The sequence below is a fragment of the Camellia sinensis genome, chromosome 13 (assembly GCF_055761805.1).
Source record: "Camellia sinensis isolate YWXY chromosome 13, ASM5576180v1, whole genome shotgun sequence".
NCBI lineage: Eukaryota > Viridiplantae > Streptophyta > Magnoliopsida > Ericales > Theaceae > Camellia > Camellia sinensis.
Window position 1 is genome coordinate 55798722 of NC_138973.1, and position 72089 is coordinate 55870810.

Here is a 72089-nt window from a genome sequence, read left to right on the forward strand (position 1 = left end):
CTTAATAACTCATATGTATTTGGTTAGTTAGGCGGATTTGAAATTTTAATTTTTTTTAAGACTAAATTTGAGATGGTTATATTAGTTTCGTTATCGAATTGAACTGAATTTGAAATGACTCATAGCTATATTTGGCATAGATTATTCGGACTAAAATAGTTACAAAAAGATAAAATAAACTAAAAAGTTAATAAAATAAAATGTCACATTCAAATAATAATTATTTTATTTTTTCTCCCATAAAAATAAAAAAAACCAAACAATCCATTTTAAATGAAATTTTTTAATTCTAAACTAAAATAATTAAAAAATTAAAAAATCAACTCCTATCCAAACGAAGGCATATCATTTACTATACAATATAAATTTGACTCAAATTTGTGTACCCTAATTGACCGCCAAACAACTTTGTATGATTAATGGTCCAGTTCCAACCTTTGTGGCCCAACTCACAGCGGAAGGCCGGCAAAGCCCAAAAATATTTCCCGGGTCAAATCTGATTGTTCACCTAACCGTTTAACCTCCCTCCACCACTTGTTTCCATGGCCTAGTTTTCACTCACTCTGTCTCTGTCTCTCTTTTTGTATAAATCTTTCAGTCCATAGATACAGAACAGAGCAGACCCATAAAGCAAAGTACTCATGGCAACAACCTCACTTCTACTTGTCAACTCTCCTCTCTCAGCCTCTTCATCACCCTCCCCTCTTGTTCTCCGAACAATACGTTCTTCACAGACCCAATACTCAACTCGGTTTCAACCCAGAACCAGAACCACACCCATCCACCTATCAATCGCCGGAGCTCAGGCCGATGACGATGTTCGGAGGAAGGAAGACATAGTCATTGTTGGCGCCGGTATTGCCGGCCTTGCCACAGCAGTTTCGCTTCACAGGTTTGGCTCACCAATGCCTCAAAATTAGTCGAAATTGTGTGTGTGTGTGTGTGTTTCACCAAGTTAATCAATTGTTGTGTTTTGATTGATGTGGAATTTGAAGGCTCGGAGTTGGGTCGATGGTGCTGGAACAGGCAGAGTCACTGCGGACTGGTGGAACCTCACTCACGCTCTTCAAGAATGGGTGGAGGGTTTTGGACGCAATTGGGGTTGGCAATGATCTCAGAACCCACTTTCTTGAAATTCAAGGGTATGTCTGCTTTGTATAGTTTCAATTTCAAACACAATTTCGTATACCTTCCCGGGGATGACGGAACTATTTGAATATGGGCGGTCATGACCATATTTTTGTGAAAATTTTGTTGGAACAATTTTCTGTGTATAATAAATAAATTGAAACAAAATCAAATAAATAAAATAAATAATTTACAGAATTTATTTTATCGAACCGAATAAAAAATAAAAAGGCCAAGTCGAGTGTGTGACACTCTATCCTTAAGACAGATTCACCCCGCTACGGTGTTTACGGTTATGTGGCGTCTATCTCCCAGGATACAATGATTTTCACAAATTTGTAGTAGCACTCTAAACAAATTTGTCCCGCGAACTAGAACCTTGTGTTCTATAACTCTCTGAAATTTTTTCTAAAATAATATGAGGAATAAATGATGCAAGAGAGCAAAATGAAGGTAAGGAAAATAAATTTTTGGAATCAATCAAAATTGGAATGTGGCTGCCTTTATATAGGCTTTGTTGGCACTTATTCAATTTGAATAGAAAAGGCATGAAGAAGGAACATAACTCTTCATTTAAAATAAAGAGACACCATGAAAGAGTTGTACCCTTTCACTAAAATGAAGGTTTGACTTCTTTTTTTTTAAAACAAAAAGATACCATGAAAGGTTACACCATTTCATTCAACATGGAGTCTATTTCAATTCATAACTACCTCTTTATAAATTTTCCAACAATTTCCCACATGAATGAAATTGACAGAGAGAAAATGCAACAACATGATGTAATACAGAGAGTCTGAAATTGGAAATATTCTGCAAGGGATAGGTAGTTTTGGTTTTGAACCTTCCCTTGTGAGACACTATCGGATTTACTAACTAACCAATGAACATGATGTCTTGAACTGTTCAGCCGTTTGTGTAAACAAAGACAATAGAACTGACACAGTATACACCAGACACAGTTTAGTTCTCATTATTGTGTTCATTTTGACCCTGAACAACCTGGTCTTTCATGAGTGCTCTAAAGACTTATAGCCCTTTACAAATCTCATAGAACCGGTCCAGCTCACACTCACATAGGTGATTTTTATGAAGAGTATCCTGCCATACTCCACTAGATTTACCTAGATATAAGAATCATTAAAATTTTACTTAACCTAAAACACTGCAGACATCACTTATTTCATCTTAGAAATGGATAGGAGTTGGACTCCCTAGTGATCCTTCTGAGTCATTCACAACTCGGTTGTCCCTTTGAACCTAGATCTTGGGATCTCCAGTCAACTAGGTTGGGTTGCCGTTGTGGTAACTCTTGTTTAATAGGTTTGAGTCCTATTCCCCTCGATGAATTCTCAACTAGCTCTCTTGCTAACCCTTTGGTTAGTGGATCCGCTATGTTGTCTTTAGACTTCATATATTCAATGGAAATACTGGAGAGTAGTTGTCGCACGGTATTATGTCAACGACGAATGTGTCGTGACTTACCGTTATACATATGACTCTATGCTCTACCAATTGCTGATTGACTATCACAATGTATGCATATAGCAGGCACCGATTTTGGCCACATTGGAATATCTTCAAGGAAGTGGCGAAGCCATTCTGCCTCTTCCCCAGTTTTGTCTAAAGCTATGAATTCTGATTCCATAGTAGACCTAGCAATGCAAGTCTGTTTGGAAGATTTCCAAGATACAATCGCCCCACCAAGAGTAAAGACATACCCACTGGTGGGTTTTGAGTCTCTAGTATCCAATATCCAGTTTGTATCACAGTAAACTTTAAGTACTGTTGGACATCTAGTATAATTCAGCTCAATGTTACGAGTAAATCAGAGATATCTTAGAACCCATATAATTGCTTTCCAGTGTTTTACTCCTGGATTACTCGTATATCTACTTAATTTACTTACTGCATAAGCTATATCTGGGCGAGTGCAGTTCATCACGTACATTAAGCTTCTAATAATTTGGGCATACTCTAATTGAGAAATACTTTCCTGTACATTCTTAGATAGAAACAAATTAACATCTACAGTTGTTCTTGAATTTTGTCAAGTATTTTCTCAATGTAATGAGATTGTGACAAAGTATAACCTTCTGATATTTTGGTAATTTTCATACCAAGAATTACATCAGCAATGCTCATGTCCTTCATGTCAAAATGTTTATTCAACATTTTCTTGTTAGTTTTAATTATATCATTATTACTACCTATGATGAGCATATCATCTACATAAAGACATACAATAACATAACATTTGTCTGTGTTTTTAATATAAACACATTTGTCACACTCATTAATTTTAAATCCATTTGGCATCATTGTCTTGTCAAATTTCTCATGCCATTGCTTTGGCGCTTGTTTTAAACCATATAATGATTTAATCAATTTACACACTTTCTTTTCTTTCTCTGGAGCAGAAAAACCTTCTGGTTGTTCTATGTAAATTTCTTCATCTAACTCACCATTTAAGAAAGCGGTTTTCACATCCATTTGATGAATTTCTAGATTGTATAAAGGCGCAATAGCAATTAGCATTCTAATGGATGTTATTCTAGTAGCCAGTGAGTAAGTGTCAAAGTAATCAAGACATTCTTTTTGTCTAAAACCTTTGACCACAAGTCTTGTATTGTATTTGTCAATTGATCCATCTGCTTTCATTTTTCTTTTGAAAATCTACTTGTATCCAAGAGGTTTACAACCTGGTGGTAAGTCCATTAATTCTCAAGTGTGATTTTGCATGATGAATTCAACTTCACTATTAACAACTTCTTTCCATAAAGGAGGTTCAAGACTGGACATAGCCTTTTTAAAAGTTAAAGGCTCATTTTCTAACAAATATGTTAGAAAATCTGAACCAAAAGTTTTTGAGGTTCTAGCACGTTTACTACGCCTAAGTTTCTCTTCCTCATTTTGATCTGTCTCTTGCTCTTGATTTTGTTCTTGATCATTACTAGTAATAGCATCAAAAGATCTTTTATTAGTACAAGTCTCTTGTTTAGTCTTATTTGGAAATACATGTTCAAAGAATGATGCATTCCAAGACTTAATAATAGTGTTTACATGCATTTCGGTATGTTCTGATTTATAAATCAAAAACTGATATGCACTACTATTTTTGGTATAACCAATGAAAACGCAATCAATGGTCTTAGGACCTATCTTAGTCTTTTTAGGATTAGGAATAGCTACTTTAGCCAAACATCCTCACACTTTTAAGTATTTGTAGGATGGTACTCTCCCATGCCGCATTTTATAAGGTGTCTGATTCACTTTCTTTCGGGGCACTTTATTTAAAATATAATTTGCAGAAAGTATTGCTTCCCCCCACAAGTTTTGAGGTAATCCAGAACTTATTAGCATGTCATTCATCATTTTTTTAAAGTCCTATTTTTCCTTTCAGCAATTCCATTTTGCTGAGGTGAGTAAGTGTCACGACTCGAACCCGCCCTTATGGGTTTAGCATCGTAACCGGCCAGTAATCCATGATTACCAAAGGCCTGCTGAACAGTAATAACAGTAATACAGAGTAAGGGGCTGGCGGAAGCCAAACAGTAAATAAAAGATGTCCAATGAGCTGTGAAGTTCTGAATGCAAAAAAACTTTCATGAACAAGTCACATTCGTAACCAAAACATATGTACAACATCATATATACAAACATCCAGGTTAGGGACCAAATCCCTAACTATAACTGTACAGTCAAGTCTTAAACATTAATTACAGAACAAAGACAAACGGGTGAAACTATGACACCCCAAAAATAGCCTTAGCTTGGACAGACTGGGAACCTCGAAGTGAGGCACAACGGTTGGCTTGACAAAACGGGAGTTTAACCTGACGCTCCTAGCCCCGGTCCGGTGCCTGAACACCTACATATAAATATAAACAGTGAGGTAAAGTCCAGTGAATAACAAATGCGTAAAGAGGTTAAGAATGAATGCATTTTCAGTAATTAAAACAGTCAATTGCATCTGTAGATCAATTATCCAATCAGTGGCTCATATTTTTCATGCCATAACAGTTATTTTGAAACAATAGTAGTCATATGTGGTACATCCAATAACAAAATAGTATAGCAGGTCTTAATAGACCGAACAGTCAGTCGATGGCCATCATAATAGTAAACAGTAGTAATTCCAAGCATTGGAACTGACAGAGATCTCTGTAACAGTAGCAGTAACAGTAACAGTAAGTCGTTATGGATGCCATGAGTACAGTTCGTAAAAATAGGACAAACATTCATTCAGTAAACATTGTCATTTTAGAAAACAGTACAGTCAATCATTCAGAAATAGTTATAATTGAATGTATCTTTACAACATTGTTACTCATAGAGTTCTGGGCTATAGACAAGCTAATGAGCATCCTCGAATGCCAACCCTACACAGTTGCAGAATGAACACACACTACGTTATACACTTGGGAATCAATAACTTAGTCCCCTAACTTGACTTGGTGTGGTTCTATAACATTATCCTCATTAAGATGCCTTAAACTTAGCCTAGGAATGCCTAGGATGGAATGAGGGTGCAAAAATGCACTTTAAAACACTTTTCAAAATTTGTTGAAACAGGGATCCACGCTCAAGTGTGGATTTCTACGCTCGAGCGGGCATGCAGACAAAGCAGCTTCACTCGAGCGTGACTTTCCCTGCTTGAGCAGACTGCAAACTCAAGAAAAGTACTGGATGCATAATTTTCATGCTCGATGGACGCTCGACCTCCGCTCGAGCGTGAGACTCAGGTCCTCGCTCAAGCATGAATTCTCCCACTCGAGCGGACTGCAAAACACATGAACTTCTGGGCATATGCATTTCACGCTCGAGTGTGACTTCCTAAGCTCGAGCAGAAGTGTATGTACTCAGAATGTACGCTCGAGCGTGAAGTTTTACGCTCGAGCGTGGATCCAAAATCTGGAATTTCTAGATTGATCCTCAAGCACAAAACTCAACTTTTAAAGCTTCAAACTCGATTCTTTTGGGCTAATTTTCTGGAAGACACTTGAAAACTCATACTACAACATGTTTCAAAGATCAATTTATGAAATCAAGCCCAAAAGTAAGCCGATTGAATACTAAATCAAATGTAACATGAAGAACAATGCAAAAATCATACATGCATGAGTTCCCAAGAGCTCTAATGTTCCAAAACATGACCAAATGTAAGATTGAGCTCAAAATCATGGTGAATTCATGGACTACAACCAAAATATGAACATGCATGTGGGAATTCTCATGAAAACAACCTCAAAATTCAAGAATATGTACATGCATTCATGAATTAATTCTCAATTCAACTCTATAAGCCATAACTTGACTCTAGTCTCCAAATTTCCATGAACCATGCAAGAACCAACTTAAATTAATAATTAAGAAGGTGCATTTCCTACCTTAGGTCTTGAATTCTAGGTATGGAAGCCCAATTTTGTAAGTCCTCTTCAATTCCTTCTAATTCTCCAAGTTAATCTCTTGTTGAAACCAATTCTCTCCCATCTCACTCTCTCTCACGGTTTAGTCTAGGAAGTGGTTGAGAAAATCGTGTAGAAACTAAGCTCCAAACAATGTTTTAACAAAGTGGCCCACTTCGATGGCAAAAATGTAATAATCTAGGCTCAAATAACTTAACATTGTTTAATCTAATTTAATCATTCCAAATCAAATTTTAATTAAACCTACCACAAAATCACATAAAATCCTAATTAGCATATAACACTAATCAATTTTTGATTCGGTCGCCGATAATGCCTTCAATTTGCAATTCGAAGTCAAAACATAAACAAATCATCTAATGACAAACAGATAGAAATGCAATTAAAGCAACATACACATGCATTTAGTTCAGAATTTTATCTTAATCAATTACTTATCGTGCTTAATCACAGTTTAACACTAATCAAAGGTGAGGGTTGTTACAGTCTTCGCTCCTTAAAAAGAGTTTGGTCCTCCAAACTCGAATTACCTTCATTTTGGAAGAACACTGGATTCATGGGGAATAATTCGGGATATCTCTTCATCATATCGTTTTCCCTTTCCCAAGTGGCATAAACGCCACCATGGTTTTGCCAATCCACTTTCACTAACGGGATTTCTTTATTTCTCAACTTCTTGATTCGTCGGTTTACAATCTGTATAGGCCGTTCTTCATAAGTGTAGTCATCACTTAGCACTACACGGGTAAGCTCAATAACATGGAAGGGATCTCGAAGATAATCCCTTAACATTGAAATATGGAAGACATTATGCATATGCTCCATCTCAGGAGGGAGCGCTACTTGATACGCCATCGGATTAATCTTCTCAATAATTTCATACGGCCCAACATATCTCGGCGCTAGCTTACCCTTGACTCCAAAACGAGTCTGTCCTTTCATTGGTGTCACTTTAACAAAAACATGATCACCCACTTCATATTCCCTGTCTCGCCTATGGACATCTGCATAACTTTTCTGTCGGCTTTGTGCGGTTTTCAATCTCTGTTGAATCAGTTTCACCTTTTCTGTAGTTTCCTGTACAATCTCGGGCCCAAGCAAAGTCCCATCTCCAACTTCTGCCCAGCAAATAGGAGATCGGCATTTCCTGCCATATAAAGCCTCGAAAGGCGTCATACCAATGCTCGAGTGAAAACTGTTGCTATAGGCAAATTCAGCCAAAGGTAGATGGCTTTCCCAATTTCCTTGGAAATCAAGAACACACATACACAGTAAATCTTCCAGAGTCTGAATTGTTCTTTCTGATTGGCCATATGTCTGAGGATGGTATGCACTACTCAGTCTCAATTCGGTACCCAATGCTGTTTGCAGACTTTGCCAAAATCTTAATGTAAACTTCGAGTCCCTATCAGAAACAATAGATACAGGCACTCCATGCAATCTAACAATCTTATCAATATAAATTATAGCCAATTTATCTGCATTATGGATTGTTTTGACATGTAAGAAGTGAGCAGATTTAGTCAATTGATCAATAATAACCCAAGTTGAGTCCATACCTTTATTGGAGCGAGGTAACCCAACAGTGAGATCCATAGTGATATGTTCCCATTTCTACTCCGATATAGGCAAGGGCTGAAGTAAGCCTGCGGGTCATTGATGTTCGGCTTTGATTTGTTGGCAGTGTAGGCATTTTGACACAAACTCGACAATCTCTTTCTTCATTCCCGACCACAAGAAATTAAGCTTCAAATCTTGGTACATTTTTGTATTTCCTAGATGGATGGAAAGTTTCGAATTGTGGCCTTTTTGCAAAACTCGCTTTTTCAGTTTAGAATCACTTGGTACACACAACCTTCCCTGAAATTTCAATACATTATTTTCAAATTTAAAGTCCGGCCTTGGTTTGGATTCCCTTTCATTGATGATCTTCTTCAAGAAGTCATCTTGTTGTTGTTTCTCTTTAATCTCCTCAATGAGCGCCGGTTGAGTAAAAATAACAGCTAACCTCCCACCTTGTTCACGCAAAACAATATCAACATCAAATTTCTCAATATTACATAAGAGTTCTTTCTGTTCGGTAAGTAAATAGGCCAAATTCCCATTTGATTTCCGGCTAAGTGCATCAGCAACGGTGTTAGCTTTTCTTGGATGGTACAAAATCTGCAGGTCATAGTCTTTTATCAGTTACAACCATCTCCGTTGCCTCATGTTCAACTCTTTCTGTGTAAAGAAATATTTCAAGCTCTTGTGATCTGTGTACACTTCACACGTTGCCCCATAAAGGTAGTGGCACCAAATTTTCAATGCAAAAATCACTGCGGCAAGTTCCAAGTCATGGGTCGGGTAGTTCTTTTCATGTGGTCTTAGTTGTTGGGAAGCATACGCGATCACTTTACCGTTCTGCATTAATACACACCCCAAACCCTTATAAGAAACATCACTTAAAATAGTAAATCCATCCGTACCTGAGGGTAGGGTAAGAATCGGTGCAGTCACAAGTTGGGTCTTTAGTTCTTGAAAAGCTGATTCTCTCTGGTCGGTCCAGTCAAATGATATCCCCTTTTGAGTCAATTGAGTCAATGGCAAAGCAATTTTGGAGAAGTCTTTTACAAATCTTCTGTAGTACCCGGCTAATCCCAAGAAACTTCAAACTTCAGTAACATTTGTCGGTCTAGGCCAATTTACCATTGCTTTAATCTTCTGTGGGTCAACTGAAATGACATCCTTACTAATCACATGTCCCAAAAACATAACATTATCAAGCCAAAATTCACATTTTGTCAGTTTTGCATACAGATTCTGTTCTCTTAAGGTCTGTAAGGCAATGTTCAAATGACGTTCCTGTTCTTCCTTACTCTTGGAATAAATCAAAATGTCATCTATAAATACAACCACAAATTCATCGAGGAATGGTTTGAAAACTCTGTTCATAAGGACCATAAATGCAGCAGGCGCATTAGTAACTCCGAAAGGCATAACAAGAAATTCATAATGTCCGTACCTCATTCGGAAGACAGTCTTTTCAATATCCTCTGCTTTTACCTTCAATTGGTGGTATCCGGATCTAAGGTCAATTTTGGAGAAAACTCGGGCACCTTGCAATTGGTCAAATAAATCATCAATACGAGGTAATGGATATTTGTTTTTCACTGTTACTTTGTTCAGTTTACGGTAGTCAATGCAGAGTCTCAATGAGCCGTCTTTTTTTTTTCACAAATAGAACTGGCGTGCCCCATGGTGAAGTACTGGGCCTGATAAACTTCCTATCTAGCAATTCTTGCAGTTGAACTTTCAGTTCTTTCAATTGAGTAGGTGCCATTCTGTAAGGAGTTTTGGAAACTGGCTGTGTACCCGGTAGCACTTCAATGGTGAACTAAATCTCCCTATCAATCAAATCCCTTGGCAAGTCATCTCGGAAAACATCTGGGAATTCTCTGACTATAGGAATACTGTCCACATTAGCTTGAGTATCAGTAGGTATAGTCAATATACAACATAAATATCCTTTACACCCATTTTTAATTAATTTGAATGCTTTCATGGATGAAATCATATATGGGGGGGGGGTACTACACCAACTCCGTTAAACACAAATTCAGGTAAACCAGGTGGACGGAAAACAACCTGTTTCGTTACACAGTCTATGGTAGCATGATATTTTGTTAACCAGTCCATTTCCAAAATTACATCGAAATGATCAATGTTCAAAGGCAGTAAATCAATATATAAATGTACATCCCCAACAACAATTTCACATGCAGGATACACATAAGCACAAGTCATGGATCTCCTAACGGGTGAGGATACAGCTAGTAAATAGTTCATGGGTTCCAGTGGTCTATTTAATTTTCGTAAAAAAATGTGCAAAACATATGAATACGTAGACCCCGAATCAATCAAAATATAAGCATTTTGGGCACAGATTGAGAGTGTACCTGACATAACCGTCTCGGTGTTCTACACATCTCCCGGTACAAGTGCAAACACCCGGCCTTGCCTTAAAGGCTCATTTCCAGTAGCTTTGGGGTTGGGTTTTGGTGTAACAGTTGATGCTGCGGCATTAGCTGCAGCTTTACCATTGCCTTGAGAAGTGGAAGGGCAATCTTTGACCATGTGGCCCACCTTGCCACACCTGTAACAAGCACCATAAATTTTGTATGCCTTTTTTCACATTTGGAGTAGGGTGGTATGGAACCACTTCCCTGACTAGAATTGTTCGTTGACCCTGTGTTATGCTTTTTGTTCAATGAACTGTTCCGGCCTTTCTTAAACTTAAAGCCCCATCTCTTACCGCGCCACTTAGTCGCTGGTGTTTCAGTCTGTTGTAATGCTTCGATATTCGACTCAGCTATTATTGCTCGGTCAAGAACATCCACATATTTAAGCAGTTTCAAAACATTAATTCGATCAAGTATCTCGACATTGAGTCCGCCTTCAAACTTTCTGGCCTTTTTATAATCGGTGTCCACCATGTGTGGTGCATATCGGGCAAGTTCAGTGAACTTTGATTCATATTCTGCTACTGACATGGTACCTTGTTTCAACTGTTCAAATTCAGTTACTTGGTAGTCTCGGACACACTGGGAAAATATTTCTCAAAGAAGGCTTCTTTAAATTGAGCCCAAGTCATAGCATTATTGGTGTCACGGACGAGCATCCACCACCGTCTGGCCTTTTCTTGTAAGGTGAAGGTAGCCAGTAACACCTTGTGTGCTTCAGAACACAAAAACAATTCAAATAATTTATCAGTTTTTGGAACCCATGCTTGGGCCTTTAGTGGTTCAAGGCCTTCTTGGAATGATGGTGGTTTCATCTTGCTGAACTTCTGTGTCAAAGCAATTATGTCATCATTAACGTTTGGTTCCGGCTGTACTGGAGGAGATAGGGGCTGTTGGTTCTGCTGTTGCCTTAGGGCCTCAGTCAATAATTCAACCGTTCTTTCTAACCTTTCCATTCTTGCCTCAGATGATTCAGATTCATCGACATTTCTTGCATTCTCCATTTCACTATAGGCAATATGGTAATAATAAACATAGGAAGTTGCTGACTTAAGCACATTAGCACACATATTCATATCATAGCCACATACACTTTCATGCTCATGTAATGTCCTAATTACTTTTCTAGGACATCCTATAGCTTATTTGGACACATGTGTGCGGTATAACTCGTGCTTTAGTATCACTCTGATACCACTCTGTCACGACCCGAACCCGTCCCTATGGGTTTAGCATCGTAACCAGCTAGTAATCCATGATTACCAAAGGCCTGCTTAACAGTAATGACAACAATACAGAGTAAGGGGCTGGCAGAAGCCAAACAGTAAATAAAAGATGTCTAATGAGCTGTGAAGTTCTGAATGCAAAAAGCTTTTTATGAACAAGCCACATTCGTAACCAAAACATATGTACAACATCATATATACAAACATCCAGGTTAGGGACCAAATCCCTAACTATAACTGTACAGTCAAGTCTTAAACATTAATTACAGAACAGAGACAAACGGGTGAAACTGAGACACCCTAAAAATAGCCTTAGCTTGGACAGACTGGAAACCTCGAAGTGAGGCACAACGGTTGGCTTGACAAAACGGGAGTTTAACCTGACGCTCCTAGCCACGGTTCGGTGCCTGAACACCTACATATAAATATAAACAGTGAGCTAAAGCCCAGTGAATAACAAATGCATAAAGGGGTTAAAAATAAATGTCTTTTTAGTAATTAAAACAGTCAATTGCATCTGTAGATCAATTATCCAATCAGTGGCTCATATTTTTCATGCCATAACAGTTATTTAAAAACAATAGTAATCATATGTGGTACATCCAATAGCAAAACAGTACAACAGGTCTTAATAGACTGAACAGTCAGTCGATGGCCATCATAACAGTAAACAGTAGTACTTCCAAGCATTGGAACTGACAGAGATCTCTGTAACAGTAGCAGTAACAGTAATAGTACAGTAATAGTAAGTCGCCATGGATGCCACGAGTGCAGTTCGTAAAAATAGGACAAACATTCATTCAGTAAACATTGTTATTTTAGAAAACAGTACAGTCAGTCGTTCAGAAATAGTTATAATTGAACGTATCTTTACAACATTGTTACTCACAAAGTTCTGGGTTATAGACAAGCTAATGAGCGTCCTCGAATGCCAACCCTACACAGTTGCAGAATAAACACACACTAAGTTACACACTTGGGAATCAATAACTTAGTCCCCTAACTTGACTTGGTGCGGTTATATAACATTACAGTTTAGAATTTCAACTTAATCAATTACTTATCGTGCTCAATCACAGTTTAACACTAATCAGATGTGAGGGTTGTCACAGTAAGGAGCGGTGGTTTGATGAATTATTCCATATTCTTTACAAAATTCACCAAAAGGTGATTCATATTTACCACCTCTATCACTTCTAAGTTTCTTAATTTTCTAGCCAAGTTGATTTTCAACTTCATTCTTGTATTGAATGAAAGTTTCCAAAGCTTCATCATTGGTTCGAATTAAATAAACATAACTATATCTATCACAGTCATCTATAAAAGCGATAAAATACTTTTTCGCACCTCTAGTTTGAATTGATTTAAAATCACAAATGTCATTATGAATTAATTCAAGTGGTTCTGTACTTCTTTCAATTGAATGGAAAGGAGTTTTGGATAATTTTGCCTCAACGCAAATTTCACATTTATGATTTGAATCAATGTCAAATTCACATTCCATATTAATTAATCTGCGTAAAGATTCATAATTAACATGTCCTAGTCTACCATACCATAAATTTGAAGACTCAAGCAAGTAAGAAGAAGATATATTTTTATTAATAACTGCGGGTATAACGGTCATTACATTCATCTTGAAAAGGCCATCAGACATGTAACCTTTTCCTACATACATCCTATTCTTAGTAAGTACAAATTTATCACTTTCAAACACTAGTCTAAACCCATTCTTACTCAACAAAGATCCAGAAATAAGATTCTTGCGAATGTCCGGTACATGCAGCACAATGCTGAGAATGAGTTCCTTCCCGGATGTCATCTTGAGAACAATCTTCTATTGTCCTTCAACTTTGGAAATTGAGGAATTGCCCATAAAAAGTTGTTCATCGTTGTCCACTGTAGAATAAGATGTGAACATCTTTTTGTCGGCACAAATATGGCGAGTAGCACCGGTGTCCACCCACCATTCTTTAAGATTTCCGACAAGATTTGTCTCGGAAACAACTGCAGAAAGATGATGTCATCTACAGCATTGGAAATATTGTGCACTTCGGTCATATGGGCTTGAGCAGGCTTCTTGTTAGTTCTTCTTTTGCTTTTGCTTTTGCTTTTGCTTTTGCTACAACAGTCTTTAGTCCGGTGTCCCTCTTTGTCACAGATGTAAAACTCACCATTAAACTTGTACTTTTTAATTTCCCCTCCTTTAGAGCCTTGTGATGAACTTTCTCCAAAAAACTTCCGTTTCTTTGCTTTTGGAGTATGTTCCCCCACATTTGCCTTAGACTCCATAGGATGCTTACCAGCCCACTTTTCAGAATTGCTGTTATCCTCCTCAATCCTCAAACCCACAATTAATTCTTCTAAAGACATTTCTTTGTGCTTGTGTTTGAGGTAGTTTTTGAATTCCTTCCAGCCTTGTGGTAATTTCTCAATTAAGGCTGCAACTTGGAAGGATTCACTGAGAGACATGCCTTCTGCGTAAATATCATGCAGAATGAGTTGGAGATCTTGAACTTGGCTGATCACAGTTTTAGAATTAACCATAACAAAGTCCAGGAATTTGCTAATCACAAATTTCTTTGAGCCGGCATCTTCCGTTTTGTGTTTTTTCTCCAAAGACTCCCAAAGTTTCTTTGCTGTCTTGATAGGACTGTAGACGTTGTATAATGTGTTGTCAAGTCTGTTTATGATGTAGTTTCGACAAAGGAAATTAGCATGTTTCCAGGTATCGACCGCAGTAAGCACTTGCCGATCGGTTTCATTCTCTTTCAAAATAGGAGCATCTTCACGGAGAAAACGAGCCAGATTTAGAGTTTTAAGATAGAACAACATTTTCTGTTGCCATCTTTTAAAATCAGTTTATGAGAACTTCTCTAGCTTCACACCGTGATTTACCGGTACTGTCACAACAGGAGAGGGTGTTGGCGCAATTGCAGCCACCACACTAGTACTTGTTTGAGCATTTGTTTCAGTAGCCATGAATTCTAAATTATAAAACAAAATTATAAATAGAATTTATACTACACAGAAAATTAATCCAAATTCACATAATTAAATTCTGTAAAAATAAAAGAAACAAGAATGTAACTTTTATTTTTCAATTAATTTGGAAATAAAATAAAATTTTATTTAACCAAATTAATTCCACACAGAAAATAAAATTTATGTAACACTTCAATAATTTAAAAAAAAAAAAACTAAAACAGAATTTTTTAATTAAACACTCAGAAATAAATTAAGAAAACCAAAATTAATTTCTGACAAAATTCCACAAATAAATATTCTGAATTGTTAATGACACCAATATATTACTACTAGTTGTTAAAGAAAAAGACAATATATTACTACTATCTGCCAAACAGTATATTACTACTATTTGTTTTCCAACCAGAATATTATTTTGTAAAATCACATAAAATAATTTCTGTAAGAAGAAGAAAGAAGAAAGGAAATAAACGAAAAATTCTGTAAACAGAATAATTCGAATCTGTCTTAAGATTGTTGGAACAATCTTCTGTGTACAATAAATAAATTGAAACAAAATCAAATAAATAAAATAAATAACTTACATAATTTATTTTATCGAACCGAACGAAAAATAAAAAGACCAAGTCAAGTGTGTGACACTCTATCCTTAAGATAGATTCGCCCCGCTACGGTGCTTACGGTTATGTGGCGTCTATCTCCCAGGATACAATGATTTTCACAAATTTGTAGTAGCACTCCAAACAAATTTGTCTGGAGAACTAGAACCTTGTGTTCTATAACTCTTTGAAATTTTCCTTAAAATAATATAAAGAATAAAGGATGCAAGAGAGCAAAATAAAGGCAAGGAAAATGAATTTTCGGAATCAATCAAAATTGGAATGGGCTGCCTTTATATAGGCTTTGTTGGCACCTATTCAATTTGAATAGAAAAGGCATGAAGAAGGGACATAACCCTTCCTTTAAAATAAAGAGACACCATGAAAGGGTTGCACCCTTTCACTGAAATGAAGGTTTGACCCTTCTTTTAAAACAAAAAGACACCATGAAAAGTTATACACTTTTATTCAAAATGGAATCTATTTCAATTCACAACTACTTCTTTATAAATTTTCCAACAAATTTATGTTTGCGTTCTCTTTTTATTTTGTACCGAAATAATTTCTTTATCCAATATGTTTCTATGATGTTTGAATTTTGTGTGTATACATATAATTTATATATAATATTATTCATATATATATATATATATGGTTGTGTATATGGTAAAAAAATATTATTTGTCTTTTAATCCTTTCAATAATGAAATTCTGATTTTGTCCTATTTCGTTGTATTACAAATTTGCAATGATACATATATATATATATATATATATATATATTTATATAGTATATGTACATGTACGGGTATTGTTCGTTTGGGATGTCGGTTGATTTTTTTATCTATTTTAATTTGGGGTTAAAAAGTCTCGTTTGTGATAGACTTTTTAGCTTTGTTGATTTTTGAAAGAAAAAAAATAAAATTATTATAATTTAGATGTAGTGTTTTATTTTATTAACTTTTTAATTTTTGACTATTTTAACCCCGCAACCTCATGCCAAATAAGTTACATACATGAATGAGTGGGTGTGTTCTGATATGTATGCATTTGTATTGGTCTTCTTACTAACATATACAGAATCACTAGAAGAGAAAACTGCACTCACAGTTAAATATATCTATACTATATTCTAAAGTGGACACGTCAATTTAGTGTTACATTTTGGAGTTGTGAAATATTTTTTTTCCTTGTCGAAATTGTCCAACATAAACTATTTCGAAAACCCTTTTTTTTTTTTTCTTTTTTTTTTTTTTTGTCTTAACAATAAGGGCAGAGCTATAAAATCCACCATTCAAAATCTCTCTTTAATGTAAGCTGCTGCGGTTATATTATGCATACACACAACGCATACGAGCAATGCGTGTAGCACGACCTCTAGGTCATGTTTGATTCACAATACTAATAGTGAGGTATTAATAATCCTATCAAATTAGTGTGGTATTAATTATCCCACCCCTACCCCATTACTAATAATCCTACAAATTTGTTGGATTAATTATCCATTAGATTAATAGTCCTAAACTAAAATGTCAAAACAAACATAGGATGATTGGGCCCACGGATTAATAATCCTAATCCCATGCTTTAATCCTTCCAATCAAACATGCCACTAGTGTATATGTATGTATATGCGTACGTATGTGTTGATACCAACATAAAATTGATACTAACAAAAATTTCAAGGGAAGGTTATTAGAGTACCTATTTTTTCATTTTTCGCAAAATTCCTCTCACTCATTTAGAGTGTAATTTTTTATACTTCATTATTTGGTTAATGGCAAGAAAATATTCTAATTTTATGTGCATTGTCCACAATCTTCTAGTCAGAAGTAGAAAGAGTTCAAGTTCATTGAGACAAATGATTTATTGGACACCAAATGTTCTAGGAATACCTGCATTTGCTCTGTCTGTAACTGCCATTTCATGTCATTTACAATTGTGTGGGAAGATGATAACAAAATTGTAGTACAAGAATAAGTTATCTCTGAATTGGATTAGTTTTCGAGTTATTGAATGAGATACCACTATATTCCAACATATTAATTAAAATTAGAGGCTGCTTGCTTAACGTAATTTGTTGCAATAAGGTAAGTGAATGGCATACTTCTATTGGCATGCTTGAATGCAAATGAGGTGCACTTGATGCACAAGAAATATTTCAATAGTCTAGAAAACAGTGCACATATTGGCAAATTTGGAAGTTTATGGCGTTAATCACTTTGGGATGTCATCAAGTCTGGAAATGTTTGAATCATACAAATGGTTTTAAATCATTTGTGCTTTGTGTTGGTAAACTTGTTCAGGTTAAATATGAGGATAACGAAAAGCATAAGCATGAGGAGCTTTCTTTCCTTTCCTCTTTCCTTCTTATTCTTTTTTTTTTTTTGTGGGTGTGTCTATGTATTCTTTTTCTCCTGTGCTTTTTCATGGCATCAACTGTGCAGGATGTCAATAAAATCAGAAGATGGAACAGAGCTACGCTCATTTAGCTTCAAAGACGAAGATGAAAGGTGACAATTCCAGTTATCTCCCTGCTGTTCTTTGGTCACAGTGAAACACATCAAAATTTTCTAATAATTACATGATGATGCCATAGCCAAGAGGTTCGCGCTGTGGAGAGGAGGATACTTCTAGAGACTCTTGCCAATCAACTACCACCGGATGCAATCAGTTTTTCCTCAAAATTAGCAAAGATTGAAAGAAGTGAATCAGGTGAAACTTTATTGGAACTCATGAATGGGAGAAGGCTATCTGCAAAGGTTAACTTCTTTTCAGTTCAGTTAATGCATCTCTCTATTGAGCATATTTTAGACATCAACAAAGAGTTTGATCATTAGATTATATCATAGCAATTGTTTTGTGTCTTAATTTAATTTCTGGGTATAATACTTTAGATCTTTTTCTTTAACTGTTTGAGCAAAATAATTAAATTCTTGGAGTTCAAAACTTTTTTTTGACAGATTGTGATTGGCTGCGATGGAATCCGCTCTCCAATCGCCAAGTGGATGGGATTCTCAGAGCCCCAGTATGCAGGCCATTGTGCTTTTCGTGGGCTTTCATTCTACCCTGATGGACAGCCATATGAACCAAAAGTAAACTACATCTATGGAAAGGGAGTGCGTGCTGGATGTGTTCCAGTTTCTCCGACAAAAGTTTATTGGTTCATCTGCTTTAACAGCTCGGCACCAGGTATAATAGCATCTCCAATGCACTAGGCATATCATACTTGTTAGTTAAAATGCCTAGTGTGATTCACTTTTTTCAATTCCAACGCACTAGGCATATGATTAGGCATTTTGGCTCAACTCATATTCACTAGCTACATGTAGCTAGCCTTCAACGCTAGGCAAAATGTATTCAATCATTAGGATCATTTCCCTCCATCTTTGTTGTTGACGTGGCATTCTATAAAATTAATAGTATTTGGATTAATAGCTAAAATAAAGAGCATGGTTGGAGTAAAAACATAAAACAGTTAATAGGCAAAATAAGATATATACTTTATAGTAATATTTAGATAGGTAAAATGCCTACTACCGTTGGAGATGCTCTCATTTATGCATGAGTTTCTATCATTTATCAATCCCATAACATGGCTATTTGGTTTAAGTCTAATGGAATGTTGTTGAGCAACACAATGTCTTGTTTGAGTACATACATCATATAGGAGGATGGATAAGGCATTCATTCGTCGTGGGCGCTAAAACCCTAGTAGATTGGGAAACTTATTCTGTCATGTTGTCTAAGCAATGTAATTGAAACATTTAAAACCAAATAGTTTATAGGCATTTGCCCAATTGATTATTCTGTCATGTTGTCTAAGCAATGTAATTGAAACATTTAAAACCAAATAGTTTATAGGCATTTGCCCAATTGATTCTTCCAGCAATTTGTTATACTATTATGTCGCATTGTCACTTGCCATTTCCACTATAGGGTATATGATAAATGTTTACTATGTTAGTTGACATTCCTTCAGAAGTTCTAATTCACACCACATAATTCTCATCTGGATTGGTATATGCTAAGGCTTGCCTTTAACGTCTCTGATGATGCAAGTTTGAGTCATGAAAACGATTTCTCCAGAAATGTGGGATAAGGCTAAATACATCTTCGCCTCCCTCAACCCCGCTTTAGCCAGACGCTCATGTACTGGGTCATTTATTTCTTTGTTTGTTTCAACATAGAGCTATTATCTTTAAAGGTGCTTGATCTGTTAAATAGATTTGATGTTAAAAGGTTCTTGTTGCCCAAACATGGAAGTTAAAGATTTATAACTATAAGTTTAGAGAAGAGAAAGAGATAGGGAATGAGTGAGACCTCATTTTCTTTTATATTGATAATAATATGTAATTACAGGAGTGTCATTAGGCATAAATTATGGGTCAGCCCATTACATCAATCAAGAGAAAATAAAATCAAATAAGAATAAAATATAGCAAATATTATTCCCTATTCTAATATATTCTAATACTCCCCCTCAAGCAGGTGCGAAGATATCTCTTATACCCAGCTTGTTGAGAATGTCATGAAATGGTTTGTTCCCTATTCCTTTGGTGAGAACATCTGCTAGTTGCTCTCCTGTCTTTACAAATGGAGTACATATGGTGCCACTAGTGAGCTTATCCTTGATGAAGTGCTTATCAATCTCTACATGCTTGGTTCTGTCATGTTGAACTGGATTATGAGCTATGTTGATTGCCGCCTTGTTGTCACAGTACAACCTCATGGAATCAATCTGATGAATCCCCAAGTCTCCCAACAATAATCTAATCCATAGCAACTCACATACACCCTGAGCCATAACCTTGAATTCTGCCTCAGCACTAGATCTAGCAACCACATTCTATTTCTTACTTCGCCATGTGACTAGGTTGCCTCTAACAAATGTGCAATATCTAGAAATTGATTGTCTGTCACTGACTGATCCAATCCAATCTACATCAGTAAATGCCTCTACACTGAGATGCCTATGTTTTGAGAAATAGAGACCCTTCCCAAGAAAAGACTTCAGGTACCTCAAGATTCTCATAACTGCCTCTAAGTGGGAATGTCTAGGAGCATGCATAAATTGGCTAACCATGCTCATTGCAATGACAATGTCTGGACGTGAGTGAGATAAGTATATGAGCTTACCCACTAGCCTCTAGCATCTCCCCTTGTCCACTGGATCTCCCCCTTGATCCTCACTTAGTTTCTGGCCCGATTCTAAAGGTGTATCACATGGTCTACCTCCAAGCATTCCGGTTTCCTTTAGCAAGTCAAGTACATACTTCCCCTGATATATGAAGATGCTATCTTTGGTCCGAGTTACTCCAATGCCTAAAACATACTTCAAATTACCAAAGTCTTTAATTTCAAACTCCTTGGCGAAGTATTCCTTCAACTGAGGGATCTCCTCACCATCATCTCCTGTTAAAACAATATCATCAACATAAACAATAAGAGCTGTGGTCTTATCATGTGAGGAATGTTTCATAAATAATGTGTGATCAACTTAACTTTACTTGAACCCATATCTGAGCATAGCTTGAGCAAACTTTTTTAATCAAGCCCTAGCGGACTGCTTTAGCCCATAAGGTGATTTTCAAAGCCTACATACTTTACCTTTGGACCTAGCATCCTCAAAGCTAAGGGGAATATCCATATAGACCTCTTTTTCTAGGTCTCTATGAAGGAAGGCATTTTTTATATCAAACTGATGAAGTGGCCAATCCAAATTTGATTTAAGAGAGAGTAGTATTTTCACAGAATTCATCTTAGCAACTAGTGCAAATGTCTCCTGGTAATCTACCCAATAAGTCTGAGTAAAGCCCTTAGCAACCAGTCTTGCTTTGTACCGTTCTATGGAACCGTTTGCTTTGTGTTTCACAATGTACACCCACTTACACCCAACTGGATTTTTGCCATTAGGTAAGTCCACTAACTCCCACGTGCCATTCTTGCTGGGAGCTCTCATCTCCTCCATCATGGCATGTTTTCATTCAGGAATGGAGAGAGCATCCTGAAAATTGTTAGGCAAACTTACAAAAGAACTTGTAGACATAAGGCTTTATATGAGAGAGACAGATTAGAATAAAAGACATGATTATTAATAGGATTCTTAGTACATAACCTGACCTCCTTCCTATTAACAATGAGAACATCATGATCTGAGAACTCAGAAATAAGAGTATTAGGATCAGAATTACCTGGACTCTCGGGAGAGGGGGATGACTCTGGACACTCATCCGAAGAAGAAGTTGGCAGTAGAGGAAGGAAAGTAGTCTCTTGTATCCAGGTGACTTTCTGTTTATCTTTGTCCATGACATAAACTTTGCCTTCTTCCTTTTCCACAACAATTGCTAGCTTAATATCCTCTATCACTGGTGGTAGTGGCACATGAATCTCTTCACACCAAAGCTCCCCTTAAAGGGATGACGGCGACACTAGGGATGTCGGAAAGTAAGGCTGAGACTCGAATAAGGTGACATTGATGGAGACAAACCATTTGTGAGATGTAGGATGATAACACTTATAGCCTTTTTTGGTGGCAGAGTAACTCAGGAAAATACACTTAAGAGATCTAGGATCCAATTTACCATGAGTAGGTGAATGATTATAGACAAAAAAAACACATCCAATAGTCTTAGGAGGAATGAAGAACCCAGAAGACGTAGACCGTGACAAAATCTGAAGAGGGGTTCATTTTTGAAGGACTCGGGTGGGAAGACGATTAATCAAATAAGTTGTAGTGAGAACCGCTTCCCTTCAATATGATCGAGGGACACACATTTCAAAGGATAGACAACGGGCCACATCAAGGAGATGGCAATTTTTTCGTTCTGCAATACCATTTTGTAGAGGAGTATTAGTGCAAGAAGTTTGGTGAATAATGCTATGGGTGGCAAAATAACTGGCAAGACTAGAGTCAATATACTTCCTCATTATCAGAATGTAGAATTTTGACAATCATCCCAAATTGAGTGTAAACCATTCTATGAAATTTTTGAAACATAGAAAACACTTCACTCTTCTCTTTTATTAAATATCCCCAAGTTGCCCTAGAATAGTCATTTATGAAAGTAACAAACAATTTTTGACCTTTTAAAGACACAAAACGTAAGGGACCCCACACATCAGAATGAATCAAATAAAATGGAACTGAATTTTTATTAATAGAAGGAGCAAAAGAAGCTTTGTGTTGTTTTCCAAGTTAGCATGGCTCACACTGAAAATCAGACACATTATTGTGCTAAAAAACAGAAGGAAAAAGATGCTTAAGAAGTAAAAAAGAAGGATATCCTAAGCGATGATGCCACAACCAAAGGTCTTCGTTGGTGGATGGTAATTGAATATATGAATGAGCCAGCTTGTTAGTCTGATCCAGAATATAGAGACCATGTTCTTCTCTACTACTGCCAATCCTCTTCCTTGTGATAAGGTCCTGCAAAAGACAATGATCAGGAAAAAAACGTCACGCTACAATTCAAATCACAAGTAATACGACTCAAAGATAAGATATTAATACTGAAATTGGGAACATGAAATATAGAGGATTAAGGAAAGGGAAGATGTGGCATGAATTAAACCTTTCCTTGACACAAACAAAATAATACCGTCTGTAATACGCACTTTTTCCTAACTTGAGGAGGGTGTATACTTTGAGAACAAATTAGAGGAACCAGACATATGGTTGGAAGCACCAGAATCAATAATCCAAGGAACAGTCTTATGAGATAGCAATGTATTGGGAGAGGAAGCCAAGTTACCTACGTTGGCGAAGGAAGAAGAGGATACACCGGAGACAGTGGTAGAGGCTCAACGGTTTAGCAAGTGGCGAAGAGCAATTTCAAACTCTGAGGCAGACAACCCAGAAACATCAGCAGTTGGTGAGGCAACAGGAGTTGAAGGTGGTGGGTCAACCGTGTCAGAAAGATGTGCCCAAGCATTGGCCCTTCGGCCTCTAGTATAGCTTAACCGACCTCCTCGAGAACCAGGACGATCGCCTCAGCTACCAGGAAGAGTCCCATGCTGCTTCCAGGAAGTCTTCTGTGTGTGTCTAGGTCTACGACAATAGTCACAGTAAAGATTATCTTTCTCAGAAGAAGGACGAGAACCATGAGGCACACACTCTCCATTTCGAGGGGGTGCAGAAACCAAGACAGAGCGATCAGTAGTGGTAGAAGGAAGCATTGCAGAGTGGCGACTCTCCTCATTCAGCACAAAAGAAAAGGCTTCCTAGAGAGAAGGAAGCACGTCCATGCCAAGGACTTTGCTCCGAACCGGATCATGCTCCACATTCAGACCTTCCAAGAACTTGAAGACCCGCTCTTGCTCCACAAACTTCCGATAACCAATAAAATCAGTGGGACAGACAGGCTTGTAATTCTGAAGGTGATGAAGCGGCTTCCACCTATTATTAAGGAAGGTAAAATACTGGAGAATAGTCATCTCACCTTATACTGACCTTTCAATGGAGCGACGTAAATCGAAGGCCTGTGAGAAGTTCCCCTTTCAGGAATAGGTAGTAACAACAGCCTCCCAGATAGCTTGTGCAGTGTCTATAGCCAAATAGCCCTCTCCAATCTCAGGGGCCATAGAGTGGATCAACCAACTCATAATGAGAGAGTCGGTGATTTCCCACTAATTATAACTAGGGTCCGTGATGTTGGGTGCCTCTATTCTGCTATCAACATACCCCATCTTCCATCTGCTTTTCAAAAAAATAGTCAGACTTTGCGGCCATTCTAGATAGTTTTGACCATTGAACAGAGAAGTGGTGATTTTAAAGCCAGGGTTGAGATTATCAGTCATAGTAGAAAGTATAAAGGGACTCTTACTCTTAGGCGACTGAGAAGTTGTTGACTCACTAGTAGAATCTGCCATGGATATTCTACTAAGTAACCCTCAAACCCAGTGCTAGTCACAAACCCAGAAGATGGCGGAGGAATAGTAAATACTATGACCACAAAAAAAGCATAAAAAATTGAAAATTAAGATTTTTTTGTTTTGTTTTTTTTTTTTAAATGGTTAAGAGCTGTGTTAAGTAGAAACATGATAGAAAAGAGAGAAGATGAAAGAAGCCAATAGAAGGAGAGTCGACAGGGGCTTAGGAGGCAAGCAAGATGCCGACAGAGGCCAAGAAGGCCAGAGGTGCTGGCAACTGGCCCCTAGAAGGCCAGGGAGGCTGCCGACAGACCCCTAGAAGAATAGAGGGGCTGCTGACTAAGCCTAATAGGCTGTCGGGGAGCCCATGAGGACTGCCGAAGACCTGGGCAATGGTGTCAGAGGTTTGTGTTCACTGTAAGTGGATTGGGTGAGGGTCTACAGTGGCCGACTGGACTGCTAAGAGAAAGAAAGGACTGCTGACTGAAGAGAAGAAGAGTGAAGGAGAGATGGGCTAGGGTTTTGACTCTAATACCATGTAAGTTTAGAGAAGAGAAAGAGATAGGGAATGAGTAAGACCTCATCCACTTTTATATTAACAATAATATGTAATTACAGGAGTACCATTAGGCATAAATTATGGGTCAGTCCATTACATCAATCAAGGGAAAAATAAAATCAAATAAGAATAAATTATAGCAAATATTATTTCCCATTCTAATATATTCTAATAGTAACCTCATCCAATGCTACTTTCCTTACTTGAATGGCTAAAGAAAAATTCACAAACGCTGTGTTTGGTTGAGGGATTTGAGAAAGGATTTGAAAAGGAAAATAGAAAAGGAAGGTGAAATGTGAATAAAATATACTTACATTTCATCTAGTTTCACACACTTTTTCATTTTCTAAATCCTTTTCCAAATTTCCCAACCAAACACAGCAAAAAGGAATATCCTTTTTAGCAGATTGTTCTAACAGTTTTCTACTTGTCTTATGTTAGGTCCAAAGATAACCGATCCATCAGTGTTGAAGAAGCAAGCTAGAGAACTAGTAAAGAACTGGCCCTCACAGCTCTTGGACATAATAGATTCCAGTCCAGATGACACAATTATCCGAACCCCTCTCGTGGACAGGTGGCTTTGGCCATCCATAAGCCCTCCCGCTTTTGTAGGCAAAGTCGTGCTAGTCGGTGATGCTTGGCATCCAATGACTCCCAATCTTGGGCAAGGCGCTTGTTGTGCATTGGAGGATTCAGTAGTTTTGGCAAGAAAACTAGCCGGTGCGATCAAGACCGGATCTACAACCATTGAAGAAGCTTTCAGATCCTATGGAAGCGAAAGATGGCCACGTATCTTTCCATTAACCGTGCGTGCAAATCTGACAGGATCATTTTTGCAATGGGAGAATCCGGTTGTCTGTTCCGTACGCAACAATGTTATCATCCCCAAGGTTGTTAGGCTTGGACCCATGTTAGAACATACAAATTTTGAATGTGAACCTCTATAGTATGCTAGGAAATTCAGATCAACAAACCCTATTTGTATGCAAAGTTGTTTCTGCATTTTATGTAAAATGTTATTGAATGTTTTGGGAGTAAACTTGAAAGTTGCTTTTCTTCTGCATTTCAATGTGGTAAAAACTGGCTCGGTATCATACAAATGAAAATGAAAATGAAAATGAAAATAAAACACATGAATCAGTCTGTTAAAAAATGGCTTATACAGCTAAACAAGTACAGTGGATGGGTTTGTTCAAATATTGTAAAAAATAACCCTACATAAGGACTAAACCTTCATTAATCTTGTGGATCTGCCTCTGCCAATGGCTTTGCTGATTTGAAGTTCCCTGGCTTCAGGTCTGAAACTGAGTTGCTTCTTGGACCAACAATGTCGATATCTCCATTAACTGTCAGGCCCTCAATTCTGGCAATAATTGAATCACCTTTATTCGTCAAATCTACTGCTGTATAGAAAAACAAATAGCTTTGAACTTTAAAACTTGGTATGGTTCTACTTTCCACCTTTTCGATTTTCATTATTTTCTAGTGAAGCCTGCAACTCATATTGAACATATTTCCCCCAATTAGTAATAGTGGTTTATTGCTTTATCTATAGAACAAGTTTAAGATTGCCTTAAAAGGCCAGCCATATACATTGTATCACCTCTCATTAGATAAAATATATAGAACCAAGAGAATAAGAATAATAGAGAGTACAAAGAAGTCTCTATCTCAATTCTGCAGATGTGATCAAGAACTCGACATAAGATATTATAAAAATGTAAATGATAAACTAAGGAGTCTCTTTCTCTAGACTTCGAAACAAAGCTTCAACAGATATCTTCAAAGTCTTGAATGTGAAGGTACAGTCTTGCGACAACAGGTGTAAAGAGAATTTTGTAACAAGTCCCTTTCTTTGAGGAGGGTAGAGTCAGCAATTTGCTTGCACTATTCTAATCCAACAAAATTTAAATCATGTTTGTGGACAAGGACTTTCAAAAGTGAGGGAGAATGTTCTCCATTAACCATAATAAGCAATGTCATAATGTTTTAAAACCATGACAAAAGTTTAGAATCAAGTAAATTTCATAAAATACAGGAAAAATGGTTTGGAATCAAGTAAATTTCAAACATTTTTACCAAACCTACACTTGAAGGTTATTTTTTGTTGTTCTCCCCTTAATGGTGTCATCTGAGTTCTAGCATACAAATGCATATGTCATGACATAATTGATAAAAATTAAAGAAAAAACAAGATAAATTACAAAAAAAAAAAAAAAAAGAAAAAAAAAAAAAAAGAGGATAAATAAGCCATGTCTAACCCACTTCGAGGAAGGTAGATCTCTAAGTCCATGGCCCTCCAAATTACTCATATATCATCCAAGTATATTATTAAAAAATATATAAAAAAACCAACTTCTATTTATTTGGATATTACAATTAGATAAGCCTGTTAATGGCAGTTATTAGAATCCAGTTTGATAGGATTGGGTTTGGCTCATAGGAGGTCAACCCCATTGAAACTCTGCTCTCATGTCTCTCTTTTCTTCTCATTTTCATTTTCTTTTGCATAATCATATATATACACATTGATTCACATATTCTATAATTGAACAAAGTTTTCAAATTCTTGGAATACCAATTAATGGATACCAAAATCTAATCTTTCACAATCTAATCAACAAAAAAGAGGCTGCAAAAGGGGGTGAATGAGAAAATTGGGGTTGAAATTCACCTGGGTTGGAGAAGAACCAGAGGACGATGGCACATAGGATGAGAAAGAGTGGGATGAGATGAACAGCGGTCTCTGCGGATCTGAGACGAGTTCTCTCTTTCTTGGCGACCTGGGATTGGGGATTGTATGTGGGTAGTTGTTGATCGGAGGAGATTGAGAGAGGCTTGAAAGTCTGAGATTGAGAAGATGATGATAATGATGATGATGAAGAGGAGTGATTGAGGAACTCCGATGATGATGATACTCGAGTCGCACTCGATGAACGGTGCATATTATTGGAAGAGAGAGAGGTATATCAGACTCAGAGGAAACCAGAATTGCGAAGAGAGAGAGAGATGAAGAAGAGTTTCGGTTGGTTTATGCGGGATTTGAATGAAGTCGTGGACCGTCGGGGTCCGACTCCGTGTGGACCCCCTGTCAGACGGGTAGCTTTATTCATTATTTTGTGATGAAAATACAATAAAATTTTGTGATGAAAATTATAAAATTATGAACAAAAAGTCAGGAATAAATTTTGAATTTTGTTAATTTAAATTTAATTTTTTTATTTGTTTTTAATTTAAATCATTTATCTAATTTTATTATGTAAAATTGATGAAAAAATATTATTTTAATTATTAAATTCAATATATTTATATAAAATGTCTAAACTTCTTTTTTTTCATTAATTTTAATAATTAAAATACTCATTTTTTTTTATCAATTTTATTTAACAGAATAGATAAATAAATGAAAAATAAATAAAAAATTTAAAATTTAAATTGATAAAATTTAAAATTCATAATTTATTTTATTATAAAGGTCAAATTCTGATTTTTTTTTTACTTATAATTTTTCCTTTTAAAGAAGTCTATAAACAAGGGTGTTGGTAATTGGATGTGCATATTTAATTTTTTCCAACCTATTTAAATTGCTTTTTTTTTTAATATTATTTTTGTTTTTAAATACCCATATTAGTTCTAATTATATTCTCACCCATACTAATTAAAAATCCTAACCCTTGTTACCTTAAATTGCTTTTTTTTTTAATATTATTTTTGTTTTTAAATACCCATATTAGTTCTAATTATATTCTCACCCATACTAATTAAAAATCCTAACCCTTGTTACCTTGGGCTACCACCATGACCAACCCCGGTAGCCTACAACCACTCCTTTTTACTGCGCCCTCATAATCCTCTCCTCCGATCCTTTATTTTCATCTTGGTCCTTTTCTTCTGACCTATTAATGTGATCTCTATTGTACATAATTTGTTTCTTTATTTATTTTTTCTTGTATTGATCTATAGAAAAATGAGGGGTTGAGAAGGTCCTGGCGCTAGGCAGTGCAGGAAGTAGTGGAGAGGGACTATGTGATGGTGGGAGCGGTAGAGATAGACTGGAGATGACAAGTAGAATTGGTGGTAATGAGTGGTGGCTGGAATGGAGAGGTATTATGATTAGGGTTTAAATAAGTAGAGTAAAGGTATGAACAAATTTTGTAAGAGTATCATTATTAAGCTTGTGCAGGGTAATTTCCACTATGAAGAAGGGTAGAACTTCATGGAAGAACATCGTATTTCGGGAAGTGAAGATCTGCATAGAGTAACAAACGGTAAGGCTGCCCGAGCAGGGTTTGGTCAGAAATTCCTCCGATGGTAAAGTCAGGGACTAGGAGAGAAGAAGAGAGAGAATGCAAAGAGTGTGTATATATTGAATGTGTGGATTGCAGATCCCTTGAAGGTGAATAGTGCTTACCTTTTATAGGAGAAGGTTGCTTGACCTCCAAGACCTTCTCTCTCTGCCATTTGTCCTGTTTGTCCTGTTTGTGTTCATCTCCTATTGGAGGAGTGATCCTCTCCTATTAGAGGAGGACGACTACTCCGCTTGACACTCAGGTGTAGGTTTGTTGTGTGTGCACCTTATCTTTCTGTGCATGCATGTCTCCACGTTCTGTTCAAATAGAGAGAGAAGAGCAGAGTTGTTTGTCTCTTGTGAGCTCAAGATAGATCTTTGGTGTGTTGGCCTTCTCCAAGTTGGTTCATTTCGAAATGGTTGTCCAACCTAGAGGTCCAACATTTTACTCGGCCTGCTTCAGAGCAAGCCTTGCATCTTAGGCCGAGCTCAGAAGCTTGCCCATTTTGGAGTGGGCCTAGTATTGTGCTGAGCTACCTTGATTGCCTTGCTTCGGAACAAGTGTTTAGTCATTGGGCCGAGCTCAGAAGCTTGCCCACTTCGGAGTGGGCCTAGTATTGGGCTGAGCTACCTTGATTGCCTTGCTTCGGAACAAGTGTTTGGTCATTGGGTCGAGCTCCAAGCTTGCCCCACTTTGGTGCAGATTTAGCGTTGGGTCAAGCACCAGGACTTAGTTAATTTTTACCCACTTCAAAGCTCATTAGAGTCTTTCCTTGTCTATTTTATAATACAAAATTATAGAAACACATTCCATCAAACTCAATTATTGATTAGCTACTTTAGGGAAAGATAATTCAACAAATGATTGTAAGTAATAAAATATTTAATATATTATATTTACTTATTGTATTTTATTTATCATTTAATCAGTTGTTGATATATTAATAATTAACATTAGTGGTTAAATCATTAAACTAATGTATTTGTAATACATGAGATAAAAAACACAATTTGATAAATTAAGAAAAATTGTTTGTAAACAAAAAAAGGTATTTTAAATTGAGATGAACGGAGCATAAACGTAAATTAAAACTTTAAAGGAGCCTAATATAATTATGTAAACTTGTGAAATTTATTGTATTTTTTTCAAATTTTAAGAGATGTGAATGTAATTTATCTAATTTTTTTATTTATATATCATTACCCTATTATATTTGGAAAACTTTACCTATGAATCCCATATTGAGGAATGAGGATCCATTTAGTCTCCAAGATTTTTTTATAGACCAATTAGTCAGGAAATTCTATTTCCACACACATAATTAGTTCAGGGCACACACTTAATAAAATATTAATTTAAGAACAATTACATCTTAAATGAAAATGACTATAATAGACATCCAACAACCTCTATAATATTATATATGAAAAAATTCTTTCTATACATCCACTTCTGATCTTTCTCTCTCTCTAAAATTTTCTCGTTACTCTTGTATGCCTTTATCTAATTCGATTTGTTTGATCCAAATTTACAAAAATTCTGATGAAGATTCGAAAATTCTCAGAGGACTCTGTTCTGCTACTTCTACTTTTTCATCATTATCAACTTATTCTTCTTCTTCTTCTCCTGCTCATCCATTCCATTCATAGATCACTACCCATTTCATTGCTTCATCCACATATTCATTGTCTTCCTCCGAATTCAACTCCTCATCTTCCCCGATTCAATACAAAGGTCTTGACCAACTGGTCAAGGTAATTTGCAGGATCTGTGTAAGAGGGGGCTAATTTGAGCCCACTAAATTATTTAGGCCCAATAGCCCAAGATTAGTGAGCCCGAATTTATCGCAAGTCCAAGAATCGGTGGGCCCAGATTTATCGCCATCAAACGGATTGAATTGCTCTAAGCCTCAAAAGGGTTCGGATCCACGAACCTAGAGACTTACTCGGGCCCGGACTCGAAAAGGTATTAAGCAAGCCTAGAGATCCGAGGCACTCGGACTCGAAAGGATTCGGACCCACGAATCTAGAGATCCGAAGTACTTGGCTTCGAACGGATTCAGACGCAATCTAGAAGTCGCTCCGTTAATGAGTCCCAGAACACTTGCGGGCTCGGAGCTTTCCGGGATCTACGCACCAGAACCATGGGCGTAATGGAATTCGAACAAAGGACCCGATCCCGAGGACGGTGAGTGGAGATAAATTCACTCTTCGGTTAAACTAACCTATACCCGGGTCGAGGTGGCACGACCCCGGGGGGTCCATGAGACTCGGCAATATTTTGCGGCAGGACGTCCTCTGGGACTACCCCTGACACTTTGGGATGATTGGGGATCATTGGTTAGGTGTGGCTAAGAAGAAGGGTTCGCCGAGGGACTGATCTCCTCTTCGGGGTTTTCTCATCCTCGGAGAAGTCACCTCCTCGGAGAAGTCACCTCCTCGGAGAGGTCACCTCCTCGGACAAGGTGGTTAGAGAGAATATTCCCCATGTGCCTTGCACATGGGCTCCATCCTACATCATGAGGTGCCTATAAATAGCACCCACCCATAGCTTTACAAGGGATGGATTTTTGGAGATTTTTAACTCTTGGGAAAGAACTAATTTTCCTTCTCCATTATCAACCTTGAGAGTGAAAGTGGGAGATCCCTGGGAGAGCCTTGCCATTATTCTCTCTCTAGCCATTTTGCCTTCTTCTTCACCCAATCTCTTATCTCCATCATCTCCTTTGTTGTTGTGTTCCTAAGTTGAGGTTATTGAAGAATCTAAGCCTCTCATCATATTCTAGAGAATTCGAAGTTGTTCTTCAAGGATCTTCGAAGATCTTCGAATTTTTCAACTCCTTTCTTGAACCCTCTCTTACATTTTTGGCGACTCTGCTGGGGATGCGGATTGGTTAATGGTCTCAACGAGATCTGGAATCCACACAACTCCAACAAGGATGGCGGGAGAAGATGAAGTTCACCAACAAGGATCCTCTAATGGTGGTGATGACAGAACCATGGCTTCAGATCAACCACTTTTGCTTGAAGCCATTCAAGGACTACAGAATACTCAGCAAGAGATTCTTACCACTCTTCAAAATCTCACTCACACCATGTTGGTGATGAGTTCTAACTTTGCACCGGCGCCAAACGGAAATCAAACTGGTGGTGGAGTTATTCCCGCCGGAGCGCAAAATCAAATCCAAGGAGAAGTAGGCCCCAATCAGCCTATGGCTCATGGCAACACGGCCACAGTAACACATGCTCAAACCACAGTAGGTGGCAGCAGTTTGCCCATGCCCGGGCTCCATGGCGTGCCGAGCCAAGATCCAATGGTGACTAGGGGAGTTTCTGGTGTAATGAATGGCACTCCAACGACTGCTGGTGTCCAGGAAAACATAAGGAGCATGATGGCGCAAAAGGGAGCTATGCCCGTACCTAATCTTGTTACGCCACCAGTGAATGTTACCCAAGCACCAAGCGGGCCTCCTTTGGTGCCAACAACAAATCTGCAAGCACAACCCGGTATAGCGGCGCCATGCGGTGGACTCTATGGGCCTCAATTCAATATCCCATCACCAACTGGCTTTTCTATAGGCGCTGATGGCCTGTATCGTCAAATGTCCTCACCAATGATGAATTCGCAGCACCAGAATGGCCAAGACGCCCCTAGCTCAGTCTTCGGGTACATAAGCCAAGTCCCGGGAATACCACCATCAAACTCTCTCCCTCAACAGTTTCTCACTCTCGCCGATGTGCAGGCCATGTTCGATCTCGAACGGGGCAAGAAGACCTTACCCTCTTTGCCTGATCCAGACGTCAAGCCGCCTTACCCCATTGAGATGCTGAGTTATCCATACCCTGAGGGGTATACAGTGCCGAAGTTCATCAAGTTCGATGACAAACAAGGAAATGCCCGAGAACATGTTGTACGATTCATCGAGACTCTAGGTATTCATGGTTCAAACCACGTCCTCCGACTGAGAGAATTCTCTAAGTCCCTCACCGACCGAGCATATAGTTGGTATGTTAATTTGGCCCCAAACTCTGTCCGAAGTTGGGAGGAAATGGTTAACAAATTCCACTCCAAGTTCTTTCAAGTGGCGGAGAAGGTGACCACACTTACATTGTGTAAAGAGAAGCAACAAGAAAGTGAAGACATCCTTGACTACGTCAAAAGGTTTCAGGACAAGGCCGTGGATTGTCATGAAGCTGTTGAGGAGAGTTATCTGGTTCAAATTTGTTTAGAAGGGGCATTGAGCAGGTACAAAATGTTTCTAGTTAACCACAAGCTACCCACCTTCTCGGCATTAATAGAAGCAGCTCGGAACATTAGCATTCCTCAGGCTCAGGAGTCCGGATTTAAAACCAGTTACAAGACTAGTTTCAAGTCATCTCGTGGACCTATCGTTGCTGCTGCCTCTGCCCCGGATACCCGAAATTCACAAGGAGGAGGTCATAGAGGCCAGAAAAGAAAGCAATATAATGGTGAAAAGGGGAATGTTTCTTATCCATGTGGAATCGAGGAAGTGAAAGCTCTAGTTAAGGAATGGGTGGCTGACGGAGAGCTAAAATTGCCTTATGTTGAAGAAATGCCTTCAAAAAAGGACCGCGAGAGCCCTGAATTTTGTGTCTACCATCGTACATTGAAACATCCGACAGAGAAGTGTTGGACTCTCAGGAAAATCTTCAGAGATAAAGTCGAGGCAGACGAATTGAGGTTCAAAAAGCGAGGGACTCAAGACATCCGAGAACAACCATATCCTCAACACCGAGACAAGGGAAAGAATGTTGCTATGATAGGTTATGAAGGCCCAATGATCGAGGCTATCGCTAATCTCGATGACGATGACTGTTATCTGGACGACATCCTCGAGCCAGAGGGTGAGCAAGTTTACTATGGAAGTGCTCTCGATCCAGAGGGCAGAACATTTATGACTCATGGCGAAGATCCCTTTGATCCAGAAGGAGGAGAAGAATACTATGGAAGAGGAGGACACCATGTTTATGTGGCATCTTATTTTGAGGAGACCGAGGAGATGGTTAACTACGAGCCTCCAAGAGTGGAAAAAGATCCGGATCACTATGCCAAAACCCTGCAAGACTGTGTAAAGTTCAAGCAGTTCTTTGACCAGCTTGGACTTTCCAGGGAGGCATGAATGGAAATCACCAAGTCTATCATTAATATAGCCGAGGCACACCATGAGGAATGCATGTCGACTGAGGGGTCTATCCCGAGGAAGGCAAAAGAGCAATCTAGTGCCATTACTTTCTCCGAGGCTGATCGAAAGTATCCTTTTTCTCACAATCGCCCGCTTTATGTGACTGTTTTTATTAACGGGGTTGAGTTCAAAAGAGCCTTTCTAGATAGTGGAGCCTTTATCAACATTATGACTCGCGCTACTCTAGAAAAAAGCCGGAATCTCTGAAGAACGCATTGTGAAGCAGCCGATAGTCATCACTGGCTTCGGTGGAGAAAGGAGAGTTACTATCGGATGCGTAACAGTTGATTTAGCCGTTGGAGAAATTCGCTCGGCCACCAAGTTCCATATTATCGATTCTGAGGCAAATTATCACATCATTCTAGGGAGGACCTGGATGCATAGATATGGAGTTGTACCATCAAGTTATCATCAGTGTGTTAAGGCTAAATGGGGAAAGAAGACGGTGACAATTCAGGCTACAGAAAGGCCGTTCGAGATCCATGAAGCTCATTATTCTGATGCCATCTACTTCACCGAACTGGCTGTCGAAGAAGTTCCCACCACCTCTAAGCCTCGAGGGGTCAAAATTCCTCGTTGGGAGGATATCAAAGATGACAAGGAGCCGATGACAGAATCAAGTAAGCGGACGATGTCTAGACCAGAAAGTACGCCTATTCCTCGGAAGGTGATGAAAGTTCGAGAAGGAGGCAAGATGGTGTATTATTTATGAAGGTGCGGGGAGTCGGTTTCTTCAGTCACCGACTCCGAGTCAAAAGAAGAGCCTCTTGACAATGATATAGTAATAAAGCCTGAAGTGGCTCCAGAATGTATGCAAGATGGGCCGAAGCCTCAGCCCGAACAACTTATCGAAATAGATCTGAGTGATGGACAAGATGCACCGAGGCCGGTATTCATAAGTTCGAGCCTTAGCCCAGAAAAGCGGGAACAGTTGTTAAAGTTGATAAGCCGATACTCAGATGTGTTTGCTTGGTCATATAAGGAAATGCCCGGACTAGATCCTGACCTAGTCTCCCACTATCTTGATGTGTTCCCAAACTCCAAGCCAATTAAGCAAGCTGCTCGAAAATATCATCCAGATCTCGAAGAGAAGATTAAGGAGGAGATTGAAAAACTTCAACAGGCTGGTTTCATCCGGCCAATACAGTACCCCACGTGGTTAGCAAACATCGTGCCAGTAAAGAAGAAGAATGGCCAAATCAAAGTATGTGTAGACTTTCGAGATTTGAACAAATCTTGCCCGAAGGATGAATTCCCTCTTCCTCACATCGACACCCTCGTGGATACTACCTCGGGACACCAGATGTTCTCATTCATGGATGGATTCAGTGGATACAATCAGATTAAGATGGCTGAAGAGGACGCAGAAAAGATCGCTTTTAGAACACCTCTCGGAAACTTCTTCTATACAGTCATGCCTTTCGGACTCAAGAATGCCGGTGCAACTTACCAAAGGGCTATGACTGCAATCTTTCATGACATGATCCATCATGAGATGGAAGATTATGTTGATGATCTAGTGGTGAAATCCAAGAAAGAAGAAGACCATCTTCGAGACCTTGAGAAGGTATTCAAGAGGTGCCAGAAATTCAAAATGAGGATGAATCCTCTCAAATGTGCTTTCGGGGTGACGGCCGGGAAGTTCCTCGGGTTTCTTGTACATAGGCATGGTATCGAGGCAGATGAAGACAAGGTCAAATCTATCAGAGCAATGCCTCCCCCGCATTCTCAGAAGGAATTAAAGAAGTTCCTCGGGAAGGTGTCTTATATTCGGAGGTTTATCCCAGCACTGGCAGAGATCTCTGCGCCTTTCGGCTCTTTGTTAAAAGGAGATGCCAAGTTCGAGTGGAACCAAGAGCACCAAAAGGCCTTTGAGAGAATCAAGGCGGCCTTGACCTCGCCTCAGACCATGATAGCCCCGCAGCCCGGGGTGCCTCTAATGTTGTACCTAACTTCAACCCCCAAGTCCATAGGGGCATTATTGGTCCAAGATGTAGATGGAGTAGAACGCCCGGTGTATTACATCAGTCGGAAGATTCGAGGAGCAGAAGTCCGATATACTCCAGTAGAGAGACATTGTTTAGCTTTGGTATTCACTGCCCAAAAGCTCAGACATTACTTCCTAGCACATCAGATTCAGATTGTTACTAGAAGTGATCCAATCCGATACCTCCTCAGCAAGCCTGCTCTAACCGGGAAGGTGGCAAGATGGTTGTTAGCACTGGGTGAATTCGAGATCACATGTGTAGCCCCCAAGGCGATCAAAAGCCAAGCCTTAGCTGATCTCCTTGCTCAAATTCCAAGTGGTGACTATGAGCCAGTAAATGAAGAAGTAAGAGGAGAGGTGCATGCAGCTATGGCTTATGAGGAAAGCTTTTGGACATTGAGCTTTGACGGAGCAGCAGCCGGAGGCAAAGGAGGAACCGGGATAGTCCTTACAAGCAAAAGTGGGGAAAAGTTATATTTGTCTTATAAACTGGGTTTCCATTGTTCGAATAATGAAGCCGAGTATGAGGCTCTTATGTTAGGCTTCATAGCAGCTGAGAAGCACAGTATCAAGAAGATTCGGATTCGGGGAGACTCAAAGTTGATAGTGAAGCAAGTTTCAGGACAGTTCGTCTTAAAGGAGCCTGCCTTGGCCACATATCGAACAACAGTCCGAAGGCTTCTTGACAAATTTCAGAAGGTCGAAATAGAGCATGTGCCTCGTTCCGACAACAAGTTTTCAGATGCCCTCACTACATTAGGGGCAGGAGTTGATATCCCAGAGGAGGAGGCAACAATTATTATCAAGAAGAGAATAGAGCCTTCGATAATACCTGAAGACAAAGGCCTTCTAGAGGACTGGAGAGGAGAAGTCCTCGAACAACTCAGAAGCAAAGTTGGAAAATTGACTATGGCTAAGCTTGCCCAATTCATAATTATTCAAGGTGAACTTTACTTCCGAGGAGGTACCGAATTCCTAGCCCGGTGTGTTGGCCAACAAGAAGCAAGTTTCCGACTACAACAGATTTATGAAAAATCCTGCGGGGATGGGGATATCAGTCTGTACAGAAAGATCCAAAGACATGGCTATGATGGTATATGACGGCCACAACCCGAACAGCTGGTGAAAGCTTCCCAAATGATCTTGCAACTGTAGGGGCAAATGTCAACATTCCGTAAAAGAAGTCTACCTATGACCTTTACAGTTTGCATTTATTGCATTGTCCATGAAGTTCTATCTTTCTTATGTTATGAAGAAATTTATTTTCTCCATATTATGTATCTCCATTAAAAGTTATTTTCTCTACATTGTATATCTTCATTGTGTTATGTTGCTTGAAACAGTTTTCAATTTTTTGTTGCCCCTCAAAGAAGAAAAAGGAATGGTAGACTTAGTTACCAACCTGAAGGGAGTTTTCTTGACACAGTAGAAGTATACTTCCACTCGGACCTCCGAAGAGCAGCCATGGCTTCCATCAATGCAAGCTTTGAGGGTCTTTCTTGCTGAAGTAGAGTGTGTGCTCCCACTCAGACTTCCGAGAGACAGTCTTGTTTCTGCTCGGACTTCTGAGGGAAAGCCTTCCGAGGGACAACTCTTGCTCTCATTAGTGCGGGTCCGAAGAACAGCCCTTGATTTCATCAATACGAGCTCCGAGGATCTTTCTTTTCAAAGTAGAGTGAACTCTTACTCGAACTCCCGAGGGATGGCCTTTGCTTCCATTAGTTGCCGAAGTAGAAATACGCATCCACTCGGACTTCGGAGGGACAGCCTCGTTTCTGCTCGGACTTTTGGGGGACAGCCTTGTTTTCGCTCGAACTTCTGAGAGACAATCTTTACTTCTGTTGGTGCAAGCTTGGTAGACTCGGTTATCTTCCAGAGGAATCTTTCTTGCCAAAGTAGGGTGTGTGCTACCTTCGGACTCCCGAGGGACAGTCTTGCTTTTGTTCGGACTTCCGAGGAACAGCCCTTGCTTTCATTAGTGCGGGTTCCAAGGGCCCCGAGGTCGTGGATTTCAATCAAGAATTCATTTGCCTGAAATAGCAAAGCCAACAAATGAGACAAACAATATCAATTTCAGATCATGATTCAGGCATTATCAGAATGGGGCAACATCAACAAATAATAATTATCTATTTAAGCTACAACAATTTTATTACTCTGAGCAAGTTCATGAAAATGCAACTATCAAGTTTTTGTCTCTCCGGGCTGGTTCCTCTCAAGCCGACGTAAAACTACAACGGTCACACAAAAATTTTGGCATCAGCTATGTATTTCCCAAGCATCCGCAAGTTAAACAAACAACAATATATCTTTATTATTTACAAGAGGAAGAGAAAGCCACAGTTAAGGGGGGTGATATCCGAGGCCGATGTTGGAAATATAAGCTGAAATCAGAGAGGCTTTACAGACTATAATCAACAAGACTGGGCTAGGCTTGGCAGGACCACACACGTTGCGTTGAGTGGGTGAACGTGCGTGGTCGGCGTCGGACAAGTTGAAGCCGGAAGCAACGCTGGTACCACAGAAGAGTCAGCAACCACACACGTTGCGTTGAGAGGGCGAACGTGTGTGGTGTGCGTTGGAACCGTCGAAGTCAACAGTGATCGGAGTTGGAACCATCGAGTGTAAAGCAAGGCCAAGATCTATGTATTCGGAGCTTTGAAAAATGTTGCTAAGCCAGGAGGGCACACCAACGACGAGCTGAACAGCGTTAGGCAAGACCATACACGACACGTTGAACGGGCGACGTGTATGGTTTGCATTGGATCGTCGAAGCCGGAGGAAGAGTTTCAGCAAAGAGAGGCCGATGGTAGGCTGGTTCGGTCTTGGCGCAAGGTATCAAGCGTGACATCATTCCTATCACATCTCCACCCTTGACATCAATATTTCAATGCAAGCATAATGTCATGAAATTCAACAGCCCGGATCAATAGAAGTTTAGATTTCAAAGCTTTATTCAAGTTCAAGCTCCATACATGGATTTCAAAATACATGGATTTCAAAGGAACATCTCTTATACGAATTAGAGTTTGCACAAACAAAGATTCAGCAAGGAACAAGAATTACAAGCATCAAGTATTCTATTAATTTCAGCATGGTCAACACAAGTGCTAAAAAAAAAAAAAATAAAGCTCAATATTCAAAGTATTCAACATAGTACCATCTTGCCTTTTCTCAATGATAAATGCCAACAAGCCATATTCAAGTCAAGTTCATCAATAGAATTTCGTAGCTCAGACATGGATTTGAAATCTGTTTTCTTCAAGTTATATAAATCAGGGCAAGGTCGTCAACAGAGTATTACCTATCTCAAGTAAAAAATTGCAAATTCTCGGAGTATTAAATCAAGTTGTACAAGGGCCAAAACTTACCCAGATTTTTGAAACCCGAAATCAAGAGAAGAAAGTTTTTGAAAAAAAAAATGAAATTAGTTGAGAGGAAGGCCCACCAAAAAATGAAGGTCCAAAAATAGGTTCCAAAAATGAAGCTGCTGTGGTGGACGGCGACAGCAGGTTGTGTGCAAGCGACGGAGTAGCTGGGCTGACCGACGCCGCGTTGAAAGGGCGGGCGTGGTCGGCATTGGCCAGATCACGGCTGAAGACGGTGGTAAAGTTACAGGTGGTCGCCGGCGAAGCAGGACCGAGATCTGGTGTATCCAAAGCTCAGAAGCTGCGTTATTAAACCAAGATGAAATACCGATAACGACGGGCTTGGAGCTGCACAAGGTGCAAATTGCAAAAAAAAAAAAAAAAAAAAAATTAGTGAGGTAAGGAAGATGAAGCACAAAAAAAAAAAAAAAAAAAAAAAATGTCGTAAATGGAAGCAGCTGGGGTCGGCCCCTGTTATTGTAGAACCAGAACTTTCATGAAGAAGAAGCAGCTTGGTCTCTCGGTTGAGAGAGAGAGAGAGTATGTGCCTGACAAAATACGTCTTGCCAAAAGAGAAGAAAATTAGGGCTTTTGTCCTCATTCAAAAAAAAAATAATATAAAAAGAAAAAGAGAAAGTTTGTTTCTGGTGACCTCAAAAGTGGTAAGGCTATATATATATAAAATAAGCCAAGTTTGACTAAAAAAGAAAAAGGGGGCTTTATACACTAAAAAATAAAAAAATATATATATATATATATAAATAAATAAATAAAATAAAATGTGGCCTTATCTTGTCAAAAAAAAAAAAAAAAGAAAAGAGAGAGTTATTTATTTATTTTTTATTAATTGTCAATTTTATCCGTAATTTACAGTGAGTCCTCAATTTTATCCATAGATTTTACCGAGACTAAATATTTTCGAAGACGTAATGCGGAGCATGGCAGATAAGGTAAAACTATGCATGCCTGAGAAAATTACAATTTCTCATACACGCAAGGGGCAAATGTAAGAGGGGGCTAATTTGAGCCCACTAAATTATTTAGGCCCAATAGCCCAAGATTAGTGAGCCCGAATTTATCGCAAGTCCAAGAATCGGTGGGCCCAGATTTATCGCCATCAAACGGATTGAATTGCTCTAAGCCTCAAAAGGGTTCGGATCCACGAACCTAGAGACTTACTCGGGCCCGGACTCGAAAAGGTATTAAGCAAGCCTAGAGATCCGAGGCACTCGGACTCGAAAGGATTCGAACCCACGAATCTAGAGATCCGAAGTACTTGGCTTCGAACGGATTCAGACGCAATCAGAAGTCGCTCCGTTAATGAGTCCCAGAACACTTGCGGGCTCGGAGCTTTCCGGGATCTACGCACCAGAACCATGGGCGTAATGGAATTCGAACAAAGGACCCGATCCCGAGGACGGTGAGTGGAGATAAATTCACTCTTCGGTTAAACTAACCTATACCCGGGTCGAGGTGGCACGACCCCGGGGGGTCCATGAGACTCGGCAATATTTTGCGGCAGGACGTCCTCTGGGACTACCCCTGACACTTTGGGATGATTGGGGATCATTGGTTAGGTGTGGCTAAGAAGAAGGGTTCGCCGAGGGACTGATCTCCTCTTCGGGGTTTTCTCATCCTCGGAGAAGTCACCTCCTCGGAGAGGTCACCTCCTCGGACAAGGTGGTTAGAGAGAATATTCCCCATGTGCCTTGCACATGGGCTCCATCCTACATCATGAGGTGCCTATAAATAGCACCCACCCATAGCTTTACAAGGGATGGATTTTTGGAGATTTTTAACTCTTGGGAAAGAACTAATTTTCCTTCTCCATTATCAACCTTGAGAGTGAAAGTGGGAGATCCCTAGGAGAGCCTTGCCATTATTCTCTCTCTAGCCATTTTGCCTTCTTCTTCACCCAATCTCTTATCTCCATCATCTCCTTTGTTGTTGTGTTCCTAAGTTGAGGTTATTGAAGAATCTAAGCCTCTCATCATATTCTAGAGAATTCGAAGTTGTTCTTCAAGGATCTTTGAAGATCTTCGAATTTTCCAACTCCTTTCTTGAACCCTCTCTTACAATCTGTAATTGGTGTTCCATACATACAGAGGAGAGTCATTAGGCGAAGTAGAAGAGCTCTCAAACTCAATCAACTCATCATAACCCAATTTGGAACTCAAGAGAGAGAAAATGTTGCCGAAATCAAACTCAATTCGAAGTTGAAAAGGCAGAAAAGAAAGATGGCATTGCCGTCCAAGTATCAAGAGTCTATTCTCTAGTCATGGCGGCCACAAAGTCGCCACCGGCGATCCATTTAGATCGGCGGCGATGGATCGAGACAGTGGTCACTGATAAGTTTTTTCTTATTTGGGTTTTGATCATTTTAGTCTTAGAATGGTCTTGTCTTCTCACTTGAAAATTCTCAACATTGAATAGGTACCTTTGCATTTTTATATATTTTTGTTCTTGAATTGCTTTGATTTATTAAAAATTTCAAGTGGGTATTAGGTTAGTTTCAGATATCTGCAATTTTGAGTGATAGACATTCAAAATTTATAAGAATCATCTCTCTATTTTAGAGAGAGAGAGACAGATGACCATAATGGGTTATAGGCGTGTGGAATGAGGGTTTAATTGGTGTGTATAAGGATACAAGTTAGGGTATAATTGGAATATAAAGTGTGTGAAATGAGAATAATAACTTATAACTAAATTAATAAGTGTGTGTACTAAGAAATAATATGTAGAGAGATAATTAGGTGTGTGGAAATAGAATTTTTCCAATTAGTCCTTGATTTTGGAAAGATAAATTTAATATATTATTTGAAAATTGGATTTACAGTTATACCATTTTTTCTATTATGTTTCTTTTTCTTTTTTCTTTTGTGCTAGAAAGGTAAGGTACACAATATATGTGAATCAAATTTGAGAGGAATTTTTATATGAGAATCTTTTTTATTTGAAAAACATTTCAAAATGAGTACAAAAATGATTTGAAATATGAGATTCTTCAAACATTTCAAAAGGAGGTGGGATTATTCAAATATTTCAAAAGGAGTACAAAAATTCCTTAGTAAGTTTTGGACAAATGTATAATTTCAAACTGTATCACTCCAATGTAACAATCAAACATAACACTCCAAAAAAAAAAAAAAAATCCTCAGTGTACTTTTCTTAAACGTAACACTCCAATATAACACTTCAAAAAAATTCCTTAATGTATGTTTCTTAAATATAACACTTAAAAAAAAACTCTTTAGTGTAACATTTTAATATAATACACAAAAAAACTTCTTAGTGTATAATTCTCAAATGTAATACTCCAATTTAACACTCTAAAAAAATTTCTTAGTGTAACACTCAAATGTAACATACAAAAAAACTCCAATGTAACACTCCAAAACAGGATTCTTCAAACCATTCCAAAAGGATGTTGGATTCATCAAACCATTCCAAAAGGAATACAAAAACTCTATAGTAAGTTTTGGACAAATGCATAATTTCAAATTGTGAGTGTTACGTTTGAAAAAAGTATACTGATGAGTTTTCAGTATTTTTGTATATTACACGGAGAGTTATGTTTGGGATTACATTGATTGGAGTGTTAAGTTTGAAAAAAAATACACAAAGGAACTTTTTTGTGTGTTACATTAGAGTGTTATGTTTGGAAAAAAAAAAATACACTAAGAATTTTTTTTGAGTGTTATATTAGAGTGTTACATTTGGAAAAAACATATTAAGGAATTTTTTTGAGTGTTACATTGTTATGTTTGAAAAAAGTACACCAATAAATTTTTTAGTGTATTACATTAGAGTGTTACGTTATTGGAGTGTTACGTTTTTATTCGTAATGTGGGATTTGTTCTAGAATGAGGGAAAATCCAAAACTTCTATAGTACAGATTGTCAAAATGTGTAAATTTGTATTTGGAAAAATTCACTTTTATTGCTAAAAAACTCAACTCAAACATGTAAGAGCATCTCCAACGGTGTACCAAATGTTTCACCAAATCTGAGTCAAAAAGGGGTCATTTCCTTAATTTGATACTTCGCGCTCCAACGGTTCAACATCAAATCCGTTTCATCAAATTTGCGCTGGGCAACCGGCCGGTCGACCGGTAACGGCAATTTTTTTTTTTTTTTACCGGTTTGAACCTTTTTTTTTTGAACTTTTTGAACTTTTGGTGGTCGACCGGGTGGTCAACCGGCCGGTCGACCGGGTGGTCGACCACCTAGGCAAATTTTTTTTTTTGGGACTGGTTTGAACCTTTTTGTGAACGGTCTGAACTTTCTCCGGGGCAACCGGTTGATTAACCGGTTGGTCAACCGGATGGTCGACCCGTTCGTCTCATCCCAACAGTCAGGAACAATGATTTGCTGAAATGCTTCGCCTGCACTCAGTTTGGTACCATTTTTGCTGAATTCTGGATTTGATACCGATTTGGTGAAATCGTTGGAGCTTAAAAAAGTGGCTTTTTCACCAAATTTTAAATTTGATGCTAGGTTTGGTTCACCGTTGGAGATGGTCTAAGTGACTGCCTTTTTTTGTATAATTTTCACTTTAATAGAACTTTTGGGTTCATAAGAAAAAAGGAAGGACTAAATAGTTTATAAGATCATTTTAAGATTTATTGGTATTTCACCTTTACATTTGTATGCAGTAATAAAAAAATATAATGAAAAATATATTTAGAGCTAGTCATATACAAAGAAATAGTATATATAATTTGTATGACTGACTTAAACAAATTGTCCATTGATATGATATTCAATGACAAACATATCATTACTATATCGCTTTAATAATTTGTCAAAAAATTGTGTATGAATAGAATTTTCTATCAACATTACTCTTATGCATTTAGGGTTGCATAAACTCCTCAAGTTACTCTACACGTGTATACTTTTATAAATTACAAGTTTCTTGAGATTGTACTTGAATCTTAAATTTACAGAATGAACTATAGAGCAAACAGATGAAAGGAAAAGAGGTAGGAAAATAAAATTAAGCATAAGCTAAATTTTTCTCTACCGAATTCGTACAATTTTGAAATTTGAAAACCCCTAATTATGGACTATATATATAATCTATTATTACAAGATTAGAGTTTTAAATTTTTATGAGCAACATTTCAAAAGGCTCACATTCTCAACGTCAGGTAAGCTCAAGTTAAACACTGATGGTTGCCCAAAAAGTGATCCTGGTCAGGCAGGATATAGAGGAATCTTGAGAGATGAAGCTAGTACATAGATATTGGGATACTACGGCAAGTTGGGGCATTGTGCAAGCGTGGAAGCAAAACTATGGGCCATCTACAGGAGACTCACAATTCTCTTCCAGACAGGCAGAATGGATATGGAGATAGAAATTGATGCTAATGCTACACAGGCCATCAAGCTAATTCAGAGTGGCCCAAGCCATAACTCTTCTTACAAAGCCCTCATAGAGGATATAAAGTTCCTAATGAAAAGATGCAATTGTTCACTAGGTCATACCCTGAGAGAAGGAAATAGAGATGCAGACAAGCTAGCTAACATGGGTGTGGCTCAGGATGAACATGTGGTCATATTGGATGATCCCCTAGAGAATGTAAAAGCTCTGGTCATATCAAATACGATTGGCGTTAGTATTAGGAGGGATTAGCCCTCCATTTTGTTGTAATACTACTTTTAAACTTCTATGTTTGTTAATTTTTGGTTTAATAAAAAAAAAAAAAAAATTCTCAACCTCATATTACAAACTCCTAACTTATCATGCCTTAAAATAGGAACTTTTTTATAGCTATAAAACCCTTATCCACCAAAAATCCTAGCAATGCATTAGCTTTTTCCTTGTTGCACAAGAAACCTTTCCATAATTTTGCTCACTATGGCTTCCATATCCAAAAAAATGATTGTGTTTTGCGTGGGAGCAATCTTGTGCTCATTCTTGGTGAGTACCATAGCTAAAGATATTCCGCATATGGAAATGGAAAAAAGAGAAGAACATGAATTTGAAGCTCAAGATGACGACTATATCAGCTATGGTGCTATTGGTCGTAATCACATAGGGCCACACCATGATGAACCTCCCGCCAACAAATACACGAGGGGATGTTCGGCAGCAACTCATTGTCGTCAAGGATGAGGAGAATGAAAGAGGCACTCGAGAGATTTTGAAATTTTGTGTCCTAATTTTTTGTTTCATTCTTCATATGTTGTTAATATGTTGTAAATTAGAGGATCAAACTTATTTGATCTTATGTTATTTGCCAAACATCTCTCAGATGTTTAAGGTATGTTTTGTAACTTTCTATTTATATTTATAAAAGTTCTAAAATTTTTGTTTTTAAAAATTTATAAATAATTTACAAAATTTATTGAATTCTTATAACTACAAACAAAATTGACTCATTCCTCCTTCTCTCATCCTCCGGCCACCATCCACCACTAATCACCACCACCACTCACCAACACTTCTAGCCACTACCCCTTGCGCTTAGGGATGGCACAATACCCCAATTTGCCCGGTCCCCAACTCTCCTTGACCCTAATGGGATGGGTTCGAGAGTAGTTGAATTGGGTAGGGTCGGATTTGAGGAAGTTTTTAAAAATCCCGATTGGGTTCGGGTCGAGGGTGGAGGATAATATTTTTTATCCGAATCCTACCTGACCCGCAAATATAATAATAAATAAAAAATAATACTACATATATATGTAATAGGTGTATAATATTGTTAAATTTTTAGAGAATATATATAATATCTACACAAGGTCTCTATTAAACAAATGTGATCATTCATTATTTTAATGCTCTCTCAAATATTAAATTTGGAATTGAAAAAAATAAAAAATAAAAATAGAATAGAATAAAAAATAGAGAATTTGTTAGAGAATGTATTTAAAAATATGGTTAGTTAAAATATAAAAATAGACTTTTAATTAAAATTTGACTAAAAAATTGACTATTTTGATGGAGATACTTTAATAGGCTAAATTGTAATTTAAAAAATTTATGAAGATAGAGTCCAAAGGAGAAATGTGGAGAGAAACTCTTAAAACAGTTATAAAATCATGATTTTCTTACATTTTTACTCTCTTTTTTCTCTTTACTCGTCTCTTATCTATCTTCACTCGCATTGCAATTCCCCACCACTGGTTTTTATCGTCAATCACCACACCACACCACCACCACCACCACCTCATCTCCATCCCTTTCCTATTACCATCATCTTATCTCACAACAACCCTTAGCCCTTCACGTGTCCCAATTTTTTGCTACTACTACGACATCATCCACTAACTATCATTCATATCTAAGATTTGATCCAAGTCCTTGAAACAAAATTATTATTGATTTTGAAGGAATTGAAATAAAATTATATAAATTTTAAGGGTCAAAATATTAATTTCTTTAAACTTAAAATTGCTTGAAAATAATGAGATTTTCAAAAAAATTGGAAGCAAAAGTAAACTAATTAGGTTTTGAAGAATGTGAACTAAAAATATAACTTTTAGTAGGGTTAAAATGTAACTTTATTTATTTTTATATATTTTTTTCAAAAAAAATAAAAAATTTAATTTTTAACTTGCTTCAAAATAAGCCAAATAGAAGGAGAAGTTTCTCTTTACCTCCATCATTCTAGCCGTAATGTATTTTTTAATAGACTTTCTTCTAGAACATTCAGCTACCCTTTAACCACTCATTCAGATCCAATATAAATAAAAATCTACAACCACGCACATCTAATGGCTGTGACTTATTTGAATCTCACATTAATTTTTTTTTGAGTAAATTATAAATATATCTCTTAAAATTTAATTAAAATACGAATCACTCTTATAGTTTTAGAAATTATATTTCATTTTATGAGCTTTTCAATTTCATAGCAAATCACCTCTTCTATTAATAAATTATCAAGTTAATTAATAATTTTTAATGATGTTAGAAATATATTTCAATTAATAATTTAAGTAATTTTATTATTATATAAGAGAGTAATTATGAATTTTATTTTTTTAGTTAATACTGTTAAATAAATTTTTTTGACAATGGGGTATTTATAATTTTTCAAATCACAGGAACAATCTGTATTTAAACAAATCTCAGGGGTGTATTTGTAATTTACATAATTTTCTTTTTAAACTTTTTCTTATACTTTAAGCATGTTTAAGAACTAGTTAAAATAGTTTAAAAATTTTAAAATTTACTACTAAAAATTTAATTATATATTTTTATTTTTTTACACATCTTCTTGTAAAAAATTAATTAAAATAATTAATTTCCAAAATAATTATTTATTTTACATTACCTAACTTTGGTGCATTCTGAAAAACTATTTCAATTATTGATAAATACTAATATGTGCCTTAGCAATATTGTTTAGCTTTAATATTTGTGTAAAAAAATATTTAAAAAAATAAAAATATTTTTTTTTTGAAATTAATGAAATGTATTTTGAAATTTATAAAAAGTGCTTTCTATTTCAACTAAACTTATCTTAATTGAGTAATTCAATTGAACAGCATTGTTGGGTCATTGTAAACTCATTGTAGAACTCATCTTGATGATTTGAATCATTTATTTTGTAAGATATTAGAAGATTATGTGTCTAAAAAATTATGTTGATTGAATAATCATAGTTACATAATTAAACTACATTTGTTTTAAAAAGAAATGGATAACAAATATAATTTTTAAAAATATACCATTCATTATTTTAAAATACTTAAAATAAAATACGAAATCAATAAATTTGAAATGAAAGTTAGAGTTCCTACAAAGTCTATATAGATTATGATGTTAAACTAATAAGATTATGCTTTAAAAATAATGGTAATTATATGTCAACGATGACTGAAAAATGTTGGAACAATCTTCTGTGTAAATAAAATAATTTGAAATAAATTCAAACAAAATAAATAAATAACATACCAGATTTATTTATCGAACTGAATTAAAATTACAAGACCAAGTCGAGTGTGTGACACTCTGTCCTTAAGACAAATTCGCCCCGCTATGGTGCTTACGGTTGAGTGGCGTTTATCTCCCAGGATACAATGATCTTTAATCAATTTGTAGTAGCACTCCAAAACAAATTGTTCGGCGAACCAAACCTGTGATCTAATTCTCTAAATATTTATTCTAAAACTAGAATGAAGAATAATGCAAAAGTAGAAAATTTAGACAACAAAGAGATCAAATTTAGATAGATTTTCGGATGTCAAAAAAAATTAGATCCAAACCTGCTAGAATAGATGGTATATATAGGCAGCAAAAGTTCCGAACGGGTATCAACTTAAAGAAGTGAAAAGGTGCAATATATCAATTCAAATAAAGTTGACTATTTTGAACTCAAATTCAAATATTTGAAGAAGTGTTCCGTTAGAGAATGTTTCAAATCTGTAGGTAATTTATTATTTAAACTATTTCAAATATATATATATATATATTAAACTAATAAAATAGTTAAATAAATAAATAAATGAAGAGCTACAATCTTTAAGAAACCACTTAGGAACCAAAAATTTGAATTTAGAATTAAATTAAATTCTCACAATTACAAACTTTAGGAAACCACACAAGAATCCCAAATTTGAATTTAGAATTAAATTAAATTCCCACAATAATTTTTTATTGAAAAAATTCAAATGAATTTTATCTAAAAAATTAATGTTAGATCCGAAAACGACGTTAACTTCCCATTCACTCAAAAATGGTTTTGACGTTCCGTCTTCACCGTGTGACTTGCCATGCGGCAAGGAACACGTCACCTCTTCAGACTCACCCCAAAGACGTTTGGGACCCACTCAAATTGAGCTAAAAAAAATACCTATATTAAACCATTTTTTCCAACAGAAAAAAATATAAATTTCTAAAAAAAATTATAATATAATTATTAATATTTATAATTTTTTTTTACGGATTTGTAATTATGTTTTCTAAGATGTGATATTTTTCCTTTAAAATATTTTCAAACAAAATTGATTGCATATTAAAATTTTAAAAATGTTAATATATTGTGTGGGTGAAAATCTGACCACACTGCCCGTTTAGTGATCAGCTGGAGAGCACAGGCAGAATAGATGGCTTTAGCAACCTGTAACAGAAAGAAAAAGCTCCGGCGGTGGTTCTTCCACCCGGGGGCACTCCGACGATCAAGTCAGTATATCTCTCAAAGATAATCAAGTGCTAAACTGAATACTCAAAACATAAATTGCATACCTTAGACCCATGGGGGTGCCTCTCTTTTATAATATACTCAATCCAAGTCCCAATAGAAGTATGACTTCTATGAACTTCATATCAATGTTTACTTTGGATTCTTTAAGAGATAAAGATAAACTCCCTAAGAGCTTTATCCTTATCTTGGTTAAGTCCCCTCTCCGACTTAGGACTCTTGTCCCTTATCTCGGATTCCGATGTCTTCGGAGATAACCTCGGCTTCTACGAGATTATCTCGGCTTAACTTCCAGGACACGTGGCACCTCGGCTGACACGTCGGCGTCACCATGCCACGTGTTGGTATTCAAAAAATACATCCCCACAACTGCCCCCTAGGTTCTATTACCTCGGCATTCTGAGGTGATGGAACCTATTCCAATATTTTATCACTTCTTTTCTGAGTAATGGCTCAAAAACTGATTAGTCAAAATTATCCACTTTCAGCCGATGTGTTCTCTTCGGAGAACAAGGCTTCGATCGTACTCTCCCACGCGCATGAGCTGTCATGCATATCTAACCGTTCCTTTCACGTGTTTTGTCTTCATTGGAGCGTGTCGGTGACGCGCCTGAAAGCTGTCTGTTCGTTCGTCTGCGCCGTCTGACGCGTGCGTTGCTCTAGGCGTAATAATTGCCCTATTTTTGCCTCCGTTTCACGTTTTTGACAAAACTTTTCCTTTGCCTCTATTTTTCCTTCACTTTTTCATTCTTTCTTCTTGCTCTTTCTCTCTCTGAAAGCTCTTTCTTCTTTGAATCTGCCATTGCTTCGATCTCTCTTCTGGAACTGCTCTTAATCCCTCATTCTTGCGAAGCCTTCTTCGCTGTTGCAACCGGTTTCTGAGCTCGGCGAACATTGCCCCGGCTTCATTTGTTCCGGTAAGATTCATTCCCTTCAATGTTAATTTCTCTTTATGTGCTTTTGTCTGCCTGTTGCCATTACTGATCTTGTTCGAAGCCTTGGTTTTATTTGTACCTTGAATTGTGGCTACACCTTGAACTTCTATACTTTTTCACCATTCTTCTTGCCACTGTTCTTGATTTTTGATTTTTTTTTTTCTGTATCTCTATTGTTTCTGAGAGCTATACCTCTGTTCTTGAATCTGAAACTTCGTCTTTGTTTTCTGTTTTTCGTATCTGTCCCAGATCTGTGCCTTCGATCTTTATCTTCATAGCTCATAGATTTGGAATTTGTCTGTAGAACCTTTAATCTTTAGGGAAAACTAAAAAACGCCCATTTTCTGAAACACATTTCTCTTAGCTTAAGCCGACATAATGGGTATGTGGAGGCATGGGGTAAATACCCCAACAAAACTAGAATACTTTAGGCAGGAATTCTCTATCCCAGCCGATGTTCATCTTAAACTAGCTGGGGACGGTGATACCATCATGCCCACAGACCATACGATGCCCTTCCCTATAGTAGCTTTTACCGAATGTGGACTTCGGCTTCCACTTGATCCCCTTTTTCGTGAAGTTCTTCATTTCTATAGGCTGAACCCCATGCAATTTACTATCAACTCTTATAGGGTGATTAATGGTATTATAGCTTTAGCTAGGCAAGAGAACCTTAGAATTACCTTGGCCGACCTTCAATACTGCTATACCATGTGCCCTCTTGACCTGAAGGATAGGGGTTTCGTTTATTACCTTAAGCCGAGATCTACTCAGTTCAAAATTGTAGCCGACCTCCCAGACTCCAACAAGGGGGCTGGAGATGATTTTGTCATTGCTTCTGGAAATTGGGAATTTGGCCCAGATGAAGATGTCCACCTCTACCCTCTACCTCGAACAGTTACAGAGGGCAAGAGTAAGAGCCCTGAGTCAACACTTAGTTGTTTTTATTTAAGTCCTTAATACTTTCTGTTTCTGACGTCTGTTTCTTTGTTCTGCAGATCTTCATCAGCCACCAAAAAACTTTCGTCAATCCTTCTTCCCAGGAACAGATCTGAAAAAAATCCTTGGCCTTCCAATCCATAAACGAAAAGCCCCACTATTACTAAACTTCATCCCTACATATAAATCCACTTTACCCAACATCCCAAAGAAAAGGAAGAAAAGCCTTTCCCCGCCTACTGCCACAACTCACACCGCTTCAACATCACGAACAGACCAAGAGTCTACATCTGACCCTGTCGATCTTCCATCGACTTCGGCCCCCTACTTAATACCAATCCCAGAACGCAAACGTCGACGAAGACTTGTAAAAACTGCCGAGATGGTTCGTTCAAGGCCCGTCGTTCAAGATCTTCTCGCCGACCTTCCAACCGACGCCGATGCTGTTCCTTCCCAATCAATGCTCCCACCAAAGCCAAAGAGAGTTAAAAAGGCTCAGCCCAAGGCCAAGGCTACAGATGCCGAGGCTGAGGATGTTTTGCCGATTTCTAAACTAGCAGAAAGCAAAAAATCAGCCTCTACTTCCACCAAGAGGTCTGCTGAGGGCCAACCCTCAGGATCTACACAATCGAAGAAGGCGAGGTCATCGTCTGCAACGACCTCGGCTTCAAAGAAGCCCGACGTCCCCTGGGCCCCTGATCTATCCCTGGAGGATAGGCCCATTATGGCTAGTGAAAGTGCCGACGATATTAACGTTGGTGTCGCCCTCAGCACTGCTCTTCTCCTTCCGAATGACTTGGAGCGAAATGCTAAGCTTAGTGAGTATGAGAATTACGCTCTCATGCTCCAACACTCCGTTCAAGTAAGTATTTCTGTTTGTGCTTGTGATTTTTTCTTCCGTTTTTTACTGAGAGTATTGTCTAACACTTCTGTTTTTCTGCAGGCCATTCAGCATGCCCATTCATTTTCAATGCAATCCTTTGAAAATCGTCAAAGGTTGGTTGATATGAAAAGGGAAGCATCTTCCATGAAGAGAGAGATAAAGTCCCTTGAAGCAAAAATGAAAAAACTGGAGGATCAAGCCGAGGCTGCAACTAAAGCTCAAACTTTAGCTCTTGAGAAGGCCGAATCTGCTGAGGCCGTTAAAAACGTTGCTGAGGCCGAGAAAAGAGAGGCCGAGGTTCAGAAGGCCCAAGCGGAGAAAGAACTTCAGCAAGCTCTGGCCACTAAAGAGGCCGAAGTCAAAGAGGCCGATGAAAAGGCCTACGCCCAAGGTATGGCCGACATCGCAGAAGATTATAAGCTTCAAGTCAGGCAGGCATGCAACAGGGGATTTTCCCTAGGTTGGATGTCCCTGATAAAGAAGCTTGATCTCCCTGTTAACTCGCCCCTTCGGAATGCTGATGCCATCCCCTTGCCATTTCCTCCACCTCCACCTGAAGGCGAATCAGAATCTGATGCTGATGCCGAGGATGAAGATAAGGAGGTCAATGAAGAAGCCTTGGTGAGAAAACCCAAGGATGCCGTCGAAGCCAAGTCCCCTCCTCCTGCAGAGCAGGTTATGGACTTAACCTTGGATGAGGAGGGTGATGAGGCCAAGGAGGCAACCAAGGAAACTGCCACTGGGCAGCTATCGTCCAATCTTCTCTTGATAGAAAGAAGTGTTGAGGAATCATTAGCAGAGATTGATACCGAGATACAAGCGGAAAAAGTGGCCGACGAGGTTCCACCAGAATCGTCCGAGGTCCCAGTCCCTGCGGTGGCTAACAGTGAAGAATCTTGAGAAAATTGTCTTTTGTACTTTTTCCTTCTTTTTCTGTACTTTGCACTTTTGTACTCTTTTAATTTTTGGACAATGCAAAACTTCTTCTTATGGCCGACGTGGTTTTTTTCAATATGTAATTGCAACTGTTCTTTTCTATGGATGTTTTAATCTTGTGATGTTCTGTTGACTGCTTTCTGCATAGTCTTGTATTTAGAAGTTTTTTGCATGCTTCTTCATGTTGCTTCCTTTGTGCAATCTTCTTGGGGTTACATACCTCGGGTATAACTACAAAACTTTTACTTCGGCAAGATACTAACCTGCAAACTTTTCATAAATTTCAACAAGTATAGAACATATATTTCGGAATGCAAACTTTGCAAGCTTCTTCTCAAGTTTCAACAAGTATTAAATGGTAATCTTAGTCTAACCTACTTGTAAATTGCTACAAATTTCAACAAGTAGTGAACAATATACTTAGCCTTTACTTTAACCTGTAACTTTCTGTATACCTCAGCGGGTGATCATATGTCGGCTTAGCATAAACTTGTAAATTGCTACAAATTTCAACAAGTGTTAAGCATCTTCCCTAGGGTTTAAGCAACCCACATATTGCTATGAGAACTTAAGCAATAACCTCGGCTTATCTTCAACTTGTAAATTGCTACAAATTTCAACAAGTGAAGATAAGGAATCAGCTTAATTCCAACTTGTAAATTGCTACAAATTTCAACAAGTGAATTAAGGAATAATCTCGGCTTAACTTCAACTTGTAAATTGCTACAAATTTCAACAAGTGAAGATAAGGAATCAGCTTAATTCCAACTTGTAAATTGCTACAAATTTCAACAAGTGAATTAAGGAATAATCTCGGCTTAACTTCGACTTGTAAATTGCTACAAATTTCAACAAGTGAAGATAAGGAATCAGCTTAATTCCAACTTGTAAATTGTTACAAATTTCAACAAGTGAATTAAGGAATAATCTCGGCTTAACTTCGACTTGTAAATTGCTACAAATTTCAACAAGTGAAGATAAGGAATCAGCTTAATTCCAACTTGTAAATTGCTACAAATTTCAATAAGTGAATTAAGGAATAATCTCGGCTTAACTTCAACTTGTAAATTGCTACAAATTTCAACAAGTGAAGATAAGGAATCAGCTTAATTCCAACTTGTAAATTGCTACAAATTTCAACAAGTGAATTAAGGAATAATCTCGGCTTATTCTTTGCCCCCAATGAGAACTTGAGTTTGACTTGGGTTCACATTAATTACGTTTTCAATAAACAACAATGCATAACTTTATCAATCATATGTGTTGAAAGAATTCTGAAGAGACTTTATTGATGACGTCGGTCAAAAAATGATGCACATCTTAATGATAGAAATATTTCAAATTACAAGTATTCCAAGGTCTGGGTAGTGCTTTGCCCTCATTATCCTCAAGCCGATAAGTTCCATTGCCTAATACTGAAGTAATTCTGTAGGGTCCTTCCTAGTTTGGGCCAAGCTTGCCTTCCCTGGGATCCTTCTTGTTCCCGACGACTTTCCTTAGTACTAGGTCGCCGACTTGAAAATCTCTTGGATTAACCTTCTTGTTGTAAGCTTTGGCAAGCTGTTGCTGGTATACTGCGAGCTGAATTGCAGCTTTCTCCCTTCGTTCTTCCAACAAATCCAGGTCTCGGGCTAAGAGTATGTCATTGGTGCCATTTTCTACTCCCTGGGTTCTGATCCCTGGGATGCCGATCTCCAATGGGATGACTGCTTCTGTGCCATAGGCCATGGCAAAGGGGGATTCTCCTGTTGATCTTCTCGGCGTAGTCCGATATGCCCAAAGTACGTTGGGCAACTCGTCCACCCACTTTCCTTTTGCTGCCTACAGCCTCTTCTTTATTCCATCCAGGATTACTTTGTTGGATGCCTCTGCTTGCCCATTGCTTTGAGGAAAACTTGGTGTTGAGAAATAATTCTTGATCTTGAATTTTGCACAAAAATTTTTGATAAGTTTGCTGTCGAACTGTGTTCCGTTGTCGACAACTATTGCTCTTGGAATCCCAAATCTGGGGATAATGTTTCTCCATATAAAATTCTTGACGTCCACATCTCGGATTTTGGCAAGAGGTTCTGCCTCTATCCATTTTGTAAAGTAGTCTGTTGCTACCAGCAAGTATTTTCTCTGCCCAGTTGCCTGGGGAAGTTGTCCAACCAGATCCATGCCCCATTGGGCAAACGGCCAAGGGCTGGATACTGGGTTCAGGTCGGCAGCTGGCTGATGTATCAAAGGTGCAAACCTTTGACATTATTCACACTTCTTTACATAGGCTTCGGCATCCTTTTGCATGTAGGGCCACCAATACCCCTGGGTAATGGCCCTGTGGGCTAACGATCTGCCCCCAGCATGGCTTCCACAAATTCCTTCATGAATCTCGTAAAGAAAATCTTCAACCTGCAAAGGGTGTACGCACCTTAAAAGTGGTCCAGTGAAGGACCTCCTGTAGAGATGGCCTTCTGCTGTTAGACTGAATCTGGCCGATTTCAGTCTAATTTTATGTGCTTCTTTATGGTCTTCTGGCAGCTTCCCCTCTTTTAGGAATGCAATGATTGCATCCATCCAGCTTAGTCCCAAGCCCACGCACATTGCTTCTTGTTCGGTGCTCTGTTTTTCTATGCTCGGGGCCGACATGTAGTCGATCATAATTGTCCTTGTTTTTCCAGTTTGAATTGAACTGGCCAGGTTGGCTAACGTGTCGGCGTGGGTGTTGTCATCTCGGCTAACTTGGAGTAATCTGCAGTTCTGGAATAGGGCTGCCAATCTGATGACTTCCTTTGCATATGCCGACATTCTTTCGTCCCTGGCTGTATATTCTCCTGTTGACTGGTTAACAATGAGTTGTGAATCACAAAAAACAATTACCTCATCTGCTTCTGCTGCTGTTGCCAGTTTTAGCCCTGCAATTAATGTTTCGTATTCTGCTTCATTGTTTGAGGCTTTGAACCCCAAACGGATGGACTGTTCTACTATTTCTCCATCTGGAGATATCAGCAGTACTCCTGCCCCTGCTCCCTGGCGGTTTGAACTGCCGTCGACGAAGAGTCTGAATGAATCCCCGATGTAGATGCTACAGGGTCTGAGCTTCTCCTTCTCTTGCTTTTTTGGCTGGGATTCCTTTTGCTTATTGGGACAATGCTCATCTTGGCTCGGCGGAGCCCGATGTGCGATGGCTTCAGGTATGAGTTCTGCGACGAAGTCGGCCAACACTTGGCCCTTTATGGCTGTTCTCGGCCTAAACTCCAGGTCAAATTGGCCCAGAGTTACTGCCCATTTTGCTATCCTTCCTGTTAAGTCTCCTTGTTGTAACAAGGACTTTAGTGGGTGCTCTGTTAGAACCACAATCTTGTGTGCCTGAAAGTAATGGCTCAACTTTTTTGAAGCCATTACTAAGGCCAGCATTAATTTTTCCAGTGGTGGGTATCTTGTTTCTGCGTCAGCCAAAGTCTTACTTACATAATAGACAGCCTTCTGCTCCCCTTTTTCCTCTCGGATTATCACTGCATTGACTGCGTGTTCAGAGATTGCTAAGTACAAAAACAATTCCTCCCCTGGAACTGGGTTAGAAAGGACCGGGGTTGTGGTTAAGTACTTTTTTAGGTCGGCTAAGGCAGCTTCACATTCTTCTGTCCATAGGAAGTCTGTGGCTTTTTTTACCAGGTTAAAGAAGGGTCTGCACTTATTTGAGCTTCTGCTGATGAATCTGTTTTGGGCTGCGGCCCTTCCAGTAAGCACTTGAACTTGCTTTGCCGATGTCGGGCTCTGTAGTTCCAGGATGGCCTTGATTTGGTCTGGGCTGGCCTCAATGCCCTTTCTTGTTACCAGATATCCTAGAAATTTACCTGACCCAACTCCAAAGGCACACTTCGAGGCGTTGAGTCGGAGCCGATATCTTTTGAGTATGTCAAAGACCACTTTTAGGTCGGCAAGATGACCTTTTGATTCCTTGGTCTTTACGACCATGTCATCGATGTAAACTTCTACTGTTTTTCCAATCAGGTGTTTAAACATCTTTGTCACTAACCTCTGATAGGTTGCTCCTGCGTTTTTCAACCCAAAAGGCATTACCTTGTAACAGTACAGGCCTTTCGGGGTGATGAACGCGGTCTTCTCCTCATCTGGAGGGTACATAGCAATCTGGTGGTATCCTCTGTATGCATCTAAAAAACTCATCCTTTCATGTCCCGAAGTGGCGTCTACCAGTTGGTCGATTTTGGGCAGAGGAAAGCTGTCTTTGGGGCAAGCTTTGTTGAGGCTGGTAAAGTCTACACAAACCCTCCACTTGCCATTCTTCTTTTTTACTACTACTGTGTTGGACAGCCATGTTGGATACTGAACTTCTCGGATGGCCCTGGCTTCAAGGAGTTTGTCTACCTCTTCCTCTACTGCTTCGACGTGCATCAACGTCGGCCTTCTGGCTCGTTGAATTACAGGTTTTGCCGATCTGTCGACATTCAGACTGTGGCAAGTGACCTCGGGGTCAATGCTAGGCATTTCATAAGGTGTCCAGGCGAACGCCTCTATGTTTGCCCTTAAAAAATCTTCCAGTTCTTTTTCCTCTTCTCTAGCTAAGCCTGAGCCGAGAAAAAAAAATCGTTCTTCATCGCCCTCCTGGACGAGGATTTTCTTTAGCGCCTCTTCGCTTTTCTCGGCTGGTTCTTTGCCGACATCTTCCAAGACTTCTAAGGCTTCATCTTCGATTTCGACTTTCCCTGGTTCTCGTATGCTGCAGGTGGACTTCATTGCTGCCATGGAGCAATTTTTTGCCTGCAGTTGATCTCCTCTGATCTCCTCAATCCCATGCTCTGTTGGGAACCGAAGTAGTTGATGCAACGTTGAGGGAACTGCCCCCATTGCATGCAACCACGGCCTTCCCAAGATGATGTTGTATGGTGAGGGTGTGTCAATTACCAGAAATTCCGTCTTGACCTTCTTAGTGCCGGCTTGTACTTCCAAGCTTGTTGCGCCCAGTGGCCACGTCGGCGTTCCATTAAAGCCGACCATCGGGCCGCTGGATTGTTCTAAGTCATCAAGGTGAAGGCCCAGCTCCTTGTAACATCTAACGTACATGATGTCACAAGAGCTGCCTTGATCTATTAAGATGCGTTTCACTTGGTATTCCCCAACCTGGAGGGATACTACCAAGGCATCATTATGCGGATGTTGGACCAATTCCAGGTCGGCTTCAGTAAAGGCTATGATCAGCCCTTGGCATTCTTCTGGCCGATGTCTTTTTTCCCCGACTTGGTAGACATGCTGTAAATGTCTTACCCTCTGGGTCCCCCCTCTGACTTCGTTTTCGTTGACCCTTGAGTGGATCACATTAACCACCCTCGGTCCTCCTGCTTGTGGTAGTTGTGCTGGGGGTGGGGGTGCTGCTGGTGCTTGTGGCAACCTTGCCTATTCTTCCCTTGTCCTGGCTTCATCGACCAGGTCCCTCAGAAGGCCTTGTCTTACCAGGTCCTCCAAGTGTACTTTCAGGGCTCTGCATCCTTGAGTTGGGTGCCCTTCTTCATTGTGGTAGGCACAACGCCTACCAACGTTCCTTCCCATGAATTCCCCTGGTGCTCTTGCCGGAGCCCTGAAATATGGTTGGTTTCGAATCTGATCTAAGACTTTATGGATTGGGATTCGGAATACCGTTGTTACCGCCTGTTTACTCCTCAACTCTGTTTCTTGTTTGGTCGGTCCATTGTTGCCTCGGCCTCGCTTCGGCGAGCCGTTTCCCTTTTCTTGCTTTACCTCTTTGTTTCCCGATGTATCTTCTTCGGCCCTGGCGTATTTCTCAATTCTTGCCATGAGTTCTTCCATGCTTTTTGGCAATGTTTTTGCCAGAGACTTCCGTAATGGGCAGTCATCTTTCAGGCCGTTCTTGAAAGACACGACTGCTACCTGTAACATGCCCGGGGGGTACCCGCGCGCGTTAAACAGTTCGGACCCCCGAGATCTCTTTGATCTATTCTCACGAGTGCAATGTGAAACATAGATGAGAGTCCAGATTTGGCAACTTTTATTGAAAATCCATTTTATTGCAATTTTGTCAAAAATGGACTGCATCATCAGATCTCAGAGTCGCCACCTAATATTTATTTTGGGAAAATTAGGAAACCCATAACTCGTGCCAAGGCCACTGTTCGTCGTAACCAAGGATGCTTGGCTCGGAACCTTAGGTATGAGAGGGGAAGGTCAATAATGAGCACCCCTGCCCACCCGATCAAAGATCGGCCTTTACTAACCATGATATGAATTTTATTTTATTTATATGTTCATGTTCTGATTAGTTAATAAATCCTAAAATTTACTATGTGAAGCATACAAGTATAGACTATGCTATTCATTTTGGAGTAATTTGATATCATGCATTTTGAAAGAGTTTTGACGATGTACAACCCAAATAAATTGAGTTTACAAGCATGAAAAATCAACATCATTCCAAATTAAGCGATACAACCTCCATCCACTGGCATTCATAGAGTTATATCACATAAGCAACTAGCCTCATGGTAGAATGCTAGACATAGTAAGAAAAACACACACACACGGGATGCTAAAGCATAAAAACTCACATGTTTGACGTCCCACGAACAAGCTGCAAAACAAAGTTAGTAAAATATGCATGATCTTATATACAAAATCCTAATGCAATTCACTCATGAGATGCAACTAAAGATTCGGCTTCTAAAATATGATATGTGAATCATCTCAAGAACATGAGGTAGCGCACATAATCACATAGGAATTGATTAAATCCACAAATGCAAACTTAGCCGAATCAAGATGCATGAAACATGGATGCAAAGCATAACTATGATGAAAAATAAATATGATGTTTATGTACAAATAAAGAAAGCGAGTAAAAGAACGGGATAGAAAGAAGAGGGGCGGGGAATTATTACAACATTTAAAGAATAATTACAAACCAAATTAGAGAGGGATGAGGAGAATATTACAACAAAATAAAAACCTCACAATACACTCAAAATAAAATAAAAGCTTCATGTTCTTTAGAACCGCCGGCGGAAATTGGTCAATATTGGGAGATTACGCCATCTTGTTCGGAAGAAGCTAACCGACCGGCCAAATAGGCCGGCCGGCGAACTAGGCCAAGCAAAACCTGTCTTGTTGCAAAACCAAGAAAAGGAACAAACAAAAAAAATATGTAGGTGGCTCAACTAACCACTACCGGTTAGATTAAAAAAGAAAATAAATATAAAATAAAAAAAAAATGCAAACTCACAATATAAACCTAAAGCAATAAAACAAATATAAGATAGAACATGCAAGATTATAACAGAACTAATACGAGACTAATACACGAAAAAAATAAATATGAGGTAAAACATGCTAGATTACAACAAAACTAATATGAAATTAAAGTATGCGAATAAAAATAAATAAATAATTATGAGCTAAACAAACCACTAGGATTATAACAACATACTATGAAATATAAAGTAAGAAAATAAATATGAGATAAACAACCACTTGGATTATAACAAAACACAATGAAATAAGAAGTAAGAAAATAAATATAAGATACAAAATATAAGAAAATGAAAGATTAAAAATTCACCTTCCAAAGAAAGATTGGACTTCTTGATTTCCAAACTTCCTCTTGATTACCCTCAAGTGTAGGAAATGTGTTCTCAAATCCTCAATTCGAAATTATGGAGTTTATGGAGTTTGTGGTATGAAAAGTGGTTAACTCTCTAGTTTTTTCTCACTTTCAATCACTAAACATTCTTCCTTATGGTCGAGGCAATTGATCTTTGGCTATATCAGAATTTTTGGAGTGGTTTTGGTGTATGGAAATGAGGAATTTCAGCAGCTATGGAAGGTATGAGGTGTATATGGAAGATATGAATATTTTTGGTTCAAAAACTCAATTTTTCTCACTTTTTTCACCCTTTTCTCACTCCTTTCTCTTCAATTTCGTGGTGCTCTTCATCTCTTACAATATGATCATTCTATATAGGCAATGAGGGAGACTAAAGGTCAAAAAGAAGGTGGGAGACAAGGTGGGAGACAAGAATGTGATAGGAGGGCAAATTTTCAAGGTGGTTGCATGGGATACTCCTTTATGGATGCAAACAAAACCTCTTTTTGACTATAGAGGATGATTAGGTATAATGGAGGATGAGTGGATGCACTTGAATGGCTCAAAAAATGGGTAAATGGGTTGTCCCAACCGAACCAAAACCAAGAAAAATGGGCTATTGTTGTTTTGGGTCGAATCAACAAAATCTGCTTTTAAACCCAACTTCAAACGGGCATATCTCCCCCATATAGACTTGGTTTTAGGCAGTTCTTTAGTCCAAATTGAAGCCCCAGAAGTCTTCTTTCCAATGGAGGTGGCCTCACATTTAAATTCCAAGTGTACAAAGAGATATTCCTAATTTAGTGAAGGCTGTCTCGGGCTGGATCAACAAAATCTGCTCTTAAGCTCAACTTCAAATGGGCATATCTCCCTTATTTGGACTTGGTCTAAGGTGGTTCTTGGGTCTAAATTGAAGCCCCAGAAGTCTACTTTCTAATGGTGGTGGCCTCACATTTAAATTCCAAGTGTACAAAGAGAAATGCCTAATTTAGTGAAGACTGCTCATTTCCTTCTTAATGATTTGATACTCATCTTTTTCCTAAACCAGCTTTCTTTCATCCCCTCCTATTTCCTTCAACTCCAAAACTATAAAGAAAATATTTTTCAAAAATTTCACCTCCCTTCCATTTATTTCCACCTTGTCCTTACTCGGTTTACTGAAAAGTGCAATATTTTAATCGAAATGGGAGCCTCGGGAGATCGTAGAAACATTTAAAAAAAACTTATTTTGAAAAGAGGGTTTTAAGGTCTAAAATAGTTTGGCCAAAAAAAATGGGTGAAGGTTGGGATTAAAACTTAAATTCCATCTTTCTTACTGAGAATTTTGTGAGAAACACATTCTAATTGTCATCATCGGGTAATCAAAAGAAAGCGCCCAAGTCTTAGGGCCGGTCAAAATGGGGTGTCTACAGTTGCCCCTCTTTGACAGAGGTCAAAGTCATTTCATGACATGAGTGAATGTCAAAGCCCAAAGACGACCCTTTTGACACAGCCGTAAGAGTTGGGCAAACAAACAAGATGCAATGCAAGTGGTTGAACCCGAAGGTTGCCTACGTATCCTTTTGCAAGGAATCAAACCAGCGTAGTTCAGGGGCAGAATGAAAGTGACATGCTCAAAATGCAGTTTGAAGGTTGGACTTACATGCTTCGCGAAGCCAGTTGTTTGAAAATTCATGATTATGCAATGCAATACCATGCCATGGAGTGATGATAAAGATATGAAGATGACAACAATGAAGAGGCAAGCTTCGTGCAAATGATATGAAATATAACAGGGGATGCATTGCATTAAATGTGCCACAAGATCACATGCAAATGTGTCACGGAGAAAGGGAAGGTTTTAACCAAGGAGAACAACAATGGTGTAACCAACAGGCATACCTAACCGTATTTAATACAGAAAGGGGGAAGGTTTTAACCGGAGAAAATGACAATGGTGTAACCAACAGGCATATCTCAGCGTATTCTATACGGAGAGAGGGAAGGTTTTAACCAAGGAGAACAACAATGGTGTAACCAACAGGCGTACCTAACCGTATTTTATACGGAGAGGGGGAAGGTTTTAACCAGAGAAAATGACAATGGTGTAACCAACAGGCGTATCTCAACGTATTTTATACGGAGAGAGGGAAGGTTTTAACCAGAGAAAATGACAATGGTGTAACCAACAGGCGTATCTCAGCGTATTTTATACGGAGAGAGGGAAGGTTTTAACCAGAGAAAATGACAATGGTGTAACCAACAGGCGTATCTCAACGTATTTTATACGGAGAGAGGGAAGGTTTTAACCAGAGAAAATGACAATGGTGTAACCAACAGGCGTATCTCAACGTATTTTATACGAAGAGAGGGAAGGTTTTAACCAACGAGAATGACAATGGTGTAACCAACAGGCGTATCTCAGCGTATTTTATACGGAGAGAGGGAAGGTTTTAACCAGAGAAAATGACAATGGTGTAACCAACAGGCGTATCTCAACGTATTTTATACGAAGAGAGGGAAGGTTTTAACCAACGAGAATGACAATGGTGTAACCAACAGGCGTATCTCAGCGTATTTTATACGGAGAGAGGGAAGGTTTTAACAAGAGAAAATGACAATGGTGTAACCAACAGGCGTATCTCAACGTATTTTATACGGAGAGAGGGAAGGTTTTAACCAAAGAGAACGTCACATCCTAACACGTTTCACGGGAAAGGAGTAAAGGTGGATTCGAAATCCAAACGCGTCTCACGCAAGTGGAAGAAGGTATGGTAGAATGACAAGGGATAACCTCTACATGTAGAAGCCACCGATGCCGCTTTTCTTCCTGATCATATTCACAACTTTCCCTATTCTCCAACGGGGTGACAGACTAGGTTGGTTCAGTATCCAGAATTGAGGCGCATACATGCTACCTTAACCTATGGGGCTGCCATACAGATTTCAAGCCGGAGATACACCCCTGGGTATTTAAACCAGACTTTAGTCTCGGAAATTCCAAACCTTTTGCGTTCTAGGCATCGCCATTCGAACTCTAGTTTCCACCGTCGCAGTTGGTCTCCTAGGAACTCATTGCAATCACAGGCAGGTGGCTATACCAGACCATCTGAAGTCGTTCGGGCACGACAAACACCAAAGGAATTGCACCTTTAGAGGATTTAAGGTCTCCTAGACCATTCTTAGACCATTGAAGTCGTTCGGGCAGGACAAACACCAAAGGAATTGCACCTTCAGAGATTTAAGGTCTCCTAGACCTAGGGAGTGCACAAGATGGTGTGATCCGCAAGACAACGCGATTAAATTGAAATTGCACAAGACAGTGCGATGGAATCGAAATTGTGCGATAGGTGCTTTATTATGCATTAGATGCACAGAATGTAAGAAGGAATTGTGTGCTCGAACCAAATACCATAGACATATACTATGTACAGACAAAATACATACAAATACGGCAATATACACAGACATGCATATACGGTATACATATATTCATATACAGACAAAAATACACACAGATATGTACATACGGTATACATATATACATATACAGATATATACATATACAGATATGTACAGACATATACAAAGACATACGGATATATACATAGATATATACGGTATATGACAGCGTGCGTACACAAAACACACAAAAAGAAAGGATAAACACAAAATGCGTGGATACGGGGGTTCGGCCCTCTGATCTTAAGCTTAGTTTCCTAGTCCTCAACCACTGAGCCGAACCACTGAACCAAACCACTCTTGTGACAAAATATGCAAACAAATATATATATACTATACAAGACATATATATACATAAAACCAAAACAAAACAAAAGATACATTTGTTGTGGGGTTCGAACCCCTGACCTCGGGCTCAATCTTCCATCCTTCAAACATCGAATTAAACCACTAAACCTAAGCCACTCTTATGACCAAAACGTTCAAACAAATATATATAATACATAGATATACAATATGTATACATATATGTATAAATATATAATTCTCCTGCCTCTCTCTGTTTTTGTCTCACTCTCTCTTCCGTTATCTTCTTCGAGCGTTGTGTCTGGCGCACGATTTCAACAATCACGGCGCCTGATCGACAGGCTATCCAATCCTGCCCTGATTGTCAATGATCGTCTCGAGCCTTCCTCCCTCTTTGTCTTCTTCTTTGGCTTCATCCTCTTCTTAAGTTGAGGCCTGCGAAAGAGAGAGGCAGAGCAAAAGCCTGCAAACTTTCTTTGTCACCACTCTGCAACCTCTTTCTTTTGCATTACTCTCCTTTGCCATGGCTTCTTCACACGGTTCTCTCACTCTTTTTCCAGACTTGAACGAGTCCACGATAGAGATGACCGATTCTGACTCTCCTGAACCTCAACCACGAGCTCCTCCTTCTCCTGTTTTCAACTTTCCAGCGATGTCAGTTGAATAAATCATGGCGGCACAGTCTGACATCGAAGCAAACTCGTATACACTGAGGTCATGTGTGGAGACCGTGACAGCGGTCTCCAACTTGTCCCGCCGACTGCAGAATAGGATGTGTGAAGTACATCAGTTACATGCACAACTCTCCCTCCTCCAACGTATGTACAAAGACGCTCGGGTAGAAATTGGTGTGCTGAAAAAGCAGAACAAAGAATTGAAACGACTGACGACCTCTGTGACTCGATTCGGAGTTTCTTCGCACAACCAATTTGATGGTCGGCGAGGAATAATCTCCTTTGGAAGTTCTGCCAAGGTTGAGGCAGAGTCTTCAAAAGCTTCGAAGGAGTAAAGATGAAACGAGGCAGTTGATGGTAAAGTTAGGCAATGAAACTATGTGCAAATGAAGCCGGTTGGAATCTTCTCCGCCGAGTTGCTGCCGAAAAACTGAGAAGATGCTACTCTCTCTCTTTTTGGTTTTCTTATTTTTGTTTGTTTGTTTGTTTGTTTGTTTGTTTGTTTTTTTTTTTTTTTTTTTTTTTTTTTTTTTTTTTTTAGAGTGAGCACTTATAGCTTCAACTCCTTTTTGTACAACTTTGATCGGGGTTGATCCCTGACATTTAATAAAACAAGTTTGTTCTACAAATCTGGATAGCATGAATGGCACAACACTGAACATAAAAATCATTTTGTTTTAAACTTGAAAATGGTTGCATTTTAGTGAATTCTGAACTGAATATTGAGCCTATCACTGACCAAAACACAAAACACAACTTAATGAAATGAAAATGAAACAAAAACCATCCCAAAACACACCCTTTTGCGCTTGTCGGAGCAAAATGAACGCAAAACAGAGTAACACCGATCGATCGCCCGACGGAAAAAGATTGTCAGCGACAACTACTGTGCATTTTTCGGTGATTGCTTGATTAAGGTGACGAGAACTCGATAGTGTGGATAAAAGACAGAAAGCCTGACTCAACTGTGCCCCTAGTTCATCACTTTTCCTTTTTTTGTTTTTCCCTTTCTGCTAAAGCGATTTTGATCAACATGAGAGGTAAATTAGCACACTTGTTCTATTTTCTACCTTGAAATCATATAAGCCAAATTATGAGCACTGAAAATTTTCTCTTTTTGGTCCAAAGAATGGTCTGAGTTTTGAAAAATGGAATAATTTTTGAGAAAATCAGTCAACTTCATTAAAAGTCCTCAAAATCTATTTTTGCAAATGACCACTACTCGATCAACATGAAATCAACCCTTGAGATGTACACTTGAATTCATCTTGTGACTGAACTCGTCTGAAGGAGAAATAGGACAACTGAATCACATGGGGACGAGCCATTAAATATGCATAGCTGAGCCGAATAAAGATACACCAATCAAACATGGACGAGATGAGTGAGTTGACAAATGATTAAGGCCGAACTTCAAGATGAAGCTGCCTACGTATCCCAAAGATCGGAATCAGGCCGTACGTAGTTCCGGTTAAGGTTCACTCGGGTATTGACACTCTCCTTTTGTGCTCTAACTTTTGCCAAAGTCGCCCTTTCGGGTTTTGAACCTTGCGAGCTTTTCATCATTTTCATATATATCTTTCTTCTTCTTCTTTTTTTTTTTTTTTTTTTTTTTTTTTATGCTCTAACTTTTGTCTGGGTCGCCCTTTCAGGTTTTCGACCCAGTGAGCGTCTCAAGGGTAGTACTTCTTCAGCTTGTCCATGTTGATTGGTTGTGAAAACTCCAAACCATCCAAATCCATGAGAATGACTGCTCCTCCTGACCAGATTGATTTAATGATGTAGGGACCCGTCCAATTGGGTCTAAACTTGCCCCTAGGATCGTGAATAGGAGCTTGGTTGTCTTTCAACACTAAGTCCCCTTCCCTCAAATTCCTGGATCTAACCTTTTTGTTGAATGCTCTGGCAATCCTGCGTTGATACCCCTGAATGTGGTATAACGCCTTCAACCTTCGCTCATCAAACAAAAATAGTTCCTCAAATCGGTTCTGTTGCCAATCAGCTTCTGTTATCTGACATTCAGCCATAATCCTTAATGAAGGCACTTCCAACTCAATCGGCAAAACAGCCTTCATTCCATATACCAAAGAGTAAGGGGTTGCCCCTGTAGATGTTCGGATTGATGTCCTGTATCCCCAAAGTGCAAAAGGCAACTTCTCTGGCCAATCTTTATAAGTTTCTACCATCTTACACAGAATGTTCTTGATGTTTTTATTTGCAGCTTCAATGGCTCCATTGGTTTGTGGCCTGTAAGTTAATGACTTGTGAAAAGCCACGTTATACTTCTCAAGTAGAACTGCCACTTCTCCTTTGAAATGTGAGCCATTGTTTGAAATTAATTCGTTTGGCACCCCGTATCTGCAGATAATGTTGTTCTTGATAAATTTGGCCACATGTGATGTTTTCAACACTGAATATGACTGTGCTTCAACCCATTTGGTAAAATAGTCAATGGCAACCAAGATGAACTGATGCCCATTTGAACCTTTCGGTGTGACTGCCCCGATGACATCTATGCCCCAGACTGAGAAAGGCCAAGGCGAAGTCATGTTGTAAAGTTTTGATGGCGGGATGTTCACGCGATTGGCATGGATTTGACATTTGTGGCATCGCCTAACAAAGTTGATGCAATCACTTTCCATGGTTAACCAGTAGTATCCTTGTCTAAGGATTTTTCTAGCTAGCATTATACCGTTCATATGGGCTCCACACTCTCCTCCATGGATGGCTTCCATGATACGTTTTGCCTCTTCTTCTTCTACACATAGCTTGTGCATTCCCAGATGCCCTCTCTTATATAACTTATCTCCACAAATGACAAACTGAGTGGCAAGACGCCGTATCCCCCTTTTGTCTTTGGTGTTTGCCCCTTGTGGATATGTACCACTTTCCAGAAAATTCCAAATATCAAAGTACCAAGGGTTTTCATCTTGAACTTCTTCCGTTGCGGCTATCATTTCATATGCGGGGGTGTACCTTTGTTCTATAAGGATCGGACGCATCTTGACCCCGACCGGTATATCTATCATTGATGCTAAGGTTGCCAACGCATCAGCAAATCGGTTGTTCTCTCTTACCAAGTGCGTAAAAGTCAGTTTTTCGAACCTCGGGATCAACATGTCCAAGGTTTGATGGTAGACTTTCATTTTTTCCTCTTTAACTTTCCAATCTCCGTTGGCTTGAGAGACAACCAAGTTTGAGTCCCCGATCACATCCAACCTTATTGCCCCTAGTTCCAAGGCTGCTTCCAATCCAGCAATGCATGCCTCATACTCTGCTTGGTTATTAGATACCCTGAATTGGAGTTTGAAAGCTAAGGGGATATGGGAATCATCCGGCGCTATGAGCAACACGCCTATTCCATAGCCAAATTGATTAGACGCTCCATCAAAGTACAACTTCCAAGTGTCTTCTTCCATCTGCATGACCTCTTCATCTGGGAATGAGTACTCCACATCTTCTCCTCCTTCAATTGGGTGATCAGCCAAAAATTCTGCTACAGCCCTTCCTTTGACAGATTTGCGAGTGACATACTTAAGGTCAAATTCAGAAAGCAAGAGTAACCAACGAGCTAGCCTACCGGTAAGAGCTGGTTTCTCAAAGAGATATTTGATGGGGTCTAATCTTGAAACCAGAATTACCGAGTGAGCTAACAAGTAGTGTCTCAACTTCTTGGTCGCCCAAACCAAAGCCAAGCAAGCCTTTTCCAAGGAAGTATAGCGGATCTCGTAGTCAAGCATCTTCTTACTCAAGTAGTAGATGGCTTTCTCCACTTTCTCATCTGACTCTTGCGCAAGCATACATCCCATGGTTGATTCAGTCACTGATAAATACAAAATTAGCGGTTTTCCTGGCTCGGGCGGTGATAACACAGGTGGATTCCGCAGATACTGCTTGACTTGCTCGAATGCAAACTGACATCGATTATTCCATTGGAACTTCTTCCCTTTCTTTAGGAGACCAAACAGTGGTTCACAAGTCAAGGTTAGCTTTGAAATAAACCTCCTTATGAATTGCACCTTTCCTAGAAAACCCCGCACCTCTTTTTCAGTCATTGGTGGCGGCATTTCTAAGATGGCCTTAATTTTAGATGGATCAACTTCGATTCCCCGTTGTGTGATCAAAAATCCTAACATCTTACCCGCAGTTACCCCAAAGGTGCATTTTTGTGGATTTAGCCTTAGCTTGTATTCCCTAATTCTCTCAAAGAATTTCTTTAATGCAGTGTAATGGCTTTCCCGATCTTTGGACTTGACAATCATGTCATCTACGTACACCTCAACTTCCTTGTGGATCATATCATGCAAAAGAGTGGTAGCAGCTCTCTGGTAAGTAGCCCCGGCATTCTTCAAACCGAATGGCATAACCCTGTAGCAGTATGTCCCCCATGGTGTGGTAAATGCTGTCTTTTCTCTGTCCTCTGGAGCCATAAGGATTTGGTTATACCCTGAAAAACCATCCATGAATGACAGTAAAGCATGTCCTGCAGTGAAGTCTACCAATTCGTCGATATGTGGCAATGGGAAATCATCTTTTGGGCTAGCCTTATTCAAATCCCGGAAGTCAACACAAACTCGGATTCTGCCGTCTTTCTTCGGAACTGGCACAATATTGGCTAACCAAGTAGGATATTCTGATACTAGCAAAAAACCAGCATTGATTTTCTTAGTAACTTCTTCTTTAATTTTTAAGGCCCAATCAGGACGAATTCTCCGAAGCTTCTGTTAGACAGGTCGGGCCCCAGGGTCGAGAGGGATCCTATGCTGTACAATCTCAGGGTCAATTCCTGGCATGTCTTCGTAGGACCATGCAAAAACATCTTTGAATTCTGTTAATAAAGCAACTAATTGTTCACGTTCCTCTGAAGACAATGTAGAACCAATTTGAATCAAGCGAGGATCTTTTTCAGTACTCACATTTACAGAAACAATTTCATCCACTAATGGCTTAGCACGCCTTTCTTCCTCCCAGTCGATTAAATTTTTCAAAGCCCGAGGAATTTCTTCCTCTTCGTTTTTATCAAAATTTTGAAAATTTTGGTCAATATTATGAACTATGGGCACAGAAAAGTAAGCGGAAATCACATCTTCATTCAAAGCCTCAGGCTCACAAGTTGCAACAGACTCAAAAGAGAAAGAAAAAGAAGACTCAGACATTTTGGACAAACTTAAATCTGCTTCTAACCCCACAGGCCCACCAAACTCAGACTTAACAGCCAATTCAGAACTCTCAGTACAACTCTTTTCAAAATGCCAATTTATTTGTGAGCCATTCACTGCATCCGTGATGAAGCTTAAACAGTCAGCAAGTACCTCTTCCCCGATCATGGCAATGGTCATATCCCCCAAATTCATCGGTTCAGCGTTAGTATGTGATTCTATCAGTAAGTCAGCCAGTGTTAGACCCAGAACTTCCTCTGTGCTGCTTTCGGAGCTGACCTCTCTATCTTGTCTGATGTCGATACTAGGATCTACCCCCTCCTCATCACTGTCAGAAAGCTGATGATCGAAGAAGATCTCAAACCCAGGGTATCTCTTTTTCTCCACTTGATCAATCCAGGGCTCAGGGAAACCACAGAAAGGGAAGTCTTCTCCTTGGCGGACAAAGCGTCCGTTCAAGGTCCCACGAATTGGCTTATGAACTAACTCAAACTGCTGCCCGGTTCTCTTGGCCTTGATCCTCTCCCTGATCTCTTCAGTTTTCCTTTTCCAATCATCAACTGTGGGTGCATACCCCAGTCCGAATGCATGTGGGTTATGAGGTACTTCACTGGCTGTAGTAATACTTTTCCTTCCACTTTGTCCCAATCCCATCCCTGGAATGTGACCTAGTTTACTCATGAAATAGATTGATTGGGCACTGACGTATACACCTTCATCTTCTGCCATGAGCGTTTGAACTAGCTGGGCCTCTGCCAATGTAAAACCTGATAGGAATACATCTTCTTCCCCATGCTGTATTTCTAGCAGTGGTGTTGTGACTTCTGGAGGAGGATGAATGGATGAATTTCCGAAGACAGTGGCAATTCCTCCGTCGTATGGGTACTTTACCAATTGATGTAATGTGGATGATACAGCTTTTATCTGATGAAGCCAGGGCCTTCCCAATAGCAAGTTGAATGTTGCGGGAACATCCATGACATGAAATTCAGCTTCGTGCTCAGATGGACCCACTGCTATTTGTACTTTGATTGTCCCCATCACTTCCCGACTAGTATTATCATAGGCCCGGATCAATTGAGTAGTGGGCGTGAAATCTGCCGGCTTTAGCTCGATTGCATAAGCAGTGCGTGTAGGGCAAACATTGATAGCTGATCCGGTGTCAATCAGAACAATCGGTATCCATTTCTTTCTGCATTCCAGTGATATGTACAGAGGCTTATTATGTCCCGATCCTTCTTGTGGCAACTCTTTGTCAGCAAAAGTTATTGCTGGGATTGTTTCTCTCGGGGTGATTAATGACACTAATTGCTTAGGAGTGGTGTCAATTGACAGCTTAGCCTTGCTCAACATTGACAACATTGCCTGTCGATGTTCTCGAGAAGCCATGAGAAGACCCCAAATAGAAATGTTTGCTTGGA

General features: G+C 38.9%; 3 protein-coding genes across 6 annotated transcripts in view; 1 reads left to right on the forward strand and 2 right to left on the reverse strand.

Moving 5' to 3' along the window:
- The first annotated feature begins 534 nt into the window (after positions 1–534).
- CTF2A (FAD/NAD(P)-binding oxidoreductase family protein) lies at positions 535–25864 on the forward strand. 2 transcript variants are annotated; one of them, XM_028227791.2, is made up of 6 exons: positions 535–892; positions 996–1142; positions 17819–17884; positions 17971–18133; positions 18335–18563; positions 25243–25864. In XM_028227791.2, exons 1-6 carry the CDS (start codon positions 642–644, stop codon positions 25746–25748), a joined length of 1362 nt encoding a protein of 453 aa, XP_028083592.2. In that variant the 5' UTR covers positions 535–641; the 3' UTR covers positions 25749–25864. The 2 variants fall into 2 exon arrangements, with proteins under 2 accessions (XP_028083592.2, XP_082758374.1); XM_082902248.1 differs by lacking the exons at positions 535–892; positions 996–1142 and adding an exon at positions 16602–16752 and having other exon boundaries at positions 16988–17884.
- Positions 25837–27925, reverse strand: LOC114284847 (uncharacterized). Of its 3 annotated transcripts, none has more exons than XR_003637053.2 (2): positions 27476–27925; positions 25837–26293 (listed from the first exon to the last, which is right to left on the reverse strand). XR_003637053.2 is itself a non-coding variant. In XM_028227792.2 (2 exons), exons 1-2 carry the CDS (start codon positions 27744–27746, stop codon positions 26038–26040), a joined length of 438 nt encoding a protein of 145 aa, XP_028083593.2. In that variant the 5' UTR covers positions 27747–27891; the 3' UTR covers positions 25837–26037. The 3 variants fall into 3 exon arrangements, 2 of the variants coding, with proteins under 2 accessions (XP_028083593.2, XP_028083594.2); XM_028227792.2 differs by having other exon boundaries at positions 25837–26204; positions 27476–27891; XM_028227793.2 differs by having other exon boundaries at positions 25837–26201; positions 27476–27882.
- A 37519-nt stretch (positions 27926–65444) lies between these two features.
- The window catches only part of LOC145805397 (uncharacterized), an 8122-nt gene continuing 1477 nt past the window's right edge, over positions 65445–72089 (reverse strand). The window contains exons 1-8 of the mRNA XM_082900524.1: positions 71136–72089; positions 70822–71054; positions 70620–70749; positions 69877–69956; positions 69196–69459; positions 68783–69042; positions 67460–67756; positions 65445–65595 (exon numbers count right to left, since the gene is read on the reverse strand). The exon at positions 71136–72089 is cut by the window's right edge and continues 1477 nt beyond it. Of these exons, the coding sequence (XP_082756650.1) occupies positions 65445–65595; positions 67460–67756; positions 68783–69042; positions 69196–69459; positions 69877–69956; positions 70620–70749; positions 70822–71054; positions 71136–72089 (2369 nt within the window). The remainder of the gene's footprint in view (positions 65596–67459; positions 67757–68782; positions 69043–69195; positions 69460–69876; positions 69957–70619; positions 70750–70821; positions 71055–71135) is intronic.

What these genes read in the sequence shown, in the direction of transcription:
- CTF2A (XM_028227791.2), top strand. Translation starts at nt 642, where the DNA reads ATGGCAACAACCTCACTTCTACTTGTCAACTCTCCTCTCTCAGCCTCT. An exon ending in CACTTTCTTGAAATTCAAGG is followed by an intron (nt 1,143 to 17,818) that starts GTATGTCTGCTT and finishes TCAACTGTGCAG; the next exon opens with GATGTCAATAAAATCAGAAG. An exon ending in GGAGAAGGCTATCTGCAAAG is followed by an intron (nt 18,134 to 18,334) that starts GTTAACTTCTTT and finishes TTTTTTTGACAG; the next exon opens with ATTGTGATTGGCTGCGATGG.
- LOC114284847 (XM_028227792.2), bottom strand. Translation starts at nt 27,746, where the DNA reads ATGCACCGTTCATCGAGTGCGACTCGAGTATCATCATCATCGGAGTTC. An exon ending in CTGGTTCTTCTCCAACCCAG is followed by an intron (nt 26,205 to 27,475) that starts GTGAATTTCAAC and finishes TTTTCTATACAG; the next exon opens with CAGTAGATTTGACGAATAAA.